The sequence below is a fragment of the Paramisgurnus dabryanus genome, chromosome 24 (genome assembly GCF_030506205.2).
Source record: "Paramisgurnus dabryanus chromosome 24, PD_genome_1.1, whole genome shotgun sequence".
NCBI classification, from domain to species: Eukaryota; Metazoa; Chordata; class Actinopteri; order Cypriniformes; family Cobitidae; genus Paramisgurnus; species Paramisgurnus dabryanus.
Genome location: NC_133360.1, coordinates 22,496,360 through 22,568,448, shown reverse-complemented (window position 1 = coordinate 22,568,448; position 72,089 = coordinate 22,496,360). Strand labels below are relative to the sequence as shown.

General features: G+C 37.3%; 1 protein-coding gene across 2 annotated transcripts; it reads left to right on the top strand.

The window, feature by feature from the left end:
* Positions 1-31,034: 31,034 nt before the first annotated feature.
* kcnh1b (potassium voltage-gated channel, subfamily H (eag-related), member 1b) lies at positions 31,035-71,317 on the top strand. 2 transcript variants are annotated; one of them, XM_065259487.2, is made up of 12 exons: positions 31,035-31,536; positions 32,301-32,327; positions 36,186-36,309; positions 36,904-37,010; positions 37,094-37,222; positions 38,108-38,226; positions 38,653-39,045; positions 43,625-44,054; positions 53,686-53,885; positions 54,054-54,306; positions 58,125-58,321; positions 70,442-71,317. In XM_065259487.2, exons 1-12 carry the CDS (start codon positions 31,464-31,466, stop codon positions 71,264-71,266), a joined length of 2,877 nt encoding a protein of 958 aa, XP_065115559.1. In that variant the 5' UTR covers positions 31,035-31,463; the 3' UTR covers positions 71,267-71,317. The 2 variants fall into 2 exon arrangements, with proteins under 2 accessions (XP_065115559.1, XP_065115560.1); XM_065259488.2 differs by lacking the exon at positions 32,301-32,327.
* Positions 71,318-72,089: the final 772 nt, after the last annotated feature.

Here is a 72,089-nt window from a genome sequence, read left to right as displayed (position 1 = left end):
ATGTCTACATAGGCTAATGCTTGGAATGTCTTTAAAATGATGTAAGTGAAGTCGTACATTGCTAATACTACATGATTTCACCGCATATGCTGGAAGTGTGGTAATTTAATGTGAAATGAATAAAGTCTAAGATTGCCAATTCTTTTTAAAACAAAACCCAGCACCATGTTTTCATTCTTGACGTGATCTTTATAGGCTACTGTATGATTGTTAATTCGACTGGATTGCCACATTGAACTTGAAAGCGCGATGCGCATATCCGATAGTGCGTAGTGCGCGTGCATAGCCAGAGCTTAAACGACTTCATTTTCGAGTCTTTTTGGCTTAAACAGACAAATGCTCATATGTCAAAATAGCGGTCGGTGATTTTCATACTAAACATTTGGTTACTGTACGTCTTAAACGAATAAACATTTTATTGCATTCGGTCTTATAGCGTAACCTGTCATTAAAGTTAATTAAATATCAAAAGAAAAAAGAAAACTTTTGCATCTTCTGTATCTTCGTAAATAAAGATTAATCCAAATATCCTTTGTGTTGAGCTCTGCTATTTGAAGTAAGTTTAAAGTTTATCATGGAGATTAGATTTCCTGATCTTTTGCAGTCATCATTTTTACATCCTTATGTTGTTCTTAACCTGTACGAATTTCTACACAAAAGAAGATATTTTGATAAATGATGCTATGCACACAGCTGTTAACCATTGACTTCCATAGTAGGAATAAAAACAACATGATGGAATTCAATGGATATACCATTAAATGTGTGCTTACCATCATTTATCAAAATATCTTCTTTTGTGTGTATTAAAATAAAATACAGGTTTAGAACAACATAAGGGTGAGTAAATGATGACAGAATTTTCATTTTTGGGTGAATCCCTTTAACAGACAGTAAATCAGAAGTAAGAAATACAGTAGAAAGATTTAAAATCCCCCCTCATTATGTTTACATCTAATGCGATCAAAAGATTCATTTATGCTTTCTTGATACATGGTTACACGTCATTTTCTTTTATGGACTATGGACCCCCTAAAGTAGCTTTGGCCACCCCATTAAAAAAATTCTAGTTCCGCCACTGGTTACGCAGCAAGCTTTGCAAAACACCTGGATTTGTTTGTCAGACCTGAGGCTGTAACTGCTGCTTCAACTAACTACTGAGTAAAGGGTCTGAATTCTTAGATGATAGACTATTTTTTCAACCTCCCAAAATGACACGCTCAACAAAGAAAACTGACTGGTGCGTGTTGGTCAAACAGCCTCTTGTGCAGTTAATTACCAATGAAAGCTAAGATTGACTTCAGACCTTTTAGACCATCTGTGAGAGACTTCAACTCGCCCAGACTGGCAAGGCATCACGTTGGCAGACATCCCGACCTGATCAAAGAATTTAGTGTGAAATGTGATTGAATATCATTTGCTCTGTGACTTATTTTGTGACACACAAACATTTTGGGGGGCACTTACATTACTATATGCTTAACTGGGCCGAAGCGTAGTGCAGTCGTCCCCACTCCCTTGCTGGTCTGCACTCACACTACACTACATGTACAAGATGTGATTGTTTTGAAGAAAACGTGAAGATATGCGTGATGGATTTAATCGTAATTATAAATTTATGACTTACTAGCTGTTGTTGAAATCATGCGCTCTACGCGCCTCTTCCGAATCAAAATGGACCGTGGATTAAACATACGGTCAAAGGAGACAAATTGAGGTGTTGTGTGAGGAGAACAGGACAGATGTCTTGGTTATTCATCTTCTGAAGTTTCTGAAGTAACAAATGACAAAATCAGACAGAAGGATTAATACACAGAATGATGCCCATTATAAAGTGACAATGAAGTCCAGTTAAGATCCTCCATTGGTGCAAGCTTGGAAGATTCACAGACAGTCTTAAAAATTAAAAGAGCAGTCTCAAAGTTAAGACTGTAATAAAAATTAAGTTCCTTATAAGCAAATATATTGTTTTACCTACAAAATGTAAGAAAATTTAAGTCATGCCTAACGTTTCACAAATCCACACAGTTACTAAGTTTTGAGTTTGTTGTTAAAATGTAGTTTAAAAAAAAATTCAGCATCAGTTAAAAGACAAAAAAGACAGAGCAAAATTTAACCACACATTTTACCAATTCCTAAACGTTTTCTATGTTTATAAAAAACATACCAACCAAAATTACCTTTTCCCTCTCAGAGTCCGGCAGCTTCCAGTTCCTCCCTTTCAAACTTTGTTGGTGTAACCCTCTGTGTCAGGCTACTTAAGCAGCAGAGCACTCTTGTGAAGCTCCAGCGAGGTCTTGCAGAACGATTACGACGACTTAAACGTCTCCTGCTGGCTTCTACTCCATAGCTTGCAAACAGTCTGTTTACTTCAACTGTAAATTTAAAAACAATGTAAATATAAACTTATCCCATAAAACATTTAATCAATATTTTGGCCACCTGCAGCCACGGAAGTTCTGCCACTTGGCCTCTCCTGAAGTCTTGCAAGTTCGCTCCAAGTTTGTTTCATTGAATGGCATAACTCCAGTGACCATGACAAACAAAATCACTCCCAGGCTCCATGTTAATGTGCAGCGTCATACCTTCACAAAAGGCACTAAATCACATTCCCGCTCATTTTCCTTCACTACTCCCTGCTGGTGAAATTTTCTTCCTAAAGGAGTCCGGGTCAACCGCATCTCTTGCAGCATTAAAAAAAACTCATCTAGTCCAAAAATACTTGACAAATTGATACTGACTGCAGACACACCTCTACTATCTTAAATAAAAAATATATAAAGAATATAAATGACTAACTCTCTCTCTCTTAAAGTTTTTATGTAGCCGCCTTTTTGTGTTCCGCTAATAATTTAAAGTAATGGCACAAAATAAGTATTTTTGATCTATAAAGGCTTACATTTTTGGCTTTTCACCCCTTTGGAATCAAAACCAAGCATCGTTATGAATCAGATAAGCGGAATCGAATTGGGAATCAGAATCAATAAATTTGAAATGATGCCAACCCTACTTATGGGCCACTTCGAACAATTCATGCCAATGAATGATGTGCTAATTTGCATGTCAATAAAAAGAAAAGTACTGTGTGACTGTGGCATGTCTTACATGACTGTAATTCACATTTTTTGGGGGGTAGAGTTGTTAAAAAATTAAAAAAAATTACAAATATATTTTAATACCATTTGTGTGTGGATTACTTGCTGTGCATTTGTGGATCGCTGCGCTCATTTGTAGAGTTATGAAACACTTGTAACGTAAAGACATGCTCACATATCCAGAAATAAGTGAACTCCACCTACGGTCTACTACAATGCTTCCGCATTGCATTGACCAATGAGACACGTTCTAGCATCAACCAATCACATTTTGCTTTACACTTACATTTAGAGCGAGGACCTAACAGAACATTGTAAAATGCTTAGCGTACTAAAACAACGAGGATTGACTCCCACTTAGTAGTAATAACTAAGTTATAGTGTATAGATATACTAATTTGATAATAATAAACAGCGGTATCATAATGGGTGTTACACAATGAAAGTGGGTGTTACATAGAATTTGTCCATACACATTACAGTACTGTGAGCTGCATTACTTACTTTTTTTTTTAAAGAATATTTTCATTTGTAAATCAACTTTAATTTATTTGTGAATTCTACCGATTGTCATCAAACTAACAACTAAACTTACAAAACACTTTTTTTAATAAAACCTGCACTAATCAGCCAATAAACTACCAACAGTCCAATGCATAAAAACATGCAGATAGGACAAATTTGTATACTACTTCTTTACTACTTCCTCACTTTATCTTTTGGTTTATACAACGACTCTGTGCTTTGACAATGAATAAATTTATTTAATAATTCTGTTGTATTTTTTCTCTGTGCTTTATTTTCCTTTGACTTCTACACTTTGATGAATGACTTCTGTCTCTGTTCTCAATCGCTGGAGTCAATATCTGGATCTACTAAATCAAGAAATGTAAAGAAATTTGTATTTAGCATTTTAGTTTAGTTTTCTTTCCTTTGAAAAGGTCTGTCTTTGATGACCTAATGTATAAAATTTCTGAAAAATATGATCTGCTCCTGACCTTTATTCCTCATTGAACCATTTATGTTGTAAGAGTTCTTGCAATGTTGGCCTATTTTCTTCATGGGAGTCCAGGCACCGATCCATCAAGTCTTGACACTCTGTATTCGCAAGTGTACGCAAGAGCATTGATTAGACATTTAGGTTTTGGCAAATATATATACAATCTTATATAAGCTTCTGAATTATTTACTATACAGAAACATTAATCAATGTTGACATTTTGAAGTTTAAGTAGCAATTTCTTCGAATTAAAACTTGTGCAGAAGCTTTGCTTGCGTTTAACAATTAATTGTTTTGTTAGTGTCATTCTCTTACCTTTGGATATCACAGCAGTGCTGACAGTGGTTCTGCATGTATACACATGTCCATGCAACATGTTGAACAATAACATAGCCAAAGCATGCACAGTCTGTCCAACAGCAAAACATAGCCCTGTAACATAAACAAAAGGTTAGAAAATATTTCATTTTTCAAAAGTAAATGTAATTGTAAATTTCAGTAGTGTGCTTCCAAGAAAACAATACAGAAAGTCAACTCACCACTGTATGGTGCGCCTTGTCTCCCACAATCTTTCACAAGTTTGCTGAGGCCAAAGTCTATCAGTTTCAGCTCCATCGTGTCTGTGTTGACCAGGATGTTGTTGAGCTTTAAATCTCCGTGATAGACACCACTGTCAATGCAGTATATGGCCGCGAGCACTGCTTTGCGCATTAATGGACGTGCCTGGACTTCTGACAGACGACCTCCATTCCTCTGGACAAACTCAAGAAGATTCATGCAGGGATGAGGAAACTCCAAAACGATGATGTATTGATGTTCCTCTTCAAACCAGTCCAACATTTCCACAATGTAGGTGCTTTTCTTTGGTTGAAGCATCAGATTGATTGCCACTTCTGAATAAAGAGGCTTGGCATGTCCAGGCTAGTACAAAAGCATTAAAAGAGGTTAGCTGAAAATAGCGGAGATATATAATTTTCATGCACTTTTATTAAGATACAGTGGGGTCTTTATTTATGCATTTATTACAGCGGCATTCTGTAACTTGCCTCACTATCGCCATCTCTGTTTAAACTATAAAACTGCAGTTATTTGCAGAGTAATTTTCTGTATGTGCGTTCTGCTTCGAATCTGATGTCTGTGATTACCACATCAGAGCGGATCAGTCATTATACATCAACATGACAAAGAGAAAAACATCCTAAAACTATTGAAAGCCCTGCTGATATTCACGTCACGTTCCCCTGTGTAGCTGAATGCTCTTTACAGTTTTCAGTGTTTTAACAACAGATGATTCCTAAGATGTTATGTTGCTTAAAACTATTTATACTTTTAACAAATAATAAATCATTTTTTATAGGCTTATCATTGTGAATTGGATTTAGGTAAGCAGACAACGAACACTTATTATTTATGTATTTACTCAACAACTGATTTTTGTTTGTGTTATTTGGTTTGTCCCCCTCGAGGTGATATGGACAAAACCTGATGTTTCATGTTATCTGAAATATGTCCTAAAGAGCATCTTATGTGCTTCAACAGAGCCAAAGACATCTCAATTTGAAATTTTACATGTATTAAAAATCTTGCTAACTTACCATTTTAATGTAATTGTTAGTTGAGTAGCACGACTTCTCAATCAATTTGATGGCGACCTATAAGGGATAGTAACCATTTGTAAGTCACATCAAACTATAACTGATATAAACATATTTAGATCAAAACACTCAACATGGATTTATATGTTAGGTCACATTGGGCTCTTTGATGAAGAGCAGTTTTACCTTTCTGCCATCGGATTTTCGATTTCCCTCATAAACATCACCAAAGGCACCTTTTCCTATATGTTTTTCTATTGTATAAAGCAATTTAAATTTCCCTGAAAAACAATCAATACAAAATGAACATAAGGCATTTTTTGTCTCCAATGGCAGTGCTGCTTATAATAAAACAGACAGAATAAATATTCATGTAATGCGAGTTGTTCCGTACATCCAATGCTAATCAGCTACTAGCATCATAAACAAGATGAATGTTTGGGATCAAGTACGAGTGAAACAGCAGGACAACCATTAAAAAAAAACTAAATATTTCTTTACACCGGAAATCAGGACAAGATAAAGGGAAAAGCTCAAGAGTCATTGTGCCGAATCAAGAGTCCTTCAGAACACCACATTATATATTGAATACAAGGCGAAGGTATTACATAAACATATGGTGTATAAATACACTTATTAGAGTCACTGGGCACAGTTTTGAAACAATTAGGAGAAGAGCATTTGACGAGAGAAAAATAAAACTGACAATAAAAAACAGAACATAACAAAAGTAAACTCACTAGCAGGTTGGGAATCTGCAGGGCCACTTGACTGCAGGCCAGATGGACCTGGCTGAGAGTCGGCTGGATCTTGATCTTTTGGCTTCAATTTAGATGAACCAGGTGGGCAACAGCCTGGTTTATGACAGCCCGCTGGCTCGAGTCCAATGGGACTATTCTGCGCATGGGCACTTTGCAGACCGGAAGGGCCTGGCTTACAAAAGGTCTGATCTGTTTGAGCCTGCAGCTCCGGGTCGAATGGACCGTGTTCAAGATCAGTCTCTTCTTGGATTTCTGTTGTCTCCAAGGTAAATGAACCAGCCTGGCAATAGACTGGTTCTTCATGGCTCGCTTGCTCAAGTCCGAAGGGACTGTTTTGCTTACGGGCTCCGTGCAGGCCGAAAGGGCCTGACTTACAAAAAGTCTGATCAGGTTGAGCACGCAGCTCCGCCGGGTCGAATTGACCTTGGTTAGGATCAGTCTCTTCTTGAAGTTTGGTTTTCTTCAAGGTATATGAACCAGACAGGCAATAGTCTGGTTCTTCATGGCTCGCTTGCTCAAGTCCGAAGGGACTGTTTTGCTTACGGGCTCCATGCAGGCCGAAAGGACCTGACTTACAAAAAGTCTGATCAGGTTGAGCACGAAGCTCCGCCGGGTCGAATGGACCTTGGTTAGGATCAGTCTCTTCTTGGATTTCTGTTTTCTCCAAGGTATTTGAACCAGCCAGGCAATAGGCTGGTTCTTGAAAACCCGTATGCTTGAGTCCAGATGGACCTTTCTGCAGATCAGTTGAATCTGCACGGGTACTAGACAGCAGGTCAGATGGACCTGGCTGAGGATTATCTGGATCAGATGACTCCAGGTCATCCTCATTTTGGCAGATACAGCAAGCATGCTGTATAGCCTCGACTGTTCTACGGAAAAAAGCACGGATGCTCTTTCCCTTTCGCTGTTTTGGTTTTTTATCTAAAAGACAGAAAAGACAAATAATAATGTTAGCAACAGATACCAGTAATATATTTCTTAACTCTTTCCCTGCGTAGCTACATACTCTATACTCTCATTATGGTGTAATAATCAAGGACTTTGCTGCTGTAACATGGCTGCAGGAGGCGCAATGATATTACACTGTGCCAGAAAATAGTCCCCTTGGTAACTTTCAATAGCAGGGGACTATTTTTGGCCGCTGCGTAATATCATTGCGCCTCCTGCAGCCATGGTACGGAAGCAAAGTCCTTGATTATTACGCCAGAATGAGAGTATAGTTCCTAGCCATATTGGCCTAGTAAATCGCAACTTTTAATTTTCTGTCAGTCTTGGTACACAATGTAACTACAGAAGAGTCACGTTTTAAATAGGAAAGATATCAAAACTCTTTGATTATTTTTAGCGCAATTCTAATGGTCTAATCAGATTCAATGGAATGTGCTAAGCTATGCTAAAAGTGGTACCGCCAGACCCGGAGACCGGCTGAATGGATTTCAAAACGGTAAAAATCAAATATTTAACTCTTGGAATATTTAAAAAAAAAAAGTGTAGTGTCCCTTTAAGGTGTCATAATAATGTTGTGACTGACCTGCTTTTTTCTTTCTCCTCTCCTCCTTTTCTGCAGCCCTTGGAGGGGTGCTCTCTTGACTAGCTGCAGATGTAGAGATGTTTGACCTCTGCCGAACATCTCGTGCACCGCTGCGCGTCATGAGCCCACAAGCTGACGTAGACAGAATGGTATTCTGTCTAACGGCTGAACAGACCAGAAAAGAACATCACATTATAAACCGTAAAATCTAACTCATTTTACTGTATATTGAGGTATTTTGACAAACATTATGAAACATTAAACAAAAATTGTATATACTGTATGCTACGGTTACTTTATATTATTCCACACCTCTTTAGAGAAACTTATTACATATCTATATATTTGAGGTGTCATTATAATGGTGTGACTGACCTGCTCGGCTGCAATCCTCATCATCTACACCAAACTTTACGTGACCAGCTGCAGTTGTAGACTTCCATCGACCATCACATACACCGCTGCTGGTCACGAAACCACGAGCTGACGAAGACATGATGTTATTCTGTCTAACATCTGGACAAATCAGACATAAAGAACACATTATAAGCTTCTCTAATGATTAACTTTATACTTTATTGTTACTGTGGTATTTTGACAAATATTGTAGTAATAAAATTTAATTAAATTAAAATAACTTTATTACTTTATGTATATAAAATTAAATATTATTTTATGAACTCTACACGATTTACTATCTACAGCAGTGTTTCCGAATCCTGGTCCCTGAGGACCCCTCCCAGAATGTTTTAGATGTTTCCTTATTCAACACATCAGCTTGTTAGGGAGGCATGTTTATAATTTTGGAAGGAGGCTGATAAGTTGAATCAGGTGTTTTAAATAAGGAGACATATAACTTTCTGGAAGGGGGGTCCTCAAGGACCAGGATTGGGAAGCACTGGTCTACCGTGTGTGTGTGTGTGTGTGTGTATATATATATATATATATATATATATATATATATATATATATATATAGTAAAATGTTTATTTTTGTTTCATTATATCTGAGGCGTCATTATAATGACTGACTGACCTGCTCCTCTACACTCGTCCTCCTCTACGTGACCGGCTGCAGGTGTAGAGACGTTCAACCTCCGTTGAGCATCACCTACACTGCTGCCGGTCACAAGCCCACAAGCTGATCCAGACAGGATGGTTTTCTGTCTAACAACTGGACAGACAGGAAATCAAGAACACTTTATAAACCTCTATAAAATCTAACATATTTTACTGTATAGTAATTGTGGTATTTTGACAAACATTATATATACAGTATGCTACTGTTACATTGTGTTTTTCAATTCCAAATGTTTATTGAGTTTACTCTTAATGTGAAAAAATATATATAATGTGCTTTTCAAAACATAAAATATATTATTACATATGTATATTTTTGAGGTGTCATCAAAAGTGTGACTGACCTGTCGGGCTACACTCCTCATCATCATCCACAGCTCCTGGAAGAGTGAACCTCATATGACCAGCTGCAGGTCTAGAGATGTTCAACCGCCGTTGAGCACCACCTAGACCGCTACTGGTCACGAGCCCACGAGCTGAGGCAGACAGAATTGTATGCTGTCTAACAGCTGGACAGACAAAAAAAGCACACTTTTTAAACTTCTCTAAAATCATATTTTACTATATAGTGTAACCCTTCAATGTGGCCCGCTCGTCAAAACAGAGCATTTCTCGAGCAAGCCTCAAAATCAGGGTACAAACTAGCCTATTACTTATTGAATGTAAAAACCACACAAATGTCATATGTAGACCTCAGACAACAGTATAAAACAATAAAAACAGCCGATTCATAGCACCTTTAAAGTTGTTGAGGCGGCGTTAAACATGTTAAAGGTGCAGTGTGCAAATTTTAGTGGCATCTAGTGGTGAAGTGCTGGTGAACAGCAACCAATGGCTCAGTCCACTGCTTACCCCTCATTTTTTTAATCACACAGAGAAGCTACAGTAGCTGCCACCGGACAAACATGTCATCGGAGACAACTTTGTAAAAAAGTTTGTCCATTAATGGCTTCTGTAGAAATATGGCACCACAAAATGGCGACTTTCATGTAAGGGGACCCTTGGTATATGTAGATAAAACATCTCATTTTAAGATAATAAACACAAAACTCTCTTTAAAGGTTTAAAGGTCTTTAAACACCACTGACAATATGGTTTTGCATATTATTTTGCATTTCTGTCAAGAGATCCTTCTAAAAAATACACACTGCACCTTTAACAAGGCACCTGACCATACTAATCTTCCCATATTAGTGAATTTTATTTTTAAAAAACATTGTTCATAGAACTGCATAAAAATACTACCTACACATATTGGTGTGACACATAAATATTGTATTTCAATTAATTAATTAAGAAAAATCAAAGTTCTTTGCCTCTAACTCAATGTAATTCAATGTAACTCTCTCAATGTAAAAGGCTCTGAGGAAAAATATCGCACGCCTCTCAGCCAATCAATTTCAAGAAACAAAAATAACTTTTATAATATAATATAAACTGTTATAAATATAAATATCTAACACTATACATAATATACAATTATACATCAGTAAAACCAAGCTGGTATGGGGTTCGTACTCTGTGCTAATAATCATTTAACGGACCAAAAATGAGGCGCTGTCACTTTAAATCCGATGCTATTGATTTATATGTTCTCATTAGCAGCGGAAACTTTCATCATAGTACTAATGTGCCTAGTTTGGTTGTCTAGTGTAATAATATTATTGAGTTTATAAAAACGTTTGAGCAAATAAATTTGTGAGTGACATCCGCCTAGCAGCGTATCTCTCTGACGAACGCTTGTGTTGTCTCCGCTTGTTTTCGGACGCTGTCCGAGTCACAGATAACTTAAGTTATATGTCAAAGGCTCAAATGGTTAATGAGTTCAATATCAAATGTTGTGATTAACTGACCTGGTGGCATCCACTCATCTTCCATTACGGCTCCCGGAAGGGAAAATCCGCTCTTGAGCTGATCATTTGATTTAGGCATTTTTACCTCAGTCTAATATTTCACGACAGTCTGTAACAGTGTTATTGACTTGTCGCGTTTAAACGTTTGGTATGCAAGTTTTGAAAGTCTGTAATAGCTGTCAAGGATTAGCTGTGCTTTCGCTCAGAGAATCAATGATCTAAAGACAATTTTTCCAGAACGCCTCAATTTATATGTTTTGTTTATGAAGTCAAACATTCTATTTGCGTTGCTATGGTAACGCGTAATTTACCTCCTGCACGTGCGACCAGGCAGGCCACGTGATGTTTCAGTTCACGTGGATTAAATCCTTCCGGTTTTAGGCCTTCAAGTGTTAAACCCGCAATTCATATATTTGTTGATCAGTATATTTCTTTTAATTGTGTTATTGCCCCGTCATTCGGCTTACTTTTAACCAATCGTGTTTCTCTACTGTGTCTTACTTTTGACCAATCACGTTTCTCTCCCGTTGCTTACTTTTGACTAAACGTTGTTAAAATTACAATCGATGTCTTTTAAATGATATTTCATATAGTAGTATGCAAATTAGGCTATGGCCGTTTCTCAATCCGAAGGCTGCAGCCTGGGGAGGTCACATATGCAGGCTGCATACGTCACCAGGCCTGGTTTATTTAAGTTAACTGAGCATTACATTCGCAAGTCATAATCATTTACCAAAACTTTACACTTGACTAAAAATAACTGTCAACTTTATAATTAGTAATATTCTGAAATAAGACACTCTTGATGACGTATGCAGCCTAGAAATGCGACCTCTGGAGCATGCAGCCTTCTATTATACTTGAAGAATGATTTTTTTTTCTTTATTTATTTTCCTTCTTTCCTTCTCATTGTATGTCAATGCAGTGCCATTTTGTATTTGTATTTATTTTGTCTTGTAATAAAAAATAAAAAAATAAGATCTACCAAATCGAATCTCATTCTCAGATTTTTTTTAAAATTAGCTTCACGTGACGTACTAGCTTAGCGTACAGCTAGCGAGTAAGATATTTTAAAATAAACACCAGTTGAAAAAAAAGTTGCACTCACTGTACAATAACATTACATCAAATAAAAAGAAGTCCTCAGTCGTATATCTAAGTAAATAATAACAGTGTCCAATTACAGTTGTTATCTTTCTAATAGTAATTAACGTTAGTTGTTGAACTGGTAATCAATAACATAAAAATTGAAATGTGGCTTTTGTTGTTTATTTGATATGGCAAAGAATTGAGTTTTTTTTTATGATTGTTTGTGTCATTTTATTATTAAGATATTATATACTGTACCCTTTCCACTTTTGTATTGTGTAAATTTAATAAATTACTTCAATCTGAAGTTACAACAATCCTAATCTTCAATATTGTTTAGTCTTCATAGGATAGAATAGTTTATTTAGTGTTACTATTACATTACATTACAATTATAAAGTTTAATAAGAGGTCAATAATGTTTCAAGCATATTGTTTATACACAATGTAATCATGCAACACACTTACACAGTATGTAATTAGTTAATCGTTACATACAGTAATATTGCTTACTTTTACAGAGCATATAAAGTAACATCATGACTAACATTACATTCTTTACACAAATTCTAAAGCTTCATGAACACTTTCATTGTATGACATTTGAGTGTTTTACAGAAAAACCAGTGTACGTCTGTATATGTCTCTAATGTTTCACATAATCAAGCTAGCCACATGCAACTGTGACAAGTGAAGACAAAAACTTTGAAATATAGATTTTGGAATAAAAAACCATTGGAGAAACCAGAAAACACTGTAAATACACTGTTTCCTCTGGATAAACAATCTATAACATAATGGCAGTTAAATGTATTGCTATTTTTTCAGCTGTAATTTTTTTAAAACGTATTGGGGCGGTTTTCTGGAAAGGGATCAGAGTAGTCCTAAACTAAAATAAATGTAAGATTTGTCCAAACTGAAAACAACTTACACTGACATATCTTTAAATACATTGGTGCCCTTTGTTTTGCCTCAAAATGTACACAAGAAATGCTTTTAGTGAGGCATGTTCCTTAAAAACTAGTTATATTTACTAATTAAACTGAGGCCTAGTCCTGGCTTAAACTAAACCCTGTCCAGGAAACCACCCAATTGTGCTTAAAACTTTCTATTGACCAGATGATGCATAAATGAAGGCAGTGGTCAGTGAAGAGTTGTGAAGATGCAGCCATCCCTAAAAATCCCTTTCTGGTGTTGATTTCTCACGGGTAGCTTCCTGGGCATTGGTGGTGAGAGAGTGGTTACAAAGCAGTTTCTGTGGTAAAGAAAAATATATTTAGCAATTGTAATAATGTATCATCTTTACATTTCCCATTTGTACCTTGGTTCTGAAGTGGGTCAGTAGATATCATCACGTCAGTCATTATTTCAACTGATATCCCAGGTGCTCGACAGTCATTCCTCAAAGCCAAAGTAAAGACAAAAGATTGAATTAGTACATATTGGCCTGTTTTCAGACAAAACCTTTCTAAAGCAAGGACTAGGCCTTTATTTAAGACATTTATGCATCCTTTACAAACATGTCTTAGAAAAGACTCTTGCTTAATCTTCTCTAACTGTGCTTTCACACCACCACCGGCAACAGCGTCAAAGTGGCCGGAAGTCATTCATTTTCAATGAAAGCCAGCGGCGAACTCCGGCGAGCAGCGACGTGGCGCACCATGTATGGCGAGGAGAGTTGAAATCAGGGCTGCGTTCAGCCGCGACAAAACGTTGCACAACGTTTATTAAACAGAAACAGTGATGCGTTGAACACCCTGTTGTGATGACGCAAGAGTTGCAACTACGGTAGCCGATAGGCCATTCTTTGTGTTCTTTTATAAATGTTTCTGAAGCCTGATCAAATCGTTATAAATGTGTGTTTAATACTGTAAAATTCGCTCGATGTTACGGTTACTGACCTTGCCGTCCAGAATGAAAAACAACATTCCAACTTGAATTCATTGAGAGAGCTGTCTCTTTACTACCGCGTGGTTTTATACATCTTGTCGCTGATTGAGCCGACATTTCTGACACACCCACCAAACAAGAGAAAACGCATCTAAAACCTGTTGCACACCGTTTCCAGGAAACATGTTGTTCAACTTGGAAACCGTAGCAAAACGTTGCGCACCTGGTGTGAGCTTGAACATGCCCCAGGTGTTTTTACTAAATTCATAGCAAACTACTGTCCAACATCAGGGACAATCTTGAAGACTGTGAAGACCGCAACACGTAAGAAGAGTTGTTTGATAGGTTCTTTTATTATAACCCCAAAAAGTTTCCTCACTTGTTGTTTCAAGGATGGAAGTGCTACAATAAACACACACATAGACGGCAATCCCGTGAGTGCTCCAGGGCTCGGCTTGAGCACCCACCAAAATGGCGAAGCACATATGCTCATTTAGTTCACATTTACTTCACATGTCGTGTCTAAAACCATGCGGAAAACGTGACCGCACCGCCCTCCTCCTCTTTAAGGCACATGGGCGCTCCAGAGCGTCTGTCTTTGCTTAGTGACTTAAGCTTGACGTTGCGATGAATACCCATAAACGGAAAAAGAAATTGGCACCTTTGAACATGCATGTTTGTTAAGAAACGTATATCTGATCCTCGCTTAAATTTTTATATTTCAAAATATATTTATGCATTATATTTAAGACACATATGCAATAATGTGCTCATGCACATAAAAAATGAATTTAAATCTATTCAATATCGAATAAGATGTAAGTAATAAAACCTGAGCACAGCAATCAGCTGGACGTTGTTGCAACAGTGACCAAACTTCTGTGTCCTTTTAACATTATTGTTTAATTGGACCAATTGATCTTGGAGGACCTGTAAAACGTCAAATATAGACCTGATGGTCTTGATGCTTTTTAAAACTACTGTTGAAAAGAGAACAACAAATAATACAATTTTGGTTACACTTTAAAATAAGGGTCCATGAATCATAATGAACTAAGAAATAAATGTATTTTTACTTAAACATGAGCTTGTGCCGAGTTAAAGCATGTACTATTAATAAACTAATGAAGTCACCATTAACTTTAGTAATCATAATGATTCATGGACCCTTATTATAAAGGGTAACCCACATTTCTATAAATTCATACACTACTTTAAAGGAATATTACATTTTCTTAAAAGAAAAATCCAGATAATTTACTCACCACCATGTCATCCAAAATGTTGATGTCTTTCTTTGTTCAGTCGAGAAGAAATTAAGTTTTTTGAGGAAAACATTCCAGGATTTTTCTCATTTTAATGGACTTTAATAGAGCCCAACATTTAATACTTAACAGTTTTTTTCAACGGAGTTTCAAAGGTCTATAAATGATCCCAAACGAGGCATAACGGTCTTATCTAGCAATACGATTGTCATTTTTGACAAGAAAAATAAAAAATATGTACTTTTAAACCACATCAATATCCAATATGTTTTTTTCATCAGCAGAACAATAAAGAAGATATTTTGCAGAAACTCCACTGCTCCGTCATGCAAGTCAACCGATCCGCACACTTTAAGAGCTAAAGCATATATATCCAATACAACAGTAATCCCCCATAACTCCGTGTGACATATTGAAGTCTTGTGAAGCAAATCAATCAGTTTTTGCAAGAAACCGAACGTTATTTACAACACTATAAGCATGAATGCCAAAGCAGGAAGCGCGCTCTCCGTTCGAGGCGATCTCTTCCACTGGTGGCGTTTGGTGGCTGTTGGCTATGGATGTTGGTCTCTCTGCGCCACCTATCGTGCGGGGGCGTGAAGCGCACTTCCTGCTTGGCAAAAGCTCTGCATTAACGCTGTAAAATATTTATATATATATATATATTCGAATCTCAAAACTGAAAATCGAATGTCAACCCACGTAACGAATATTTGAATATTCTGGTCCAGCCCTACAAATATGGGAAAAATTTCTTCTGAGAGAAACCGAGCGAAAAAACTACAACCACATATAAACAGACCCTTTTCTGTTTCCCGGCGGCGGAGTGATATATCAGCGAGCAATGAGTCTTCCAAGAAAAGTCAATGGAATTTTACAAAATGCCAAATAAAACACGACAGAAACTGTATTTCGCTACACAACTTGTTTTTAATCATCAACAAACACCACGCACCACTCGGTGAGTAGCACAGTTTTGAAAATGAACGTTAAATGTTGTTTTAATGACATGTTTGTGCATGGTCATTGACTTCCATTATGAAGCAGTCAAGAGACGCTTCTAAATGAGTCAAAAACTCAAGACACGACCCATTTTCAAAATTTCCGTGTCCATCACTGTAGTTCATCCAAAACAAACCAGAAATGAGACTCAAAGTGTTAAATACCGGAATTATCCTTTAATAAAAATCTTGCTATCATTTTGTAAAAAAAGTTTAAAATGTGTGGACAGATCTGCTTTTACACTGTTTTGACCAGCAGGGGTCGCCAGCGTGTGTGGGTTTCGAACTGCTTCGAAAAACTGAATCAATTTTCGAAGCAATTGGTTCAATTGATTCGAAGCTTCGAAAAGCTTCGTTTCTCCCATCACTAAGTTGACATACAACAACGTAGGAACGGTCCTCTTTCAAGACGCTTGTAAACACTGGGGCGGAGTTTCGCGTTCGTCCTCTGTGACCTCTTGACGTCATTACGTATTGCGTGGGGTCAGCTGGGCATCACGACCGGATCTACATGACGAGAAGTTGTGGTTTAAAAGTGTATATTTGTTATTTTTATTGTCAAAAATGACAATCGTTTTGCTAGATAAGACCCTTATGCCTCGTTTGGGATTGTTTATAGTCCTTTGAAACTCCGTTAAAAAAAACGTTAAGTGTTGAGTTAAGTATTAAATGTTGGGCTCTATTAAAGTCCATTAAAATGAGAAAAATCCTGCAATGTTTTCCTCAAAAAACATAATTTCTTCTCGACTGAACAAAGAAAGACATCAACATTTTGGATGACATGGTGGTGAGTAAATTATCTGGATTTTTCTTTTAAGAAAATGGACTTATCCTTTAAGGTTTCAATATGATGAATGAACTGTAAACATTCAATGAATTGTGTATTTAAATAATAATAAATCCCCAAATTTCTTTAAAATCTAGTAAAATACAAAAAGAAAAACTCTGTAAATTACACCATGAGTCTGCTGAACAGCCAATGTCTATTGTTGTTTGTTATACGTCGGAGGTCCCATGACAGCCCTCTTCTCATGATCTGAAAATTCAGCATCTCCTATAAACTGTAGGAAACAATTTAATTTAGAAATTTCTAACAAAAATTTCAGCTATACAGGTGACAGATTAGTGGTTTAGTACCACACATTTACATACCAACTCTGTAGTTGCATGTTGATCTGGGCAGTCTTGTAGCTGAACAGTGGCAGTTTCAGCAGATTTCCCTTTTAAAACATGTATCACTCCCAGACAAACAAGGACCACCATGATGAAGGAATGCCCAACAGTCCTCCTAGCCATCAGAAACAGGGGCTAGTGGCACCAGCTGGGTGTACACCCGGTTGTAAGACTAGTCTGGACTCTGGAGGTAAAATGCACTTTACATCATATGTAGAATTTACACATGTAGCACCATCTAGGCATAGCATAAGTCCGAGACTAAGGCTGCGTTCTAGAGCCCATCCAAACCAGTCGGACTTGGGACTTATCCTTCCTGAAGTGTACTAGCTCCTACTTCAAAGCGTTCCAGGCAATTGAAGAAGAACGCTAAGCTTCATGCTAGCAGATAATAACGACAATTTCACTCCATAACATAAAAAACAAGTTGTGTTAAAATTACAGTGTCTAAAACAACCCAACAAGTAGAGAAGTACAGTTTATAGCCTATTCATTGACGCTTTACCTCTCACGACACGAGACTCAAAGGGCACTGCCATTATCCTCTGACTTAATTTTGTGAAGTCGGGGTAGGTCTAACTCCCCCAAGTTTGCCAGTAGGAGGTTCCACTTCGACAGGCTTTCCAGTGCACTTTTCCTAGTTGGAGGTAGGATAAGTCCCACGTCCCACTGGTTTGTATGGGCTCTGAAACGCAGAATAAACATTACGTCTAGTCAAAGGTAGGTGTAAATATAAAGTCTTGACTTGTTTCTATAGCAAAATTGAAATAATTAAACTGACAAGACACTTGCACGTCTAATGCATACGCGAGCAGCACTAGACTTTCATGCATTACAGCGTATAAAACTTATTAAAAGCTTTGTTTATTTTAGTTTTAATTTAGAATTGCTAGAATGTATCGCCAAATGATTTTCTTTTGTGCAAATGGGAAAGGCTTTCGTTTAGTTAATGTACAGTTTTGATAGGTCTGCATGTGACGCACGCATTTTAAGGGACAGCGCACCTGTACACGACACGTGAGAGAGAAGGAAAAGCTCTCATTTGTCATCTACCAGCTGGCAGCAGTAAATGCGAGTTTGTAACCATTGCGACACGAATGGCATCTCAATTATCAATGTGGTTAACCGCATACACAGGGACGGCTATGCCGAGCACACCTGCACCTGGTCGTAGTATTTTTTTTCTACAGCAAAACATTCATATTGATTTTCTATCTATTTGTGGGCCAGTTAACATACAAAGTCATTCAAATCAAGTATTCAACACATCTTACCACCAAAGATTATGCTGAAGCCATTTCTCAGTTTAAAGCAACACTATGTAGTTTTTGTACCTTTAAATAATGTCTCTAAAATTATTTCAGTGATAGAACAACTTTTAACTGGACAAATTGTACTGTTGCTGCAACCTGAGCAGCCTCCTAGCTGCTACAAGCACACTCTGAAAGTGGCGGTGGAGGGTAGAGCACACAGCCCCGCCCCTCCCCCTGCCTGCAGAAGAGTGTCTGATACCAGGCACTGTTGCGCTTTTCAACCACATGGGGGAGCTGTAAGTCATTTTTACATGGAAACTACATAGTGTTGCTTTAAGGATTGCAGTACTAAGAATGTGACGGCTCATCCCTTCATCTGTGGCAGCATCACCTGTTAAACATGACAGTAAAGGGTTAGTTCACCCAAACATTATTGATTGGACAGAATCAAATACATCAGAGGCTAAAGTGCAGAATGATTAAAATTTATTAACAGAAAAAGAGAGTTTTTAATGAGAATTTTATCATTATTTTGAAGCACACAAGCTTATACATTTAAAACCTTAACTGTGCATTCACACCGCTGCCTGCGAGAGCATCAAAATGGTCGGAAGTCTTTCATTTTCAATGATAGCCGGTGGCAACCAACCAGAAGACGGAAACCTCAGCTTGAGAGGATTTCAGAAAACGCATTCGAGCATCAGAGCGTCCTCTACACTTTGTCTTTATCGTTGTTGACAGGGCAGCCGGAGTGATTTTTACGCTCTCGCCAGCGGTGGTGTGAACATACAGTAAGAGATGATTACAGGGATTAAATATGTCAAATAACACTATGCATTTTTTTATTTAATGTATGTTATCAGTATACTATAATGACCACAACTACTGTAAAAATATTAGGCCCTACCTCTGAGAATACAGAAAAATGGCCGAGACCAAGAGACAATTGATCGCTTGGAGTAAGATGATATCTCTTTATCTGCACCTCCAGTTTCTCCCTGAGATCCAAGATAAAACGCAAGGGTTGTTCCTGCACTTCAACCCTTAGTAACTGTTTTCTGAACACATCTGCAGCCACTTTTGGATCAGCAATCTTCAATCAATCTAAGGCAGGGTATCTGCAGGTTAACAGGAGTTAGATTTAAGACTTTTTAAGACCTTTTTAATACCATGCAGAATTAAATTTAAGACCAGCATCGTAGTCACAAAATGGACACACAAACAACACACAATACCACCAAATACCATCCTTAACGTGAAGTTTATTGGCACATAGAACGAGTTATACAAAGAAAAGCAAAACAGTCTTTGCGCTGACTAAGCATTAGGCAGAACATTGAAAGCCTTCAAATATTTTAAACACTACACAGCAGTAACATGAGGCATGTACACTGAACGTTTAAAGGGATAGTTCACCCAAAAATGAAAATTCTGTCATCATTTACTCTCATGTTGTTACAAACCTGTATACATGTCTTTGTTCTGATCAACACAAAGGAAGGTATTTTGAGGAATGTTTGTAACAAAACCAATCATGAGCCCCATTCACTTCCATGGTATTCTTTTTCCTACTATGAAAGTGAATGGGGCTCATGATTGGTTTGGTTACAAACATTCCTCAAAATACCTTCCTTCGTGTTGATCAGAACAAAGACATGTATACAGGTTTGTAACAACATGAGAGTAAATGATGACAGAATTTTCATTTTTGGGTGAACTATCCCTTTAACCTTTACATTTATTAACATGAACTTAAACATTTAATTTTTACTGCATTGATCTCAGTTCTTTGCTCTTTGTCTCCAAATCTGTCTCAATTTGCTGTAATTCATTTGTTTTTTCTTTGTATCTCTTTCTCAGTGTGTTAGATTTTGTAATGAGTTGTGCCATCAAGGTGCCAGCTTTTCCTTCGGCTTCTTCTGCAAGCTGATCAGCATCCCGCTGCAGGCTCATAGATACCTGGACCAGAACTCTCTTTTTCTTTTTCAGTTCCTCAATGTTTTCTTCTAAAGCTTTCCGTTTTTGTGTCTGGACATCTGTGATTTTCCTGGCTTTCTGCTGATCAAGGTGGATTCTGTATCTAGACCTAGCAGATGCAGCAGAGGCCAGTAACTCCTTAGAGATAGGGACACTGAGGACGCCCCCACAGATGTTGACATAATCACATATCAGTCGATGGGTGACCATTGTCTCTTCCTGCATATTGCAGGTCTCCACTTCTTTATTTACAGAGAATCCCCTCTCGACTGTAGCCTGCCCATGGGACAAGAGAAGCAGTTTCCTGCAAAAGCCCCATAACTCAGTATAGCGTTGGGCAAGAACACCATGCAGGAATGTGTCAAGTCTGGTATCTGTGGGTTGGTATGAGATCAAGGTCTCATTTTCAACAGATAGGAAGTCACTAAACTGCTGGATTATCACATCACCTACAGAAAAAAAAACAGTTTGAAAAAATTATATTAACTTAATTATTAGTATTTAATAAATTAAATTATTCAAACAAGCCATTATTCACATTTAGAAGCATAATTCATAACTTAATGCACTTTGAATTGAACTATTCTTTCCTACCAGCCGAGACACCTCCTGACAACTGCTGGGCTTGCAAAAACATCTGCACCAGTTTTGTCATACTGCTTATGCACCAGTCAGGGTCAGAAAACATCATGCTGGGGTTCAAACAGGCCACCTGCCTCACTACAGGATACTTCAATGGGCTTTTGTCCTGTACTTTCTGGATGATAGTAGACATCACTTTCACACAGTCTCTCTTAAATTCCAGGACTGTTAGTTCCCCTATCTTTTTCTTTTTCAGTAGTTCCTGATGGATGTAAACAACCTATTATAACCTATTATAAAATCAAGCATTCAGCTGAATCCATGACAATTTAAATGTTATAGGTGAAAGAATACCTTAAGGAGTGATTCTGCACCCAAGCCTATGTTTACTTCCTTAGGGTTGACCCAGCTCTGCTTGTCAGTGACATCCAGTCTAACCAGCTGCAGTGGACTGATGTCCTTGAGTACCTCTTTCTTGACAAAACGCCTCAGCATACTCTGCAAAAGACAAATAATGTTACCCAAATATTGCTTTACTTGAAGGAAAACACCACCGTTTTTCAATATTTTACTATGTTCTTACCTCAATTTAGACGAATTAATACATACCTATCTTTTTTCAATGTGTGCACTTAATCTTTGTACAGTGCATTGTCAATGTGTTAGCATTTAGCCTAGCCCCATTCATTCCTTAGGATCCAAACAGGGATGAATTTAGAAGCCACCAAACTTTTAAGTGTATGCATTGAAAAAAGAGAGGTATGTATTAATTTGTCTAAGTTGAGGGAAGAACATAGTAAAATATTGAAAAAACAGTGGTGTTTTCCTTTAACTACAATTTGATTTATTGACATTAAACAGAAAAATACTATTGTAGTATAATTTTGTTATAAGCATTGCTCTTTGTGTTTGCTTTATCCCCTTGCCCCATAGGCTATAATAGTTAATAGTAAGACATCTATAAGATTTAAAATTAAATGATAAGCATTAACAGAGTGCTGTACTAGTATAACAATACCTTCAACAGCTCAGCCAAGTCTTTGGCAAGGAACGGAATCACTGGTACATCTGTTTGATAGAAGGTAAGAAAAGGACTAAAGGTCCTTGTGATGGCCATGTAGAAATGTAGTTTTGCCAGAAAAAGAGGGTCTTTTTCAGCAACTTCAAGGGTGTCATAAGAGGCTGTTCCTGGATTTGGTAGCTTCTTTTTCCTAACTGCATCTATGTACATGGTCACTGACGGCCAGATTTCCAAAGCTCGCTCCACGACTGGTAGATTTTCGAGCCATCTATGTCCACAGAACGTTTTTGGAAATTTTGTGCATTTGGTGAGTGTGGTAAAATCCTCTCTCCTAGCTGGCGTATTGTGGAAGAGTATGTGCAAGGCCCTTAGAACCTTCTCCAGCTGCCACACGAGGAAGCCATGTTTGCAGGCGTTATGTAGGGTGTGGAGGCCACAGCTCCCTACCACAATTAGCTGTGTGCCACCAAACTGTTCACGTTGCTCTTGTTGCAGCAGTTCTAAAAACCTCCAATTGACATTCGGTCCATCCATAGAAACAGATAGAAGCTTTTGCATGTCCAGCTGCTGTGCACATTCCTGAAAATTACAAAGATTTGTTAAATTTGTATTACTGTAGTGCTAAGTGGCACAGCTAAAAAATAGATCAAGGTTTGGTATATTGGTACACAGCAAAACCTTCAGTGGTAATAATCCACAACCAGAGTATTAAAAATGAACACTAAATCAGTGAAGTTTTTGTATTCTTTTACAGAAACCATCACAACACTGTTGTATTATGGGGTTAAGTGTTCAAAACACACCTATTATCAGTAAAATGATTACATGATATTACTTATAGTACTAATATCAGCATCAACAACAAACAATATAATTTTGTCTTCTTTGGCTGTTATAAAAACAATAAATTAAAGGCCAAATGTCCAGCTTAACAAAAAGTCACATTAACAGTGATTAGTTTTACCTTATTAATCTTTTCCTCAGTGATTGTGTTTGTTAACAGCATGTGTTCATCATTAATGTCCATTCATCATCACTTCATTATTTCATTCACTTCCAACACAGAGTCAGTTTTACTTTATTAACACTATCTTTAAACCACACTATCTGGGTGGATTACGTTTTAATGTATTGGTATCAATGTATTGTATTGAAATATTGTATTATCACTGGCTAGAATACATAAAATACATAAAACTGATTATGGGTACTTACTTTGAAATGGTGTAGCAAATCCTGAGCGGTGCCGTGTCCCATGAATTGCGACCCGAGGTATCTTGACTGGACATGATCTTGTCCCCAGTATCTGACATGCAAGTCTAATTGCTTATTTTTGGACGTTTCATTGAGGCTCTCATCAAACATTAAAACAAACATATCCTTGTTAACATCCGCAACGAGGATCTTGGTTATGTAAGGAGCCAGTCCAAATCTTGCAATGTAGGCAGTTTTGTCTTTACCGCACGCAAATGTACGTGCGATTTCGGAGTCTGGGAAAATAGATCGGAAAATGTCACCAACAGCCTCGTTAGCGTTATAGGACTGGTGTTTTGTTACAGTATGCAGACACCACACTACCTCTGCTCTTAGTGTTGCAGTGGAGCCAAACGTGGTTCGGATGTCTGATGAAGTTGAAACCGCGGAGCTGGCTGCTGATGCGGATGTTTCGCATGCACTTGCGCGGTTTGGTAGGGCTACTGAGGTAACGTTAGGCACAACAACGGAACAGAACTGCGAGATGCCTGGTGTTTTTCGGCAGGTTTCTGCAGCGGATTTGTGTTTCTCACACTGCATGTGTGCCTCCAAAGCTTTGATCCCCATTGTTCCGAGCTTTAGAACTTTCTTACAAAACAAACAACGGACCTCATACACGTTGCCACTAACTGGTCTCAACCACCGTGCAAAATCAGGGTTAAGTAACCAGTTCTCGTTGAATTTACACTTTCCCATAGCTAACGTACACTTTCTCCATTTGTTAATAGCCGGTCCATGCACTTTAGCGAACTCCCTGCGAATTTGTGCTTTAATTGGTTCCGCCTATTTAGTTCTGCTTGACACACGACGAACATGTAAAACAGTTACAATCTTCTTGGCGGTCCCGGTTAGACAAAATCTTTAAGACCTTTGATACTCGAATTTAAGACATTTTAATGCTAATTAAGGCCTTATTTTCATAGTACAGAATTTAAGACGTTTTAAGACTTTTTAAGGATCCGCGGACACCCTGTAAGGTAAAGCAACAAAATATAATTAAAAGATACTGGTTTGAAGAAATGTCATAATCTGCTTAACCTTGTAATTGTCAAAGTTTTTCGTAAAGCTTTTTTACCAGCTTCTCTCCTGTTGGATGGTCCACCTACAGCATCTTCTCTTCACTCTGAAAACATCTCCATTTCTCCAGAACAACTTGAAAATAAACAAATAAAGTGTTTGTACAACTGCATATGTAAAGGAAAGTCAATCATGCATGTGTAAACTGATGTTAAACATACTTATTCACACAGATACAAGCATATGTCTTCAGGAAAACACCTTCCACAAACTGAACACAGTTCCTGTAATGAGCAAATTCAATAAACTGTGTATAATGAAAGCATTCTTGTTATTTTAACAAACCATGTTGGGTATGTTATTTTTTCCTCACTGACATTAATGATGTCTCCATCTTGACTTTCTTCCTGCTAAAGAAAAAACTAATTATAACAGGAAAATGTGCCAGGATACTGACAACCTGAATGAAAAATCAAGAGAAAGAATGAAGATTGTCAGGAAAAAGCTTAAACAGAACGGTAAAGAAAGTGCATAATATTGCACAGCTAGGTACCTCTTTGTGACCAGAATTTTCTGGCAATGATATCAGGTCCTGCCTGAAGCCATCCAAGCTCCACTGCCCCATTTGGAGGTCTGTCAGTTTGCTCTGGGAGCAGAAAGAATGGAGACCTTCTGTGTGAACAACATTTACCTTGTTTTAAAAAACAATCAAGGGAATGATCTGTCAAAAAATACATCAGCATATAAAATTTATAAAAAAATTGACACCTAAGGGACCAGGTGAGGTGGGGATGAACTACTTGAGGGGAACCTATGAAGGGTCTTCACCACAGGGTTTGGCCCCCGACGCCTATTGCACTTCGGATCTTCCCTGGGCTCCTCACTGGTCTTTGTGTCCTAGTCTTTCCCTGTCAACATGAGAGCTATCAACATCTTCGATTGTGAATAGAGGTGGGCGATATATCGTTTAGACGATAATATAATGATTGTTGGCAATACGCAACATTTGGATATCTAATATTTTATAATGTGTACAATCATACCACTCAAAAAATTAAAAGAGTTACATCTAGTTCAATAGGGGAGACATGCGGAGGGCAACAAAGCGCAGAGGGTAGACAGTCTGCACGTGCCCAAAAATATTGCTGTTCGCTCTTTGCCATTCAGGCACCTATAAAAGCGGCAACCGCGCTGCAATTCCGCCGCTTGCCGGGTACTGTCTGTGAAATGCCCATGAATCAGTTTCTGCCTTAACAACGGTGACAAAACAATAGAAACCATAACAAAAATTCTAATCATTTCCAGTGAAATACCAATAGAAACCATTAGCTTTTACCATTTAAACCACTACAAAATTCCTTTTTGTAGTGTGGCAGTCACTTGTGAAATGTTTAGAGTAGACGGCTATGTTCAAACTAATTTTTTGTGGGATTTCCAAATATATTAACATTAACCATTCATTGGTCTCGTCAAGTTTGTTTGACTTTGAAATGACTGTTTTCAAACGTATATGGTCACGTATTTCATAGTTATCATGAAAAAAGCTATGAAATTTCAGATTTTACAACATGGGGCCTTTAAACATGTTTTATTCATCGTTAAAGAGAGATGCAAAAACCAACCTGACTGCTGCTGCATGTGACTGAAGAGAGTTGACGCGGCCACTAAGTGACGTCACTCAAACTATGCTTATTTTTCATTGTCCCTGCCATTAAAAAAAAAATCAAGAATTAATATGATATGGAAGGATTATAAAATAACATGGAATTACAAAATAATTAATTTCTTTAAATATAATCTTTTTTTAAATTAAAGACCCTACATCTGCGCGATCGCATAACTGCGCCACCAGCTCAGTCAAGCTAACCCAGATTCTTGCAATAAATGGAGTTAACTTGCGTAATATTAACCAAAGAATTTAAAATACATTTAAGAACAAGCATAACACGTTTTTATATAGATGTAAAGACAAATAAAAGATCTCCACCAGGATACGTTAGCTCACAGCTGCGCCACGAGCTTAAGTTAATAAGTCAGCGGTCGAGCTAACGTCAACAAGTTTATCATCTTAGTTAGTCATATCAAAATATACTGACAACTGAATAAACATCACTGTGAAGTAATTTCAAAAAAGTAACCACGAATTTAATGAAACCTACCTTTAGGGCTGGGACAACGCGTCGACGTAATCGACGACGTCGACGCAAAAAATACGTCGACGCAAAATATGCGCGTCGATTCGTCAGACCCAAAAAGGCGGCGCAGTAGTAGCAACGCAATTGGCTTCAGTAATTGCTCACGACTGCTCGGGGGGACTGAATTGCTCATGACACCTGTTTCACACAGCAAGGGTGAGCAGTGCCTGCGGCCGCGCGGCGCGTGGTTTTTTCAGCGCCCATGTTAACAAGCATGCGCATGCACCCCGCCGCATGAGCAGCGCGAGCTCGCGGCTCGAAACGGATATAAACGGAGGTCGGAGCCAGCTGCAAATACTTGGGCGGCTCTGTAGCAACAGTGCTGCAATCGTTTCTGCGTGGTTCTGCTGCGCTGCTCACGCTCAATTAAAGTGAAAGTGCTTTGTTTATGGTTTAAATGCTCGTGGATTTACGCGAAAAAGTGTCATTTTACCATAAAATCATGAATGTGATGCCAAGTGTGTTTTAAACAGTCATTTGAGCAATTTAACAGAAAGCAATGAAATATGTCACTGTTGCCAGAAGACTGCGCTTTCATTCACTCTCTGTCCAGCAGTAAATGAGTCCTAATCTATCTTAACAAACTTAAGAGAAAGAGATTTAATAATATATATGTGCTTCTTAAGTCTATAATTGTGTTTATATCTGTCATTAAATGGACTAGCACGAGAACAGCACGAAAACAATGTGGATTAAACAAATCTAGTTATAAAAATTACACAGACCATCAAAAGGCACATTGAAGAGGTTTTGCTCATAAATGCATGTAAAATAAAGTAATTTGAACTTGAGATTTTTAAACGGTTACTTAACTGCACAGTATGTACAGTACAAATGCTTTATTGAATGCTACCTCTGTCTAAGAATGCATTATTTTGCACTTGTATAGTCTTTTTTTATTTTGAAATTTTAAGAGCAATAAAGATATATTGAAATGTTTACATTCAGATATGTAAATCAACATGTATAACTTGCTATTAGTTAATTAATGGGGAGATAATCGAGAATCGAATCGAAGTCGAATCGGACTGACAAAATGAATCGTTAGATTAATCGATGCATCGAAAAAATAATCGCTAGATTAATCGTTAAAAAAATAATCGTTTATCCCAGCCCTACCTACCTTAGAATCTACCACAGAAACGGAACACTCGTTTGATGACAATATCGGTTAAACCAGAACGCGCATCTCGCGACTTGAATAATCACGTGATCACATCAAAGCTCTCAAGAGGCGGACGCGCGCCTCTGACAATAATAACATTATAGAAGAAAATAAAGATACATTAAAAAAATTAAACTAAAGTGCTTCTTTCAGTGATGTGTCCGAGACCGATATTACCTGTGTAGAGCCCATTTAACATACAATATTTATTTAATTAAAACACACACACACACACACACACACACACACACACACACACACACACACACACACACACACACACACACACACACACACACACACACACACACAGAAATAGACTTTAATCAAGCACGGCTTTATCGTGCAGTGTACGTACTCAATATAACTTCTACGTAAACATTTATGCAAATTTTGCCCGGATTATTAAATAGACACACCCTTTTATGAACATTGATTAATTATGGCGGTACATGTACACCCTTTCGGTCCCATGACCTTCATCAGGTATACAATCAAATTCAAAAACAGGCTCATTTAAAATCTCATGCTCATTCCTCATACATAATTAGTATCGTCACAATAAAGGTATACCCTCAAATATTTCTATACATTTGTTAAACAATAGGGAGGAGATACAACATTAAAGAATCAGATATAAAATATTACATCATTCATCCCAATATGAATTAAATTTAGAAGAGCAAATAGTGTGCCTTACATTCGTCAAGGTTTGTCTCTGTACCACTTGATAATCTTATAGAACAAAAAACAATGTTTAAAGAAACCCATGAATAAATTATCATAGTTAGAGGCAAATATAGAACTTGTAAAACTTGTAAATTAAAATTAAAAGTAATTATATTTAAAACGTAAGAAGACAAAAAATAATTTACTTGAATACTTGAATATTGATCATTTATGGTTTCAATATTTTGTTGTTGCATTTATTCCAGCAAATTTAAAGGCTGACAACATGCACTTTTTTGATGCAACAAGAACAAGACTGTAATTTTGGTGGATGAAGGGCATTTGCTGTGCTGGAATTACTTACCAGTTAAAGGTAATTACTTGTTTTTTTTTTTTTACAATTTTTACATCAATACAAAAACACTATACAATAAATTAAATACCAAAACTAAATCAAATCATAAATCCTGACACCTGTGCACACACTGACAAACACCCAAACTACCTTAATTTATAGTAACAGGTGTTTTTACTAAGTCCATAGCGCCCTCTGGTGGTTCCATAAAAAACTACATTTTGGCTCCAACCTTTTTGTTTTTTTCAGGTTCTAAGTAGAAGTTTTAAAAGGATGACCTAATCTTATAAAAGTCTTTTAAGTCAGTTTTTCCAGTGGTATATTTTCTTGATCTGATTACATTCCACAACAAATAATACACATATTAATCTAAGTTCTTATACATTTTACGTTACTTTGTAAGATAATGTATAAAACAATTGTTCATCTGGTAAAAATATGTGTATTTAATCAAAACGTAGCGCTCGTTAAGTCAGTTTTCCAGCCGTCCAATCACAATGGAGGAGAGGCGGGACAAACACTACTTCGACCAACCAGAACATCCTTCTACTACTACTAAACAAAAACATAAAAATTAATATAGCATGTCGATTAATATATATAACACCATGTGCAACCACAATATGAATACGCTTTGATTTAACAAATTATCCGCAAAATCTGATACTTATAAGACAGAACTTGCGCGGAGGTTTGTATAATAGCAACCAAAGCGCTTAAGCGCCCTCAAGCGGCCATTTTAAGAACAACACCTGGCGTGTTAATTTTACCTCAAGAAATAAAGGATTTCATATTTTGTTAAAAGTAAAGAATGAGGACATTTTTTTTAAATAATATTAATACTTTAATCTGTGAAATTACTCATTTTTACCCATTGTGACAGTTTTTATTATAAACAGTGGTCAAATATGAAAACATTCTAAATTATGATGAATTACAGTTTGACAGTAAATATAAACAACAATTAAATTAAAATTAACAGGCTTAATACCTTTTCAACTGCAAGAAAAAAATCCCAGGGTTTGTTAATTTAAGGACATGTTCTTTACTTTTAAAACAACACGATTCAATGCCTATTTCAAAATACAAGTTATAACGAAACGAAAAATTCATATGCAGTGAACAGTACATTAAGTAATTAATTTATTTAATCTCTTGAGGTAAAATTAACTCCATCGAAGGCTAAACGCGCCAGGTGTTGTTCTTAAAATGACCGCTTGAGGGCGCTTAAGCGCTTTGGTTGCTATTATACAAACCTCGGTGGGAGTTCTGTCTTACTAGTATCGGATTTTGCAGATAATCTGTTTAATCAAAGCGTATTCATATTGTGGTAGCACATGATGTTATATATATTAATCGACACGCTATATTAAATTGTATGTTTTTGTTCAGTAGTAAAGGAAGGATGTTCCGGTTGGTCGATGTAGTGTTTGTCCCGCCTTTCCTTTATTGTGATTGGACAGCTGGAAAATTGATTTTACTGAGCGCCACCTTTTGATAAATACATATTATTAACAGATTAACACTTGTTTTACACATTATCTTACAAATTTACGGTCTAAAATGTTTAAGAACCTAATTGAATATGTATGTTTGTTGTGAAATATAATTTATTTTATAAAACGCCTTTTAGCCAATAGGGAGCCTGGCCCCCCCGCAAGCTCCGCCTATGCTGCTGCAGTGTCACAAGTTCAGGCCATTGGTTAAGGAAATGCTGTCATATAAGGCTTGTGTTAGGGAAATGTACTTATTACTAACTTGTCTTTGCATTTTAAGAGAAGTATTTACATAGAAAACACTTACAATAAACAGATAACAGGAAGCAGGTGTGGCAACAATCAGTGCAGTGCAAGGGATTATGGGCAATGGAGTCCTGAAGGTGATGTGTGGGTGAAGCCTCTGAAGGCCAGCAGAGGGAGTCACAGTGGTGTTCATGACAACAATGGATGCGTCCAAGGTACCCACACTTGCGGTCTTGGCCACTCGAGAGCGCGTGCATGTCTTCAAACTGGCCTTAACCCACACTTTCTCGAATACCACTCCGGAGCGGCATTTAAGGCTAAGCGTATCCGATCATGCATCATGTTCTGGATGTAAGTCGTGAGACTTTTGCTCAAACCTCGCGAGATGAAAAGCGTTGTAAATTAATAAATGGATATATTACATTGTAAAACGGAAAGTGTTGCACATTTCATTGGTGCAAGCATTGTTGTGTATTTTTTAAAACATCTGCAACTGCTTTTATCACATTAAAACAACATTAATGGTGTTGTTTATTCAGGGGACTACTGAATAAACAACAAACTTTAATAAAGCAAAAAATTCCGCTCGAGACCTTTAGATGTTCTTTCCATGGCCAACAGATGTCCTCGTTGTTCTCTGGATTTATGTCAGGCTCGCGTGTAATTTCCACACAGATGTCTTTCACACAGGACTCTTCATCGGCAGGAGAAGCACGACACACTGCGCTTATGTCCTGACTCCTCACACTGGACACAACCATGTAGATAACATTTGATCTCAAAGCGCGTGATTAACGCGACCCGGGCGAATCTTCACACGCGCGAGGAGCGCATCTTCACGCTGATCTCGGAGCTCGTGGGAAGCGCATCTTCACACAGTGATCTCGGAGGAGCAGGGATGGCCGGAGGACGCAGAGGTCTGGTGGCTCCTCAGAACACTTTTCTAGAAAATATAGTTCGCCGCTCCAACGGTGAGAAAGTTTATGACAGTTTATATCCTATTGGTGCAGTCATTTATTCTGCAACATTACCTTCGTCTCACACTCCAAGTGCTCTGTACTCGAGATATTTGGAGATATTCTAAACATTGCATTTTGTCCTTATAGTTTTCTTTGGGTTTTATCATCTTTTAACTGTATTTTTCAGTCAGAAATATGCCAACAAAATGCAGTTGACTGAGGCACATTGTTGCATATAATGATAATCCTGAAATAAATAATTACGACAGAATAAATGTGGATTTAAACGATGCATATTTCTGCTTTAACTTAAAGGGGACATATTATGAGATTTTTTTTAAGATGTAAACTAAGTCTAAAATAGGTCTGATCAAAAGTGTGCCGTTTTGGGTGTGTCATTTAAAATGCAAATGAGCGGATGAAGTGCAACCACTGATCACAATGATGGTGGTTTGTTGCAATTGAAACTCAATTGTGCTGTGAAATATTTTATCTCTCTCTTTCTCTCCATACTAAATGGTTGTGCTGTGGTTGGATAGTGCAGATAAAGGGGGCGGTATTACCTTATTCTGACATCACAATAAGGGCCAAATTACAATGACCTATTTTTCACATGCTTGCAGAAAATGGTTTACCAAAACTAAGTTATTGGGTTGATCTTTTTAATATTTTCTAGGTTGATAGAAGCACTGGGGACACAATTATAGCACTTAAACATGGAAAAAGTCAGATTTTCATAATATGTCCCCTTTAATGTTTCCTTTTTGATTTTTCAGTTTGGACATTTTCTCATAGACAGACAGGTGATTCAGTTTCATCTGTGTTTCTTATTGTCCTGTTTTGTCACCGTTTGCTTTGGCATTTGTAGTTTGTGGAGTTAGATCGGTAGAAGTGATGTCTTAATTCTACTCACATCATTGTGTTTTTGTGTTTAATGTTATTATTAAGATGTCATGCACCTTTATCAGAAAAAGTGTAACTTTTTGAAAATGTAATGCTGGTGAAATAACAATATTGGATAAATGGTTTTAAATTAAAGGGATAGTTCACCCGTAAAGGAAAATTATGGAATGATTTACTCACTTTCATGTTGTATAAACCTGTATAAATTTAGTTGTTTTGATTAACAGAAAGGAAGATATTTTGAGAAATGTTTATAACCAAATCGTTCATAGACCCCATTCACTTATATAGTATTATTTTTTCCTACTTTAGAAGTGAATGGGGTCCACGAACGGTTTTGGTTACAAACATTTCTCCAAATATCTTCCTTTCTGTTAATCAAAACAACGAAAAATATACAGGTTTGTAACAACACGAGGCTGAGTAAATAATGACAGAATTTTAATTTTGGGGGTGAACTATCCCTTTAATATATAGGCTTTTCACATTTGACATTAGAAACATTGGGGACAGGATTACTTAATCCTTAATTTACTCTATTCGTACTTTACCTTGAATTAATATTTAATTCTGGATAGATTTTACACTGCACATTTTGTAAACTCTTGGTCATTAGCAATTATTGGTGCAAATTTTTTTAAAGGCGGGGTGCATGATCTCTGAGAGCCGATGTTGACATTTGAAATCACTTACACAAACACTGCCCCCTTCTCAATAGAATCTGGACCTTCTTTTGATAGACCCGCCCCACACATAGCAACCCAGGCAATGATGTTGGTTAGTAGACACGCCCCTTACGGCTGATTGGCTACAAGTGTGTTTTGGTACTCGGCCTGATCTCTATTCCACAGAGTTTTTTTTTTTTTAAATCAGGCACCCCGCCTTTAATCATGGGTTGTTCACTAGAGGAAGAACACACAATTAATTCATTAACACAATTTAGTTTAGTTCATTCAAATTAACTTTACTTACTGATCTAACGTACTGACTACACACTCTAAGAAAAAAAGTACAAAAGTTGTCACTGGGATGTGTACCTACCTTTTAGGTATAAAAGTGTACTTTTTGAAAAAGTTCTGCCACAGCGACAACTACCTTCATGTATCTTTTTGTCTGGGAGTTTACTAAACTAAACTAATATCAATTTATTATAAATGACAAATTAGTTTCTTTAATTGATCCCACTTAATTTTTAAACAATGCTCAAAGTTGCAAATTGCTGGCTAAATATTGGACAGAACAAACTCTTGGGTTAAACATTTCTATTCTTGCACAAAATGCAATCACACTCTACATTACTCTGCCTTAAAGGGATACATCACTTTTTTGAAAAAAGGTTCATTTTTCAGCTCCCCTAGAGTTAAAGCTCCACTGTGTAGGATCTATTCCCATCTAGCGGTGAAATTCTATATGACAACCAACTGAATATTACTTTCTAGCCACCCCCCCATTCGGAACGCGTTTTAACTCGTATGGTGGCCCGGCCGTGTCATGCCAAGGTTAACATGGCTTCCAGTAGCTACAAAGCAAAAGCAATGAAAAATAATGAACAATTTGCAATGTCCTTTGCCTGTGATCCATCAAAGCACACAGATTTATGTTAAACATGGAAAAAGTCTGATTTTCATGATATGTCCGCTTAAAATCACATACAAAAAGCAACCATAAACGTAACTTAGACACTCCTTTTTCATCGACGCGAGGAAAAATATCCCAGGGGCTGTTACACTTGGTATTAAGATGTGTTTTCGTCGATCGGATCACAAGTGGACAAGAGAGACACATCACGTTTACACTTGGTGTTTAAATCTGTCTCTTTTTGTCCATTTTCAACCGCTTCTCTCCAAATTACTGAGGGGATGGTCTGTGGACGAGTCCCTCTCCTGTCATTTAATCATGAGCGGGAGTAATGACGTGTTTAAATGGACGCAAACTAATATTATGTCAGAGTCCAATGCTTATGTTTTAAGTAAACATGTTACATGTCCGTGTATATGTAAGAGCTTTCTCTGATATTGGTGAAATAAGATCGCTCAACTTTCACACGCTTGTAAAATGAAACGAAAGACGCGCAGATCAGCGGCGTTTTATCAATGAAAGGCTAAAAATAGCGCTGTCACCGTGTGTTTGTGCTAAAGGTCAGAAAAAATGAAAAACATTTATCTCAGTACCTCAGATTACATAAATGGGCGGAGAGACGCCGTGTGGCTGTTCGAACACATTAAACCACATGCGTGTTTACACTAACAAGTGTTATGCATAACCATGCTATAGTTAGCCAAGGAACTATAAAACTTCAAGTTTACAACATAGACTGTATAGATGTAAACGAATATGCTGAATTACCTGTGGAGAAGATAGAATGTATGCAACTTCGGTGTCCCTTGAGCCCCATCTTGGAAAACTAACTCCAATATTGACTTTGGTCTTGTTGTTTTTCCTGTCGCGTTGTCGTTTTAAATCCCCGTTTCGCTTCCTTGGCGACGTGTTTTAATGTCCTCGAAAATAGGTCTTCAACAGGCTTTCAAATCTGCCTCAAATCAAAGATCGCGGGATCATCACGGTGTGCAGCTGTTGTTGAATCCGAAGGATTCAGTCTACACAGGTCGCATATGCGGGCTGCATACGTCATCAAGCCTGGTTTATTTAAATTAACTGAACATTACATTCGCAAGTCATAAGCATATTACATCAATTTACAATTAACTAAGAATAATTGTCAGCTTTATAATTGTTAATATTCTGAAATAAGACTGTCTTGATGACGTATACCGCCTACACGTGCAACCTCGAGAGGCTTCAGCTAGCGGCAAGCGTGAGTGTAGTCTGACAGTGCGAAAGGCGGAGCTTGAATTTCAGGAATGTCCCTCGTCAGCGAATGTATTTCAAAGATGGAGGCACAACATGGATGTGCCAGTCGAGCGACTCGACCGTATGTATTTTAAATAGCAGATTCTACACTTACGAGAATACTTTGAATAGTGTGTGGAAGTAATTACACATGAATGAGCACATACTTTTTTGCTAAGAATTAACTCAAAAGAGTACACAGTGTAGCTTTAAACATTTGATTTTTACTGTTTTAGAATCCATTTAGTTGATCTCCGGATCTGGCGGTACCGCTTTTAGCATAGCTTAGCATAATCCATTGAATCTCATTAGACCATTAGCATCGCGCTCAAAAAATGACCAAAGAGTTTTGATATTTTTTCTATTTTAAACTTCACTCTTCTGTAGTTACACTGTGTACTAAGACCGTCAGAAAATTTAAAGTTGCGATTTTCTGTGCAGATATGGCTATAAACTATACTCTCATTCTGGTGTAATAATCAAGGACTTTGCGGCCGTAACATGTCTGCAGCAGGTGCAATGATGATACGCAGCGCCCGAAAATAGTTCCCTTGGTTACTTTTAATAGCAGGGGACTATTTTCGGGCACTGTGTAATATCATTGCGCCTTCTGCAGCCTATAAAGAGTCTCTGGTTCTCTGTGTTTGCGCATTAAGCAGAAAAGTACCACGGTTCATAATCACCGCCATTTCTCATACGCTGCATGTTGTTCCGGATGTCTGGATTTTAAATGATAAATACAATTTGTAGTGATGTATGTTTACTACATTTATAAAGCGTCATTAATGACAGACATTTTACTGGAGTTTCTAAATTTAAACATTGTTGTATTGAACGTTTTAAACCAATATACTATTTGATAACAATAAGAAAACTTCTCTAACTGATTTTTCATTGCTTCCTGGCAGACACCAATTTTGTTTTGGGAAATGCCCAAATTGTGGATTGGCCTATTGTCTACAGCAATGATGGATTCTGCAAGCTGTCTGGTTACCATCGTGCTGAAGTCATGCAGAAGAGCAGCACTTGCAGGTTTGTCTGCTCATGAATGAACTGTATTGATGCAGTTATTTAATATTAGAATGAGGAAATGTAAAAAACAGTGGCGGCCGGTGACTTCTTTTATTGAGGATGCTCGATGCGAAGTTCGGCGCAACATGTATGTAGTCTGTCATGTGTGTGGTTCGTAATTTCAAAATATGTGTTCTGCGCGTCAAGTGAACCTTTGCGCATCAAGTGTCTTGTCAAAATAAGTGCCTGCTGCAGACGCGTCTAAAAGGTTTATGATAAAAAAAGATGCTCGTGTTTGCCAGATACTCGCATAATCTCATGCGTAATCAGAGTTTACTGTTAAGTGAGTGTCTTGCGTGTATTTTGTGAACGTGAGCGTTCTTTTATCATAAACGGGTCTGACACGTGTGCAGCAGGCACTTATTATGCACAAAATCACTTAAATTTGATATTTTTGGTCTAAAAACTAGACTTATTTTCTTGGGTTGGTTTGCTCATCAAGAAAAAGCATCTTGATTTAAGAATTTTTAGTTATTTTACTGAAAAGAAGACAAAAATACTAAGAATTAGTTTTTCTTGAAAATCATTTTGGAATCTCTTTTTGTCGTCTTCTAGCTTCATGTACGGAGAACTTACTGACAAAGAAACCTGTGAGAAAGTCCGCCAGACCTTTGAGAACTACGAGATGAACTCCTTTGAAATACTCATGTACAAAAAGAACCGTGAGTTTGACATTAAAATAATTTGACAATAGACTATGTTTAAGGAAGTTATTTAAAAAATATATGTTGTTGTTTTTTTGCAGGGATGCCCGTGTGGTTCTTTGTCAAAATTGCACCTATTCGAAATGAACAGGACAAAGTTGTGCTGTTCCTCTGCACCTTTAATGATATCACAGCATTCAAGCAGCCTATTGAAGATGACTCATCTAAAGGTCTGATATGATACATCATAGACATCAACCTTGAGCTTTCATTTTGTTATATCAGAAAATACAGTACAGATGAGTTTAAACTATTCTGCAGTTATTTTTGTAAGGGGACACTTAAATAACCCATGAAATCTAAATAAGTGTTCAAGCTTTTCATTCATGTCTAACTATAGTGTCCTCTTAAAGGGGACATAGCATTTAAATCTGACATTTTCCATGTTTAAGTGCTATAATTGGGTTCCCAGTTCTTTTATCAACCTAGAAAATGTGAGAAAGATCAACCCAGTAACTTAGTTTTGGTAAACCATTCTCAGCAAATATGTGAAAAAATAGGTCATTGAAATTTGGCTCCCCCTGTGATGTCAAAAGGGATAATACCGCCCCTTCATCTGCGCTATTCAACCACAGCACTGCCATTTAGTGCAGAGGTCAGCTCATTTGCATTTTAAAGGACACACCTCAAAACGGCACATTTTTGCTCACAGCTACAAAGTGGCAATGTTAACATGCTATAATAAATTATTGATATGGTGTTTTTAGCTAAAACTTCACATACGTACTCTGGGGACACCAAAGATTTATTTGACATTTTAAAAAAGTCTTGTGAAATGTTTCTTTTAACAGTTTTACATACGCAACTTTTGGCGCAGACACAAAATGCATCTAACATTTAAAAACCAAAACAAACCATAACTTTTGATGACTCAAACGTGTTTGAATAAGTAACGTTATCCTAAAAAACATTCAGGAGACGTATTCATAACTCCTCGATAATAAGAAAACTGCACTAGTAACTAAATGAATTAATAAGCAAATATTTCATAACTTACCGTAGTATTTTTTTTTTTAAAGCTTATGTTTCCGTTTTCCATTGTTATATTCCTAAAGGTTGGGGCAAGTTTGCTCGCCTGACAAGAGCACTGACAAGCAGCCGTGGGGTTTTACAGCAGCTTGCTCCAGCTGTCCAAAAGGGCGAGAACGTCCACAAGCATTCCCGTCTGGCTGAGGTAAAATATACGTGTTGTGAGTTTGTGCTTGTGTCAACGTGTGTGTGTGTGTGTGTTTGTTAGCACATTCATCAAAGGAAAATGCATCAATTTATCCCTGAGCCATTCTGGCCAAGATTGTGTGCTGCAGTTCCAGAAACCTCTCTGTCGTCTTGAGGTAAATTACCGACACGTGCGGCTGCTGTGCGTCTGAATGTCACTTGAGGCTTATGAAACTAAAAGCTCGGTTAAATCCTAGACAGCTCTAAAAACTCTAATCACAAACACAGTCAATCACATTATCATTACTTAACGAGAAGTAATTGCTTTGGCTGTATGAATGCAAGTAAATGTAAATGTAATCTAAATGTCATGTCGAAGCAACCTAGAAAAACCTCTCTTTAGACATTAAGCAGATGTTCTTTTCCCGTTATCTTGTGATTTCAGGTATTGCAGTTGGGCTCTGACATCCTCCCCCAGTATAAACAAGAGGCTCCCAAAACTCCTCCTCACATCATCCTTCATTACTGCACCTTCAAAACCACCTGGGACTGGGTGATCCTCATCCTCACCTTCTACACGGCCATCATGGTGCCCTACAACGTGTCCTTCAAGACCAAGCAAAACAACGTCACCTGGCTGGTCGTGGATAGCATTGTGGATGTGATCTTTCTGGTGGACATTGTGCTCAACTTCCACACCACCTTTGTGGGACCGGCCGGGGAAGTCATATCAGATCCGAAACTCATCCGGATGAACTATGTGAAAACCTGGTTCGTCATAGACCTCCTCTCGTGTCTTCCTTATGATGTCATCAATGCTTTTGAGAATGTTGATGAGGTGGGATTTTTTTCCCCTGAAATCTCAAGCCGATGAACGCATTGTTAACAGGCATGTGCAAAATTGCAATATTTACTAGTGTTTGTAAACAATAGGACAGAATGTAGGGATGCAACAACTAATTGCATAGCCTATTCAGTAATAATCAATAATAATCCGTAATGAAAATAGTGTTCAACGAATGTCTTAATTGATTTGTTTCGTTTTTGGACAAATGTACCTGACTTTAGAATTGCACATATCACGCTGTTACAGTTCCTTACGAATATTAACAATGGTTTTACTACAGTTAAAACCAAAAATCGTCTCCCAAAAAACAAAAAAAACAAGAAGGGAACGAGACACTGCGCCACCATAGAGACGCAGTGTCTCGTTCCCTTCTCGTTTTTTGTTTTTTCCTTGAAAAGGAACATCTTGGGTTACAGATTAACCCTTGTTCCCTGAGAAGGGAATGAGACGCTGCATCTCTATGGTGAAGCAGCGCGAGTTCCCTATAAAGGGAACCATCTGCTGTGTCTGAAACTGTCTACTTCTATACTATATATTAGGCGAAAACCGGTAATAACAACAACAACAAAAAACGGTTACTGTAGTAAACCATGGTTACCACAAAATAACCATGGGTTTTCAAAAACCATAGTTTAACCATTGTTTTTGTATTAAAACCATGGTTTTGCTAATAGTAATCAATACACCAAAAAAACATGGTAACTACTCTTTTATCACAAAAACATGGTTAATTTTCGAAAAGGGGTGGGGAGGTGGGCAAGTGACTTCACAGATGAAACAAATGTGTGCTTACATTCATTGAACACTATTTTCATTATCGAGTATTATTGAATATTTGATTAGTTGTTGCAGCCTCATTAAGCAAGACCATAAAAAAAGGATTGAGAAAATTAATGTTTTGTATTATTTAATAGGATATATATATATATATATATATATATATATATATATATATATATATATATATATATATATATATATATATATATATATATATATATATACGGTATATATGTATAATTTTTAATAATGTAAAATATTAGGGGTGTAAATCGGACAGTTCATTCCGATTCGATGCAATATCGATTTTCTCCGCCAGCGATGCGGTTCTTAACCTGATGACAGAATTTTAAAGTGAACTATTCCTTTAAAGGAACACGGCCACATTTTGGGAATTTAGCTTATCTAACTCTGGGGGATGCGGTGAATAAGTCCATACATACATTTCTCATCACTGTGCGTGCTGTAACTCTGTCTGATGCAGCCCCCGCTAGCTTAGCTTAGCACAAAGACTGGAAGTGAATGGCTCCAGCTAGCATACTGCTCCCAATAAGTGACAAAATAACGTGAACATTTTCCTATTTATGTGTTGTGATTTGTATAGTCACACTGTGTACAAATAACAAGGTCATATGAGAGACAACTTCTTTTCAGCGGCAACAACATAAACAAACCACTTGTGTGGACTAAACCTTTTGTGGATTTTTCCCTGGCAGCCAAACCTCTCCACACAGTTATGATCATGCTCCTCATGTCCCCTCATCTTTTAGCAAACCGAAACTTTTTTCAGCAAGGTATTTGTTTCAGAGATCAGTTTAGTCACCAGCCAGATCTATAAATAAAAACAAACCAGAAGTTCACTTCGGTTTAGGTGCACAATCGCGACAACTTGCTTGCGTCCAATGAAACCGTCTATATAACACACTGTAAAAAAATAGTGCTAAATAGCACTAAAAGCTTGTTATCAGGGGAACCATTTTTAGTGCTACAGTATATAGAACCTATGAAGAACCATACGGGGGTGATATGGCACCACTATAGCACCAGATATGGTTCTATATAGCACAATCTGGTGCTACACATAAATGGTTCCTCTATGATTAAGAGCCAGTGAACTACTTTTAAGTGCTATTTTGCACCGTTTGCAGTGTGCAGCACAAAGTAAAATGAGACGTTTCTCCAGGACCATACAGACACTGAGCTACATAAAACAACACAGAGCTAAAGACTAAAAAAAGTCAGTCTAGCCACATAAATTGCCCAGTGCCAAAGTTCTGCAAACCAGTGTGAAAACCTGCAGAAAGGTTGATGTGATGCCTGGAAGCATGCGCTGGTGTCAGTCTCAATCTTTCTGCTGAAATTGCATTATTGCCTCACAGTCACAGGCTTTGCGGTACTGAACATTGATTTTAACCTAACATGTCAGATGTTTCCCTCAGACCGTGCTGAGTTATATTTGCTGTGTCATGCAGACGTTTTACAGATCTTTTGAATTGCTGCAGAAATAAAACACAGCACACTGGCTTTGGTCATGGTTTATAATTCTATGTAAATTCATGACCTTCAGATATCATTGTGGCTGATGGATAATACACTACAGAAGTTATTGTGTTTCAAACTCGTTCAAGCATTCATCTTTTTTTCAGATTATGGTGCACCGCAGCATAAAGGTGCACCGTTCTATATACTATATACTGTATTTCTGTACAATGAAGTCTTTTTGGTATTGATTAGTGTAGCAAACATGAATTTTTGTGATTAAGAAGCTTTTGTTCATGAGATTTGTGTGTACCTAGGAGTTAATAGATAGATATGTAATGTGTCTTACTGTATGTAATTCTGTTTAATGTTAAACATCGAATCTGTCAGCAGGAAGTCAAGAGTAATTTCATGTAAAGGTATTCCTCGTTATAGTCCAGCTTACAACATCTGAAAACTGCATAGGAGTGATAGGAGCGGTGTAGCTGAAAAACAAGTACTTGTATTAAATAACAATTAAAAGACAGTTTAAATTGTTTGTTTAAACACTGGGATAGGAATTAGAAATCTAAGGCTCCTTTTGACTGAAACATTCAGGACTGCTCAGGAGTAAAATAATTTCTTTCATACTCTCAACAACATCTACACTGCAAAAAATGATTTTCATGAAAAAAAATTCGTAGTATTTTTGTCATGTTGTCAGTAAAAATATCTAAAAATTCTTAAATTAAGATGCTTTTTCTAGATAAGCAAAACGACCCAAGAAAATAAGACTAGTTTTTAGACCAAAAATATCAAATTTAAGTGATTTTGTGGATAAAACAAGCAAAAAATCTGCCAATGGGGTAAAAATTTTCTAGAATTTTTCTTTAGCTTAGTATTTAAGAAAAATGTTCAAGATTTCTTTGCTTACCCCATTGGCAGATTTTTGCTTGTTTTATGCACAAAATCACTTAAATTTGATATTTTTGGTCTAAAAACTAGACTTATTTTGTTGGGTCGTTTTGCTCATCAAGAAAAAGCATCTTAATTTAACAATTTTTAGATATTTTTCTGAAAACAAGACAAAAATACTAAGAATTTTTTTCTTGAAAATCATTTTTTTTGCAGTGTATATTTGTTTAAGCCTCAACCATTTGGGACCCTACATTTTGAGGAGGACATGAAAGCTAAAGGTCAGAAAAAATGGCAGATGAGGAGATTGTTACAATTATTTTGTGATTCTTTATTGAAGTGAGTCTGGAGGAGAGGAGATTAAAGTTTTTGATTATTATGAGGGCACATTAATAAAAAAAAAGAAGTTCACAGATAAGTCATTTATAAAAACACCAAAATATGCCATAAAAAAATTCAATTTCATGTTAAAAACTGTTCTTATTAGGCCTTCATGATGTAGTCATATGCCATCACAAGAAAAGAAAAAAAATCAAATAACTTGACTCTTTCCCTGTCGTTGACAAGTTATCTTGTCAATTAAGAGAAAAAATTTGCATAAAAAAAACGTGTTCCTGATGATTTTTTATGTTAATCTGCAATACCGCGATTATCCACTAAACTTACCCAATTTATGAAAAAACTGAAGCCAAAATGTTATTTACTAACTTTAAACTCTGTGTATGTTTTGAAATCGTTCTAAATCTGATCTCTAACAAAATTCCTTTACAAAAATACAATTATTACACCTTTTTGATAATTTTTTTTTATATATTTTTAAAGAAAAATACCCATATTTAAGAGTTTATAAGCAGAGAAAAAATCAACCTGATCTTGAGAATTTTCGTGGCATAGTTATGGATTTTTTTGCAAATTTTTCTGTGGCATTCTCACGGATCTCCGCATTTTTCCGTGGCCCTGCCACGAACTTTCTTTTCCATGGCATTCTCATGGATTGGTTACTCATCTGTTTTGTCCTATTTTCTTACCATTGTCGCTTCGGTTTAGGTTTAGATTTACAATTAAATGACATCCCTACCCAAACCCAACTCTAACCTCAACGCCAGGCGACAATTGTTAAAAGTTTAGAAAATATAAAAGAATAGATCAGAAAAATAGAGGTAGGATGAAACTTTTTTTCCCTGTTTGTTTGTTTGTTTGAAAGCAGAGGGTCTGTTGTTTCATTTGATATATTTGTATGTTTATATATTTTTAGAAAAAATAATTCCCGGAAGGCATTTTGTGAAACTTTTGTGAAATCACAAAAAATGCTGATGGACAATTTAAAAAAAATGTCTGGCGGAGAATGACTTAAAAGCACTGAATGATTATTTTCTTGAATTATTTACTAAACTATTCTCTTTTATATTTTTTGAAGGGCATTAGCAGCCTCTTCAGCTCTCTGAAGGTGGTCCGTTTGTTGCGATTAGGCCGTGTGGCGCGTAAACTGGACCACTACATTGAGTACGGGGCGGCTGTGCTGATCTTGCTGGTCTGCGTCTTTGGTTTGGCTGCCCACTGGCTGGCTTGTATTTGGTTCAGCATCGGTGACTACGAGGTCATAGATGAGGAAGCAAACATGGTCCGAAGAGATAGCTGGCTGTATCTCCTGGGAGAAGCCGTCGGGAGACCGTATCGCTTCAATGACAGTGGCACTGGAAAGTGGGAGGGTGGACCCAGTAAAGATTCGGTGTACATCACATCACTGTACTTCACCATGACCAGTCTGACCAGTATCGGCTTCGGGAACATCGCGCCCACCACTGATGGAGAAAAGATCTTCGCTGTTGCCATGATGATGATTGGCTGTGAGTAAAAGAAACTAATTTCAGCTTGCAGCGCTAAATAACAAAATTTCCTGCATTTTTTTTCTGTTTTACCCAAAATCTACAGTGCTACTTACAGTAATGCACATTACCTCAGGGTTCCCACGGGTCCTTGAAATCCTTGAAAGTTTGTGAATCTGGGGGAAAAAATTCAAGGCACTGGGAAGTTTTTGAAAATCTACATACATAGATACAGGTCATTGAAAGTGCTTGAATCTATTTTATGCAAGAAGTTTTCTGGAAAAAAAATCCATATTATTCTCTGTGTAGTGTAGGATAATATCATAAAAATTCTCGACTTTTTAAGCACACGTGCTAAACTGTTCACTTTAAATGCTTATATCTTCTGTATGTGAATGTTGATTCATACCAAAATGCTTTTTTGCATAATTGTGTTTGACACATGAAAACATCTCGGGTTACGTATGTTACTGTTGTTTCCTGAGAAGGGAACGAGACGCTGCGTCTCCCTTGCCATACTTCCTGCGTCCCTGTAAACATGAGATAGACTGCAGAATGTTTATACCAGTAATGATCTAGATTATGTCAGACCAGACACAGGTCTATAAAACATTTCATAGATTAGACAGATTTGTTTGTGAAAAGCAACACATTTCTGTGCTATGGAAAATCCTTGAGATGCACCCACAGTTAAACTACAAATTGTTAAAAAAACATCTTTTTCATTTAAATTAAACAAATTAAGAAGAGTTTGGTTCCAAAACGCGATAAACAGCATTTTTTTTTTTTAAATAGTTAAAGGGACAATAAGTAGGATTTACCCCCATCTAGTGGTGAAATTGTATTTTGCATTCAAACGAACAGTGCTCTCTAGCGCCTCGCCTTTCCAAATGCGTGTTGCAACTACGGTAGCCGTTATGTACTCACTGATCTCCTTGTTCGTGTCCGCTGGTTCACGTGTTGTAAATGAAAACGCGTTTTGGAAACGCGTTGGTAGGCTAGTGCTTTTTGTCCCTCTCTGCTATTATAGATTATCAATACGGCGAAATGACATGGAAGCCTCCTTGGACTTACCCGTTCAATGTAAGTAAAGAGAAGAAAATCTAAGCTTACAAAGAAAAGTCAGATCACTGGCAGAGGTCATTTGACACCAACGTGGACATATTTATGAATAAAGACATTGATTTTGATGAATAAAACACTTAAAATCCTACTTACTGTCCCTTTAACGCCAAAATTAGTTTTGTATCAGGTCAGTATTAAAAAGTCAATATCCGCCGATATCCGCCGTGTTATTCTGTCATCTTTTCTCCCTTTTTTCCAAACCGCGACAAACGGCAGTCTTCTCTGCAGAATGCAATAAATCCACTCAACCAATCAGAGCGCACCATTCCACGCAAACAACAATGGCGGTGCTTTGAATACACACAGAATCCTAGTTTTCCTCATCTACTTTGTACTTCGGATCAACAAACAAAAACAAAATAATACTTTTGATGGCATTGATAAACCTGTGGTGGTTTTCTGTGGCGGGGAAGAAACATAAGCCATCAAAATCGAATAATTTACGCGAGAGGCACTCGGGCGAAGGAAAAATGCCGGCTGTTGCTTGTTCTCACACGACAGCTTCTGTCATGTAAACACATTGACCCCAGGGGATCTTATAAAAAACGTACCATTACTCGAAGTCAATGAAAATGGAGCAGGACCAAACCATTTTACAGCTGATCGCTGTCCAAAAAGTTTAGCGATGACATCCCGAAGATGATAGCAGCCATGACAGTGTTCTTAATATGACAAAGTAAGTGTTTTGATTAATGCCATTAATGTTTATTTTTTAATCATTGTATACCACTAGTCAACTAAATGAAAACAACATGGCAAAGATGAATGCACATTTATATATTGATTCAATAGATTTATAGCATTTTGAAAAAAAAAACTTGGATTTATGGCATTTTGTTGAAAAAAAGTATTTAGTTTTTATAATAAATCTTTGAAAACCAAATTATGGATTTTAATTTTTAATGTTATTATAACGTAAAGATGCTATGTGAAAGTTGTAACAGAAAATAATGGTTTTCATCTTGTCAATTTCTTGGTATAGAAAACACATTTTTACCCAAATTAGTCAAAATGGATTTATTGCATTTTGGAACCAAACTCTTTATATATTTCTTAGATCCGGTATCCAGCACATTCATCTTCTTTTGCAATTTCATTTCTCATGCCGTCTTTAAAGCCTAAAAGGATAGTTCACCCAAAAATCTAAATTCTGTTATCACCCACCCTCCATGTTGTTCCAAACCTGTATGAGTTTCTTTATTCTGCTGAACACAAAAGAAGATATTTGTTAAATGATAAATGGTATAAGCACACAGCTGACGGTACCCACTGACTTCCATAGTATTTGTTTTTCCTACTATGTTACTGTGTAATTACCGTCATTTATCAAAATATCTTCTTTTGTGTTCGACAGAATAAAGAAACTCAAACAGGTTTACAACAATGTGGGTGAGTAAACAGAATGTATTTGTGTGTTTTATCTGCCAGTATGTGTTTGTTGTGAGGATATGGCTGTTGGAACAGGAGGTGATGGTGATGCTGATGTGGAGAGTCATGAGGTGGAACACAACAGGCACAGATGCAGACACACACAGAGAGAGAGAGAGAAAGAGAGAGCTTGCGTATGCCCTTCTTCTGTCTATAAATTAAGGCCAGTGTATTTCTTGTGACAATATTCATGAATAGAGGCCTGCAGAGACTACAAAAATCTTTATCCTAATTCTGTTGCACCCTGTGCTGGTTTTACAGGAGAGTTTAGGTTTAATTTGATACTATAGTGGAGTGCAATCGCCAGATTGATATTCTGTGAAATTTGCATACTGTTCAAAGTTTAGATAACACATGGGGCCCTATTTTAACGATCTGAAACGCAAGTGTGAAGCGCAAAACGCAAGTGACTTTGTGGGCGGATCTTGGGCGCTGTTGCTATTTTCCCGGCGGGAGAAATAACTCTTGCGCCAGGCGCAAATCAATAAGGGGTTGGTCTGCACTAGGTTCATTATTCATAGGTGTGGTCTGGGCGTAACGTCAAATAAACCAATCAGAACGCTATCCAACATTCCCTTTAAACGCAAGGGCGCAAGTTCCATGGCGGGTTGCTATTATTATGACGGATTTACCAGGCGCACGCCAGGAGCGGTTCACAGCCGAGGAGACCCACGTTCTTGTAAGAGCAGTCAAAGACAGAGAAGTTGTTTTGTATGGGGATGGGAGAAACCCGCCCAAATCAGCGTCGGTTAAACAGGCGTGAGAGGAAATAGCCACAATTGTCTCATCTGCTGGCATCCCCATCGTTGCGGCAAGCGCTACAATGATGTCAGCAGACGGGGGAATCCCAAGCTTGCCAGCATAAATCGGGCACGCCATGTAACGGGAGGTGGATCTGCCTCTACACAGATCTGCGTCCACCCTCACCGCTGAAAGTGTTTGGGGGCTTTGAAATCGGACCCAAGAAACGCAAGCCTGGTCCAGCCCTAAAGAACACTTACAAATCAAGTTCATATACATTAAGGTTTCTTATGAAAACATTTTAATTATTATTTACATAAAATAAACGTAATACAGCCACACAACAAACTTATGAAAATATTTTAATTTTTTAACGCAGCCACACAATAAATAAAAACTATCACCACGATGCTCAACACAATGATTTCCCTTATCTCATGTGTTAATATTTTTTATTGTAACAATTTATGATTTGCAAAAATAACTGTTGCGTCTGTGTAGATTAGATAAGCAAATTGTGTGCGCGTTGTGCACGCTTTACATTATGGTCAAGCATGCACCCCTAAAATAGCATAATGAACCACGCGCAACCCGCCACTGACTTTAGACTAGTTTTTTTTTTGGTCAGTGGCGCAATTGTTTTTTGAAACTGCAAAATAGCATCAGGGATGGTTTGCGCCGCAACACGCCTCCTATTTTGCGCTGAACCGTCCAGGGAGCGCAAGTTCATTCCCTAGTTTGCCGACGTGCGTCTGTGGAGGGAAAACCCCGCTGTGCGCCGGTGCAAAATACGAATGATACATGCGTCACTGACAAAGTCAATTGCGCTGGGTGCAAGATAGGGCCCTTGGAATTAATATATAAACTATGATATTACTTTATTTGTATTTATTTGTTGGTGTCTAGTTGATATTGGCTGTATCCATTCATTTTTATTGAATTGTTTATTGAAAAATCATAGCATCAGCATGTGGCTTTGATTATTTGTGTGTCCTAACAGTTTATCTCTTGTGAATCATTAAGGGTTGTGCTGATAGACGATAGGCAAGCAAATGGCTGGTAGCGGGCCTTCATGACGACAGTTGGCATATTTGCTCATTATAGTTTAAAATTATTATTATTATTATTATCATCATCGTTTCAAATTAGCATCAGCATTGCATGTTTTTCCTCGCATAAGAGGGTTTGTGGGCTTTACTTTGCTTGAGAGAGCTTCGTTCTCACACCTGAACTTGTAATACGCACGGCTCTGACATTTCTTTGGACTGGAGAGGTTGTTAGGTGCACAGGGATTTAACACCAGCTAGTGTGTTGTACGGGCACGCAGGAAATTTCAGAGCACCTGAGCTTTAATGACGCGCTCGGATTAATGGCATCAGTTTAAAGAAGGTTACGGTCCTTTTCCAGGCTTGGGACCCCTTAATGGATAGAGAGGAGGAGCAGGGACCCCCACTATATGTATCAAATTAGGACTGTATTTATTATTATTTATAATACATACATACATTGTTATTACACTTGCACATATATCTATAAATAGTTTCTTGTGTCCGTGGCATGCCTTTCTTTTTTGTTTTATTCTATGTATTGTAAAATGAAAACGATCCTCGTTTATACTGGCATTTTAAAAAGAATCTTCATCCACACTATACACGACCATAAACGCATGAAACCTGACAAATCACGTAACTGGGCATGCGCATAAAAGTGTAAATTAACTTATTACTCTAATAATAGCTTACCTTTGTGGATTTATGCAGCCTAGGAGTGTGCGATATTGACAAAAAGTCATACCTGGATCCTTTGCTGGCAACTACAACAGACACTATTTTTGAACCTATAAAAAGTGTTTGGAAAAGTCTTATATTGTCCTAGCTCCCCCCACAACATATTAATATGATTAATAGGTTAATGTTGATGTAATAAACCAAACAGAAAGGTCTTTATGATTTAAAAAGGAAGCGTTCAAGTGAACAGTACTAAACAGTAGCGAACTTGAAGCAAAAATACATTTCAGCAAATGCAAACTTCAATCAAACATAATAAGAGGTGCAAGTATAGCTTTAGCCTACAGAAATGCTTATTGTGTTAATTTTTTAAAGTGTGCGAAGTCCGTGCACGTCCTCCGCTAGCAACACAGAAATAGCAAAAAGCGAAAGCGGCTAAACTAACATTAAATATTTTATGACGTTAATTTTATTGTTTTTATTAATTTATATTCACAAAACTTATCAACAGAACATCGATTAAAATTAAGAGACAAATTATATGAAATGAAATTCATTTTAAAGTGACAAACAAAACTTAAATTAAACTCGAAAATAATGTCTGCCTCATTACAATTCTCTCTTCATATTGGCCTTTACAACGCCCTATATGGCGTTTAAAATTACAGTTTATCTTTTGTAATAAGCTAAATAAAAAAAAAAAAAAAACATAAACAACATTACAACAATATTCAAACCCAACAATACTCAAACATAAATATAAAACAGACATTATCTATAAGGATACATGTTAAAACAATCTGATAGCGTTTATAATAGCTGGTTGGTAGATGTTTACTATTTTTAGCAAAACCTCCGTTGCAAACCTCCATTTACCGGAATAAAAATAATTTTTACTTTGAAAATGATGCGCTGTCACCTTTACATCAGCTGTTCATTTACATAAGACTCCGTCTACGTTCATTTACACTGCAGCGCAACGTCTGAGTTCTCAAACTAAAACAGGGTTTGCAGCGTTTGCGAACGAATCCATTTATGAGGGTCGAAAACGGTGGCGTAGTGTAAATGAAAGGCTTAACATGGCAAAAGTAATGCGTTTTAAAAGGTAAACGCATTAATGTAAACATAGCCTTAGAATCACTTTCTTTTACATTTTACTTAACCCCAACTCCAGGTGAGAATAGTTTTAAAAGCGGAAGAAAAACATGTGGAAACCAATACATAAGTGACAATGATTTAAAAATGAGAAAACAGCACATGAAATGACACGAAAAGTCGTGCCATGGACACGAGAAACTATTTATAGAAATCCGTGGGAGTGTCACGATGGGAGTGTCACAAAAAAGACAGTCGTGCTCAAGGCACAGAAAAAAGCCGGACACAAATAAATAAGTTTTGCGTGACTAACAAGACTTTCCGGGAGATCATGTTGAAATTTTAACATAATAAATAAATTATCTATATGATATTTTAAGCCAAAACTTCACATTTACTCTGGGGAGATCAAAGATTTATTTTACATCTTAAAAAAGTCTTGTGACCTGGCACCTTTAATGCCTTTCTGTTTGCACATAATTAAATAATTGCTGATTAATTCTATTCTGAATTTAAAAACAATAAAATGAAAACTTTAAATAAGTTCTCTACTATTATCTATTTATGTGCCAATAGCTCGTGGATTTAATTATTTCTGTTTTTCTTATTTTGAAACAACTCAAGACTATTTACTTTAATTATATTTCTACATCTAGCTGGTGCAACATGTAAATTAATATTTTAAGATTTTGCTCTTTAAGTTATTTAACTCTTATTTCAGCCTTCAGCAGCCGTGGTTTTGTCTCATGACTGCTTTGTGACAAAAATAAAAACACGTGATGAAACAGCCAATGGGTGTTTTTATAGACATACTACACAGGAGGTCTTATTCTATCAGTCCTTATAAATGACACGCATTACTGCAGTAGTTAATACATCATAAGTTTAAAGGGACACTTTTTTTGAAAAATGCTCATTTTCCAGCTCCCCTAGAGTTAAACATTTGATTTTTACCGTTTTGGAATCCATTCAGCTGATCTATGTGTCTGGCGCTACCACTTTTAGCATAGCTTAGCATAATCCATTGAATCGGATTAGACCATTAGCATCATGCTAAAAAATAACCAAAGAGTTTCGATATTTTTCCTTGACCCTTCTGTAGTTACATCGTGTAGGAAAATATAGAAACTGTTTGGTTATTTTTTAGCGCGATGCTAATGGTCTAATCAGATTCAATGGATTGTGCTAAGCTATGCTAAAAGTGGTAACGCCAGAACCGGAGATCAGCTGAATGGATTCCAAAATGATAAAATTCAAATATAATGGAGTGTCCCTTTAATGTTAACATTGATTCACTGTTTCACTGACACAATACCTACAGTATAACATTGTGCACTGGAGCTAGGATTGTATCGTATCTTCTGTTGATGTTAATGGATTGGTTAAAATGTGCTGACTGGGAAAGCCTGAGGTGTAACTGGTCCACTTCAGCTTGGTTGTAATTCATGGAGAGCGAGAGAGAGAGAGAGAGAGAGAGAGAGAGCGAGAGAGAGAGAGAGCGAGAGAGAGAGAGAGCGAGAGAGAGAGAGAGAGAGAGCGAGAGCGAGCGAGAGAGAGAGAGAGAGAGAGAGAGAGAGAGAGAGAGAGAGAGAGAGAGAGAGAGAGAGAGAGAGAGAGAGAGCGAGAGAGAGAGAGAGCGAGAGAGAGAGAGAGAGAGAGAGAGAGAGAGAGAGAGAGAGAGAGAGAGAGAGAGAGAGAGAGAGAGAGAGAGAGAGAGAGAGAGAGAGAGAGAGAGAGAGAGAGAGAGAGAGAGAGAGCGGTGTCTCAGAAAATTGCTTTTGGCTGCAGTGATGCTGTGCAGAATTACTAATCTCACATCCATTAACATTGTAGAGGTGAAGCCCAGACAATAACATTACATTACATTTACTTACGAGCATTTATTGTGGCCAAATTATGTGCTGACAAAAAAGAATTAACGAAGAAGTATCTGATTTTATTACTGATTAGTTTACGGTAAGGTAATCTCAATTGAAATTAGTTTAAGTTTTTACTCTAGTGAGGGAATTTTACACGCACATGCAACTTTAACTGGCTGTGGTTGAGCATTTAAGCTTAAATACTTCAATCAATAAGAGTCTATTTGAGACACTAATGGACCCGCAGAAGACATCAGCAGCTTTAGTGGCCTGAGGTTTTGAGCTCATTGTTATAAGGTCAGATGTTCAGATGGCTGCAGAATAAATGCTGTGTGTCATTCAGACAGATAATACTATCTTTTGTCTATTTCAAACTTAAATTGATCATTTGAAACTCTCATAATACGCATCAGCTTCATTTAAGGGATAGTTCACCTAAAACTTAAGACTGGAATCTCTAATGAGACTGTGTTACTTTCAGATTGCATCATGTAGCTTATACACTCACCTAAAGGATTATTAGGAACGCCATACTAATACTGTGTTTGACCCTCTTTCGCCTTCAGAACTGACTTAATTCTACATGGCATTGATTCAACAAGGTGCTGAAAGCATTCTTTTGAAATGTTGGCCCATATTGATAGGATAGCATCTTGCAGTTGATGGAGATTTGTGGGATGCACATCCAGGGCACGAAGCTCCCATTCCACCTCATCCCAAAGATGCTCTATTGGGTTGAGATCTGGATGACTGTGGGGGCCATTTAAGTACAGTGAACTCATTGTCATGTTCAAGACACCAATTTGAAATGATTTGAGCTGTGTGACATGGTGCATTATCCTGCTGGAAGTAGCCATCAGAGGATGAGTACATGGTGGTCATAAAGGGATGGACATGGTCAGAAACAATGCTCAGGTAGACCGTGGAATTTAAATGCCAAGAAAACATCCCCCACACCATTACACCACCACCTTGCACAATGGTAACAAGGCATGATGGATCCATGTTCTCATTCTGTTTACGCCAAATTCTGACTCTACCATCTGAATGTCTCAACAGAAATTGAGACCAGGCAACATTTTTCCAGTATTCATTTGTCCAATTTTGGTGAGCACGTACAAATTGTAGCCTCTTTTTCCTACTTGTATTGAAGATGAGTGGTACCCGGTGAGGTCTTCTGCTGTTGTAGCCCATCCGCCTCAAGGTTGTGCGTGTTGTGGCTTCATAAATGCTTTGTTGCATACCTCGGTTGTAACGAGTGGTTATTTCAATCAAAGTTGCTCTTCTATCAGCTTGAATCAGTCGGCCCATTCTCCTCTGACCTCTAGCATCAACAAGGCATTTTCACCCACAGGACTGCCGCATACTGTATGTTTTTCCCTTTTCACACCATTCTTTGTAAACCCTAGAAATGGTTGTGTGTGAAAATCCCAGTAACTGAGCAGATTGTGAAATACCCAGACCGGCCCGTCTGGCACCAACAACCATGCCACGCTCAAATTGCTTAAATTACCTTTCTTTCCCATTCTGACATTCAGTTTGGAGTTCAGGAGATTGTCTTGACCAGGACCACACCCTTAAATGCATTGAAGCAACTGCCATGTGATTGGTGCACTTTCTGATTAATACAGCTTTTTTGCAGAGTTTGGGTAACACAGTGTCCCCTTTTATTTTTAGCTCTCCTTTACGCTACCATTTTTGGTAACGTAACCACCATCTTCCAGCAAATGTATGCCAACACCAACCGCTACCATGAGATGTTAAATAGTGTGAGAGATTTCCTGAAGCTCTACCAGGTTCCTAAGGGTCTCAGTGAGAGGGTGATGGACTACATCGTCTCCACGTGGTCCATGTCCAGGGGGATTGACACAGATAAGGTACCTGGCACAGATCAGTTTTTATTTTAATGGTGAATTGTTTTCTTTGCTATAACATTCTTAGCAATTGTGAATATAAAAATCTTAGCTTAGAAATCCTCCAGTTTTAGTTTGATTAATAAACGATAACTCATGAAAATCACAGTATTTTGTTGTTTTCTTCTGCAGGTGTTGCAAATTTGCCCAAAGGACATGCGAGCAGATATCTGTGTCCACCTCAACAGGAAGGTGTTCAAAGAGCATCCAGCTTTCCGATTGGCCAGCGATGGGTGTCTGCGAGCTCTTGCTATGGAGTTTCAGACCATTCACTGCGCTCCGGGTGACCTGATCTATCATGCTGGAGAAAGTGTGGACAGCCTTTGTTTTGTGGTTTCTGGATCTTTAGAGGTCATTCAAGATGATGAAGTTGTTGCTATTTTGGGTAATGCTACTTTTGTACACGTTAACACACTCAATTTGATAAATTCAAGTTCAGGTGTTGGTGGGCTTTTCATGTATAGCTTTGCGTTACATTTATAATTGATCAGAAGGAAATTGAGTCGCAATTGGTACATAATCCAGACAATCTGTCTGATGAAAGAGCGGTGAAGGGAAAGACACTGTGTATTAGAAACTTGATGTATGGACTGAAGAAAATACAGCTCTTTACTTTAGTATAACCACAGAGGTATGGGGTTTATGGAACATAGTGATATGTTTTAAAACAATGATAGTAAAAATGGCTGTCTAAAGGGTGTCAGGTTTACACTTCCATTAATGATTACTGATGGATTCAAAACACTTGGGTCCTATTTGAACGATCTAAGCGCATAGTCTAAAGTGCACGCCACAAGTGCACTTAGGGCCGAATCCACATTTGGGGGAAAATGGTCGACGCGCCCAGTGCATTGTCTTAAAGGGTTTTTTGTATTTTCTTAATGAGTAATAGGTGTGTTTTGGGCATAACCTGCAATAAACCAAAGAGAGTCTCATCTCCCATTCCCTTTAACTTCTTCCCCGCCATTGACGAGTTATATCCCTGCCAATGATGCTTCGCTGAGTTTTTACCGGGTGTGCCTCATAAGCCTTGAAAAGTGAAGCCTCTGACTCTTTGATCGCCCCCTGGTGGCTGGCTGCAGTCATAAACCCCGCCCTCTCCATTCAAACGAATGGGACTCTGCTCTAAATAAAAAAATTATTTACACTTCCAATAAAAGTTTCTGAAAGATGGTTTTGGTCCTTTCAAGTAGTTTTTATCACGCTGGTATATGTTCAAGTTTTCATTATTGTGGTAAGTTACATTTTAGCATGTAATTTGATGCAATAGAAACGGGACGTGACGTTATGATTGGCGTGGTTGAATTGGTCGCGCGGGTGTTTGGGCGGAAGTTTGATACCGCGGCTCCGCCTCTGGCTCCACGGACGATTCCTTCTGCGCATGCCTTGGCTCCAAACTGACGTTTTTACGTAACATGGCGGCGACCGTGGTCGGACATTTTTGGCTTCAATTCATTACAATGGTGGGAGGCGACGTCGCGTCGTCCATCTTTTTTTACAGTCTATGGTTTTTACGGTAATCTATAATTCCGCTACTATCCACTAGGTGGTGCTCTTACCCAATTTATAAAAACTGAAGCATCAACTTATTCAAAAACTCTGGGGATGTTTTGATCATCGTTCTGAATCTGATCTCGTAAACAAATGCAATTATTTCAGATTTTTGCTCAAAAATTTTTATTTTTGAAGAAACTTACCCATGTTTGAGAGGTCATAAAAGAGAACAATGAAGATTTGATTTCTTGTTATTTTTGTTTAGTTGTTTGTTTGTTTGAAAGCAGAGGGTCTGTTCTTTCATTTGATATATTTGTATGTTTATATATTTATAGAAAATAACTTTCTGGGAGGCATTTTGTGAAACTTTTGTGAAAATCACAAACGACATGGCAACTTTCTAAAAAACACGCTAGTGCCATGGCGGATTCCCTATTTACATGGCAGAGTTCTCTTTAACTCATTCCCCGCCAGCCTTTTTGAAAAGTTTCCCACTAGCATTTTTTGTGATTTTCACAAAAGTTTCATAAAATGCCTTTCAGGAAAAAATTATTTTAAAAATATATAAACAAACAAATAAATATCAAATGAAAGAACAGACTTTGGACTGTATATATTTTTTCCTCTGCTTTTAAATTCATAAATATACGAAACCCATAATGGAGCAAAAAATTAAATAAAGTTTAGTTTCGTGTGCGCACATGAAACTATCGCATGCGCACATGAAACTACCGCGTTTAGTTTCGCGTGCTCACGTGAAACTTTTGCGTGCGTGCACACTTTTGCTTTCAATGCACGTGCAATAGATTCACGTGCGCGCGCGAAACTAAACTTAAAAAAATAATTTCTGCACATGAAGGTTTCGCGTTAGCACATGAAACTAAACTTTAGATTTTTTACTCCAATGTCACCTTAGGGGCTTGGTATTAATATGGGTAATTATCATTTTTTGTAGCCGAAAGCTGAAATAATTGCATTTTTGTGAAATAATTTTGTTTGAGATAAGACTCAGAACGATTATCAAAACATTCACAGAGTTTAAAATTAGTAAACAATTTTTTTGCTTAGTTTTTTTATAAATTGGTTAAGTCCGCCATCTAGTGGATAGTTGCAGGTATTACAGATTAAAATTAAAACCTGATGACTGTAATCTCAATAAAGTATTTTTAGTATGTGCGTGTTGTCGTACCGTTTATAGTCCCGTTTTACTAACGCGTCAATAAATACCAACAAAATATAGCACCCTTGACTTTACACCAGGTTCAAGTTGGTTAACTCATTCCCCGCCAGCCTTTTATTTTTAAGTTGCCAGACAGCATTTATGTGATTTTCACAAAATGCGTTCCAGGAAAATGTTCTTCTAAAAAGATATAAACATACAAATATATCAAATGAAAGAACAGATCCTCTTTCAAACAAACAAAACAGGAAAAACCCATTTCCTATCTTTATTTTGTTCTCTGCTTATGAACTCTTAAATATGGGTATTTTTCTTCAAAAATACAAAATGTTGAGCTTTTTATGAAGAATTTTGTTCCAGATCAGATTCAGAATGATTATCAAAACATAAACGTAGTGTAAAATGAATAAATAATGTTTTTCTTCTGTTTTTTTATAAATTGGATAAGAGCACATCTAGTGGATAATTGCGGTATTGCAGATTAACATAAAAACTCAAACACTTTTTTTTCAGGGAATTGTTTTCTCTTAATTGACGAGATAGCATTTTACAGGACGTGAAACTAGCAAAAAAATTATACAGTATAAATAGTTTTAGGGTTTTACTCCATGGTTGCTAAAGTAAGGTGACGTTTTTGTTTGGGTACTTTAGGTTCTAGGTGGCTGTTAGGTGGTTGCTTTCTGGCCTTCTTTTCAAAAGTGCCAACCCACTGTGTCACATAATATTCTTGATATGGTTCAGGTCCCTCCTTCAATGTACTGTAAAGGTTCACTTTTTATGCAAGGGTCACTGGATTTTTGTAACCGTGCGTGCTTTGTATGCAAGCTTTGAATGAAGTATGAAGGCCAGGAGAGGTATTGCATGACCTGATTTATCATTTAACTGATGGTGAAAATTACAATAAAATACTGTTACAATAGTTTATTCATAAATCATTTATTTAAGACATTCTAGTGAATACAGTTACAGTATAACTTAACACAAACCGCCTCATCTATTCAGAACAGAGTCTGCGATCACATTTTACAAATAATAATAATTGCTTTGTTGTGCATCTAAATCTATTGAGATAAGAGCTAGTCCAATGTCACCTGACTTTTGACATTTTGTACTCGTGTACCTATTTTTCTTTTCCAATAATGAACTCTAGAGCTTATAGGTCATTGGTCAATTGTTAGTGAATAATCATTGGTGACATGAGACTGTACTGCTGCTAGAGAAGCGCATTCGACCTTAAGCTGACATTGCTTGATAGATTGTACCGCCGGTCACTAACACAGTGTTAATGGTTTATAGCTGTAGTTTGTACCTTGTGCCACATTACAGTAGTTTGTCGTATATAAATGCATGAGCTTATTTAATGTTGCTCTGAAATGACATTCTTAACTTGAACAGGTTTATCCTGAAGTGTATATCGATTCAATCTATGCATGAATAAGGGAATTTTCCACTGACGGTATCTGGAAAGCGGATGAAAATCATTTCCCTCCCTCTCTCTCTCTCTCTCTCTCTCTCTCTCTCTCTCGTAGGAAAGGGTGATGTATTTGGTGACGTGTTCTGGAAGGAAGTGAATTTAGCTCAGGCCTGTGCGAATGTTCGAGCACTTACTTACTGTGATCTTCACGTCATCAAACGCGATGCCTTGCAGAAGGTTCTGGAGTTCTACACCGGATTCGCCGGTCACTTCTCTCGAAACCTGGTGCTTAACTACAACCTGAGGAAAAGGGTGGGTACCTAATAAAACAAAAAAATTTTGAACTGAGAAAAGGAAAAGCAAATTACAACACACAAAAAAATCAAATTAACAAAAAGCTCACCTAATTCGAAAAGGAGGATGAATTATTTGAATTGTTTGATAGGATGCTTCAGACTTATCCCTTATTAAAACATAAACAAAAACATACAGTGAACTAGAGCATTTTTATTATCTGAAATATATTTGATAGGAAAATTATTTATTTTTTGTAAGTGAACATTAAATGCAGTCACTTTCTAACACACATCTGAAACAGGTATTTTAGTTTTAAAATATAACTGTATAAAAACCTATATTATAAATAAATGTAGGAATTATATTTATATTATATATAAGAAAATAATCTCTTTAAAACTTAAAAGTCCAGATTATATATATATATATATATATAAACAAAAAAGCACACAAAAGTGTCAGGAATTCGGAATGAACAGAACCCAGATGCAGACAGGAAGTAACTCAAATGGATTTATTTTATAAAACAGAAAACAAAAACCCACAAGGGGGCAAAACAACATAAACAGGATGGGTAAAGTGAACACTAAACTAGACAAGACTATACTACAACACTAGACAGGATGACACTAAACAATAAACTTGACTATACACTAAATACACAATGAACTAGACTTGACCTGACTCAACTAAACTTTGCAGAATACTCACAGGAACAAACACCATGTAAACAGACGATCGAGCACAGGACAGCAAACAAAAGGGTATTAAATAAGGGAGCAAATCAAAGGGGAACAGGTGACATGAATCAAACAATAATGGGATGATTAACGAGGAAACAAGGGGGCGGGGTCAGGAGACAAGACAGAAAGCACATGGCAAGCCAGTGCTTTCACACAAAACATGGGCATGTCATGATTCTGCCACAAGACTAGATTAAACAAGATAAGCTGGCAGAACCATGACATAACCCCCCCTTAAGGAGCGTATACCAGACGCTCCTTAGGGGAACACTAAACACGAGACATGACAGACTGACTGACTGACTGACACCACGAAAACATGACAAACAAAATCAAGGGCAGACAAGAATACAATATATAGGGGTTTGGATGACATAATAAAAATAACAAACAAGGGAGGGGGGGTGGGGGAACAAAAAAGTTCATATGAGGAGGTCTAGGCAGTGTGGAAGAGGGCGGGGGAACAAAAAAGTTTGTAGGAGGTGGTCCAGGGCAAGGTTTGGGGTGGGGAGTCCAGACAGGGGGCGCTGCACCCGGCAGCGGAGGCAAGACAGGGGTTGAAACAGAGGGCGCTGCAGCTGGCTGTGGCCGCGCAGACGGCAGGGGCTGCAGCGGCGGCTGGGCTGGCTGCGTTGAGGGCAGCGGCGGCTGGGCTGGCTGCGTTGAGGGCAGCGGCGGCTGGGCTGGCTGCGTTGAGGGCAGCGGCGGCTGGGCTGGCTGCGTTGAGGGCAGCGGCGGCTGGGACTGTGGTTGAGGGTGCGCAGGCTGAGGCTGGGATGCCACAACCCCTTTCCTCCTCTTCTTTTTGCGCGGGCATGGCGCGGTGAGCGAGCCAGGTGGGATGAGCGCTGTGGTGGGAGTGGCAAGCTCAGTAGAGGACCCCTCGGATGCCGACTCCCAGGATGTTCTCCGCTCGCGCTTCCCTCGGATGTTGGCAGACTGCGTGGGGCTCTCCGGCGCTGGAGTGGTGACCACCGGGTCCTCAAACATCAGAACCCCTACTGCAAGACCCTCCGGAATAGGAGGCAGGGGTGGAGGCGGTGCAGCCTTGGCCGAGACCCTGGACTTTGGCCGGTTTCCGACGAAGCGGATCATGTCCTCCAGTTCCAGGGGTTTCAGCATCCTCATCTCTCTCGGCTTAAGAGGCTCGTCGAGACATCGATTGAGGATGACCTTTAGCTCATCCTGGATGAAGAGTGTGTCTTTCGCTGCCCGCCTGAAATCCTCCGCAAAGCTCAAGACATCGGCCTCCCTCTGGCGGAGACCGAATAAACGGTGAGCCTGGCGGGCTCGCTCAGCTGGGTCCATACTGTCCGCTGGGTTCTTAGTGGCTCGATCGTTCTGTCAGGAATTCGGAATGAACAGAACCCAGATGCAGACAGGAAGTAACTCAAATGGATTTATTTTATAAAACAGAAAACAAAAACCCACAAGGGGGCAAAACAACATAAACAGGATGGGTAAAGTGAACACTAAACTAGACAAGACTATACTACAACACTAGACAGGATGACACTAAACAATAAACTTGACTATACACTAAATACACAATGAACTAGACTTGACCTGACTCAACTAAACTTTGCAGAATACTCACAGGAACAAACACCATGTAAACAGACGATCAAGCACAGGACAGCAAACAAAAGGGTATTAAATAAGGGAGCAAATCAAAGGGGAACAGGTGACATGAATCAAACAATAATGGGATGATTAACGAGGAAACAAGGGGGCGGGGTCAGGAGACAAGACAGAAAGCACATGGCAAGCCAGTGCTTTCACAAAAAACATGGGCATGTCATGATTCTGCCACAAGACTAGATTAAACAAGATAAGCTGGCAGAACCATGACAAAAAGGTAAAAAATAATTGTTAAACCAATTATTTTTTACCTTTTTTGTGCTTTTTTGTTAATATATATATATATATATATATATATATATATATATATATATATATATATATATATATAAATCTGGACTTTTAAGTTTTAAGTTGCCTTTTTAATATTTAACATTTATTTTAAAGAGCAATTACTGTCCGATTCACGATTTTACATTTTCTTTTGCAAAAAATTATTCTCGAGAAAAAAAAATCTTAGTAATTTTGTCTTGTTTTCAGTAAAAATAATCTAAAAATTCTTAAATTAAGATGCTTTTTCTTGATAAGCAAAACGACCCAAGAAAATAAGTCTAGTTTTTTAGACCAAAGTGATTTTGTGCATAAAATAAGCAAAAAAATCTGCCAATGGGGTAAGCAAATTTTTCTTGAATTTTTCTTGAATTAAGTGTTTAAGAAAAATGTTCAAGATTTTTTGCTTACCCCATTGGCAGATTTTTTTGCTTGTTTTATGCACAAAATCATTTCAATTTGATATTTTTGGTCTAAACTAGACTTATTTTCTTGGATCATTTTGCTCATCAAGAAAAAGCATCTTAATTTAAGAATTTTTAGATGTTTTTATTGAAAATAAGATAAAAATACTAAGATTTTTTTTCTTGAAAATAATTTTTTGCAGTGCATACCTGTAAACCGTGACGAACCCATTCCAAAGCTTAACATTACACTTAAAGGCGGGGTGCGTCATTTTTAAAAAACGCCTTGGAAAAAGTAAAAGTCGGGCCGACTACCAAAACATACTTGTAGCCAATCAGCAGTAAGGCGCGTGTCTACTAACCGACATCATTGCCTGGGTCGTGTATGTGTGGGGCGGGCCTATCAAAAGAAAGTCCAGATTCTAGGGTTGTGTTTGTTTAGGTGATTACAAATGTCATCATTGGCTTTCAGAGATCATGCACCCCGCCTTTAACTCAACGCTTAAAACCTGACTGGCTGTCAGGAGTGTTTACTGGAATAACAAGGATGTTAACCCAAACCATCAGGTTCACCTTCAGCTTCACGGTGTGTGAGGGAAGGAAGGACTGAAACCAGTTTCATTGAAATTCATGTCGTAGTGTAAGCACTTTTCACAGCAAAGCGATTATGAAACCAACTGAGCCGGAAGATCTATGTGTTCGACAAATCTCTTACTAGCACAGACACCAGAATGACTATCCATTACTCATAGAGAATATATCACTTTGAATGCTAAAGGCTTTGCTCCTCTGACTGTCATTTTTATTAAACATCTGTTCTTTCAGAAGCTGACTGCATGAGAACTAAAGTGTAATAGTAAATGAACGTGTGTGTGTGTTATTGAGGAATTAGTATTTGGGATCAGTATAGATTATATTATTCTACATCTATCTATTTGTCTCACCCTCTATACAAATACTGATCATAATGGATTAGATTATTGATGAAATGAAATCTTTAAAGGTGATACAGGATTCAATCTGTTACAGTCTGACGCTTTAGGTCTTGTACAGTGAATACAAATGTACTCCAAGCCTACAGTTTGTTGGTTTGAGGCTGAGAGCAATAATGGTCTGAAAGTGCTTGACTGATCGTATGGCTATCATCAGTGTAAAAGCCTGATTTGTTCAGATGAAGATTGACTGGATAAGCTGCTCTGTATTATCCAGGTACAATCTAACCAGATCCAGCTTATTGAACTAATACTGAAATCTTAAGTGTACCTCTATGTGAGTGGAAGACAGAGAGAAGGACAGAGACAAAGATAAGATCGCTCTGAAGTCATTTCATTTAGTAACGTCAGAAAATGCCCATGTAGAGTCAAGAGCTGAATTAATGAAACACGGTCACACTGACCTTGGAATGTACAGAATGAAAAGAGAATATTAGATCTCTCTCTCTCTCTCTCTCTCTCTCTCTCTCTCTCTCTCTCTCTCTCTCTCTCTCTCTCTCTCTCTCTCTCTCTCTCTCTCTCTCTCTCTCTCTCTCTATCTCTCTATCTCTCTGAGAGGGTTTTTTCTGCCTTTCGAATGGACAGCACTATTATTTTTCGGGTTTTGAATTATATTAAATAATGAAAATCGGACTTTTGCCATGTTTAACTCTTTTCCCGCCATTGACGAGTTATCTCGTCTTTTAAGAGAAAACATTTGCATAAAAAGTGAGTTTTTAAGTTACTCTGCAATATCGCAATTATCCACTAGATGGCGCTCTTACTCATTACGAGAATAGGAACAACCCTTTAAGACTGTGCGCTAGGCGCACAAACCATTTTTTCCGTCGTTAAATTAGTAAAAGTGGATTCGGACACACCCTTTTAGACTGTGCGGCGTGCACTTTTAAACCATGCGCTAGATCGTAAAAATAGGGCCCGTAGTGCCTTTTTTCGTAGACATGTTTACATGATTTTAAATAATGACAATGAGGAACTAAGTCATGAAATTCATGAAAGTCGACAAGTTTGATTATGTGATTTCGTGTCAGGGTTCCCACGGGTACTTGAAATCCTTGAAAGTTTGTGAATCTGGGGGGAAAAAATCAAGGCCCTGCACTGCAAAAAATGATTTTCAAGAAAAATAATTCTTAGTATTTTTGTCTTGCTTTCAGTAAAAATATCTAAAAATTCTTAAATTAAGATGCTTTTTCTTGATGAGCAAAACAACCCAAGAAAATAAGTCTAGTTTTTAGACCAAAAATATCAAATTTAAGTGATTTTGTGCATAAAACAGGCAAAAAAATCTGCCAATGGGGTAAGCCTATATATATATATCTCCCAAGGGATTTTCCCTCCTAGGACTTTTTTTACTTCCCCGCTAAAAGTCTGGGTTTTTTTCTCCTAGGGGGTTTTTCAACCCGGGGAGGCAGCCTTATTGGGCTTAACTTAGCACCCCCTTCTATATATTATACTAGTAATATGCTCGCTTATAATGTTGATTCATAGCCGCAGCAAATTTAGCTGCGGTGCTATTGTGTATTATGTTGTGCTATCTGTCGATTTTCTTTGCTTCTATTAATGTAAAGCTGCTTTGAAACAATTACCAATTGTGAAAAAAAGAGTTATATAAATTCAATATAAAATTGAATTGAATTGAATTGAATTAAGCAAAAAATCTTGAAATTTTTCTTAAACAGTAAATTCAAGAAAAATTCAAGAAAAATTTGCTTACCCCATTGGCAGATTGTTTTCTTGTTTTAGGCACAAAATCACTTAAATTTGATATTTTTGGTCTCAAAACTAGACTCATTTTCTTGGGTCATTTTGCTCATCAAGAAAAAACATCTTAATTTAAGAATTTTTTAGATATTTTTACTGAAAACAAGACAAAAATACTAAGAAATTTTTTACTTGAAAATCATTTTTTGCAGTGTGGAAAGTTTTTTAAAATATACATACATAGATACAGGTCATTGAAAGTGCTTGAATCTATTTTATGCAAGAAGTTGTCTGAAGAAAAAAAAATCCATATTATTCCCTGTGTAGTGTAGGATAATATCACAAAATTTCCAGACTTTTTAAGCACACGTTCTAAACTGTTCGCTTTAAATGTTTATATCTTCTGTGTGCGAATATTGATTCATACCAAAATGCTTTTTTGCATAGTTGTGAAACGTCTCGAGGCACCTATGTAACTGTTGTTCCCTGAGAAGGGAACGAGACGCTGCATCTCCCTTGCCATACTTTTTAAAACCGGAAGTATTGCCCTATGGCAAGCTGCTGCATGTCCGTGTCTGTTCTAAAGATCGCTCTGAATGGGATCTCTATGAAAAGTCCGTCATAAAAATGGAATTATCTCTGCTTTTTGCTCAAAATATGGTTTTTTGCAAAAACCTACCCATATTCAAAAGCTGATTGCAAAAGAACCACTAAAGGTAGGATGAAACGTTTTTTTTTTTTGTTTGAAAGCAGAGGGTCTGTTCTTTCATTTGGTATATTGTATGTTTATATATTTAAAGAAGAACATTTTCTGGAAGGCATTAAACTTTGGTGAAAATCATGAAAAACGCTGGCGCTGGCTGGCAACTTTTTTTTAAAAATGCTGGCGGTGAAAGAGTTAAAAGGTAACACAATGTAACTTTGCTCTCACTTCAAATGGGTCCCCACATTTAGTCCTTAAATTTAAGGGTATTGGACATGGAAAGTCCTTGAAAGGCACTTGAACTTCAAGTTAGCTAAGGTGTGGGAACCCTGTATGTGCAACTACGAGCATGATATAATATTTTGGGTGTGGGAAGCAGGGAGATATTATTAGAGCTTGCCCAGAAAAACCAAAGCAAATGGCAAATGTAGTAACGAATGCTGAGGATGATGAAGTGCCGGAACCTGAACTTGCTGCAGAGAGACACGACACAAATGGTGCGATAATAGATGTTAATGCTGTGTTAATGATGTTAATGAGAATGCAAATACCACTTTAAATATGCATTAAAATTTTGCTTTAAGCAATGAAAGAGAAAATGTTTCAGTGCAGAAAAATGATGTTGCTGTTGATGTAGCTGAATCAGGCAGAGATGATATAGATATGGCAGGTGCAAGCAAAAGAGGAACAAGGAAAAAAGTGAAGAAAGTAGCAGATGTTACTGTCTTTCTTTTGTTACTTTATTACCTGAATGTGCCGAGATCGCCACATCCCGCGCCATTCACAAGTAAAAGAGCTGAGACGATCCATATCCGTAGTTTATGCCCCACAGTCAAGAGACAGTCAATGCCTCATCCAGTTTCTGCATTTAGTGCAGATCCAGTTTTGAAAAGTCTTGTGAAAACATGTTTGGTATGGGTTTTGTGGACTTATATCAGTGACAAAAACCATGCATACACATTTTATGTACATACATGTTGCTCTCATATTATTGTAGCCCAGTTTGTGCTGAACACAATGTTATGAGATTTTCGCATTATTATGTTTTAAAGCAACTGAAAAACGCTGAGAGCTGTAATTACCTACTTCCTAAGAAAGATGATCTTGAGGATGCTGGCGTCCAGTTTCCTTACTAGGAACTGACTACAAGATTCTTTTTAAGACTCTAACCAACAGGATTAAATTTTACATTTCCTCAGTGATTTATACAAATCAGTCATATTGCATTTCAGAGTGGACTACTTTCGATAAACTTGACACTGGTTTTGTTTCTTTGGACAAGGAGAAAGCCTTTGATCAGGTTAATCATGTTTTCCTTTTAAAACACATGGAGGTTTTTGAAAACTGCTGTACACAGACATTTATAGGATGCTTAAAATGAATGGCGTCCTTACTTGACCATTTAAGGTAAGCCGAGGCATTCGAAAGGATGCCATGTGTTAGTGATTCTTTATGATACTGCCATTAAACCTCTTCTGGAAGAATTGAGAAGCAAACTTTGTGGTTTTTCAACAGTGTGTCAGTCCACTACAGACTTGGTAACTGTTAGGCTTACTGCTTATGCTGAGGATGTTACTGTCATTATTAGATCCGCAGATGATGTCAAGTACTTGAAAGATAGCTTCTTCCTCTCGGATTGACAATAATTACAATTCATAATTTTTTCCTGGGTGAATGGGAAGATGTTTCACTGATGTGGCCTCAATGTACTTGCTTCTATGATGTGGCATTGTTTAAATGTAAATTGCCCCATCAAAGATCTGTGGCAATGTCTGCAGAAGGTTTTTTTTTTTGGGGGGGGGGGCTATTCCTGGCTCCCTCCTGCAATTTGTCAGCTAATGAAGGGGTCAAGGTCTGAATGATCTGGCAGCAAAAGTTAAGGCCATGAGGTTAAAAACAGACCAAAACCTACTTTACCTTGGGTGTCATTTGTGTTGGCTTTGTTTAGAACCTTTGGTAGACTCTGTCTTGGTAGACAATAGTTTTTAATGTAATTTTATGAGTTTTTCATATGATGTAGGATTGTATGTTTCTATTTAAACTCTTGGACAGTTTTTAATCTATATACACCTGAAAATCATCATTATGCTTTTTTGGTAGAAATATTTATGCAAGTGTTACAAATGTAAGGATTAAGCAAGGTTTCACATTTTATTGACTTCCTCTAATATATGGAGGTCATGTATCATCAAAATTGGGTTCCAAAACATGTTTTCTTCTTCCGAGTCTGCACTGGAAAACTGAATGATGTCTTTTTCACAAACTGAATCAGCAAATTTTGATTACTTTATGCGTTTTATGAGACCTTAAGACCCTTATAAACTATTGTGAAGTGTAAACATAAGTGGATTCGATTTTCTGTCATTTCAGATGGATGATAGTGAGAGATGTGGAGGTGGCAGCATTGGAATAGAGGATGTGTAATTTAATTTTTCTGCTGTGTCAAACCTAAATATGATTAGTTTTGGGGGGTTAATAGGTTTGTAACATATTGCCTTGTGTAAAGCACAGACATTAGTCTCACAAAAATAAATAACTGTTTAAATCAACAGAGAAATGCTGCTTTCTAGATAGACCGCAGTGGAGATCTAAACAGGGTTTAAAATAGCATGTAAAACAGAGTAGACACATCAGTTCAGTCAAGTATCTAACTACATTAAGGACATTTTCTGGAAAAAAAAAACGCTTTAGATTATGGCCCGTAATGTACCGCATAATTAAACAGAATTTACAGCGTACCTATTTGTAACAACAGAGTACTTTTACAGTACATACTTGTAGGTATAAGGGAACAATATGTTTGGGGAATGAAGAGGTAAGAAACTCAATTTAAAGAAATTGTAAATAAAGTTTTTTATTATTACAGGTTACCAATTGTAAAATTAGGCTACATGGTATGTATGATTTACTGTACTAGGCATCAATCTATCCATTTACTACACAAAGCCGTAGTTCACTGACAATGAGGGCAATTTCACATTAACCTCCCGATGCGCAGTAGCTTGGGGGCGGAAACACTACAGTTTTTTTTACGCTGCTAACAATATCTATATAGTCTACAAACTTTAATAAAATTAACATTACTATACATCGTTTAAAATGTCTACGGGTTTAGCATCAGTATATGGTCTCTGTTTTGAGATACAGATGCTCTAGCATCATAAATGTAGTATTTTGTTACAGAAGTCCAGATGACAACATGCAAAATATAAACGGGACTTCTTTGTGTTGATATAACGATCGCGAATCGAATCCAGTCTGTTTCAGATGTGTGAATAACCCATAAAAACTCTCCAATAAAATACATCCAATTACCATTTTTGTCCACAAATGCGTATAATCCGTGAAATATAGATATATTGTCCATTGTTTACATTAGATTTCACATGAACGTCTTGTAATAGATTATAATATACAATCTGAGGACTATTTACATCGTTACACTTGTATATAAGATTACACTCGCGTTCAAACCAGCGGTCAAACTTTGTTTCTAAAAGTAGGTGGGAGTATAATACATAATATCCAAACAGCGCTGCCAAATATCGTGATGTCATCTGACTCGCTCGTTTCTCCAATGACTTCATGGAAAATATTGATAGACAGAACGTGTAGCCAATTAGATAACGAATCCAACAATCTTTGTTGTGTGACGTTTTATTTCCTGGTGTGGAAACGGCATTTTATATGCTTACATAAGGATAAATAATAAGAACAAACGTGTATGCATGTAAACAAAAGACTTTTATTTTGGGGCTGAGTGGCACTTAGAAAAGGCACTAGTCTTACAAAAACTCTTGCAAGAACCAAATTTTTGGACCTATTGACCTCAAATGTGAAACATTATTTCTTTAGACTTGTGGCTTTGGCATCATTGCATTTCTTGGTTTCACACACATATTTATCATTAAGATTTTTTGTATTAAAAAATATGTTATGCAAAAAAAAGTTGTATTACAATGTACTTCAGCCTCTCTAACTTTTTAACATTTTTTCTTAAAATAATTTTGATATATATATATATATATATATATATATATATATATATATATATATATATATATATATATATATATAAACATACAAATATTTAAATTGAAAGAAAAGACCCTGTGCTTTCAAAAAAACAAACAAAATGGAGAGAAAAAAAAACGTTTCATCCTATCTTTATGTTTTCTATTCTTATAAACTCTTAAATATGGGTGTTTTTCTTTAAAAATAAGATTTTGTAGCATAAAGCTGAAATAATTGTGTTTTTGTGAATGAATTTTGTTAGAGATCAGATACAGAATGATTATCAAAACATACATAGAGTTTAAAATTAGTAAATAATGTTTACTAATTAACTCATTCTCCACCAGCATTTTTTGTGATTTTTACAAAAGTTTCGCAAATGCCTTCCAGGAATAATAATATATATATATATATGTATGTAATGAATTTTGTCAGAGATCAGATACAGAATGATTATCAAAACGTACACAGTTTAAAATTAGTAAATAAAATTTTTGCTTCAGTTTTTTCATAAATTGGGGAAAGTGCGATGTCTGGTGGATTATCGCAGATTAACATAAAAAATAATCAGGGACACGTTTTTATGCAAATGTTTTCTCTTAATTGATGAGAAAACTTGTCAATGGCAGGGGAAGAGTTAAAGATGAGGTGTTGAATTATCACACTTGCAAACTGGTAGCTCCTGTGAAAAAGATCATTTTATGTTTCTGGCAGCTTTTAATTCATTTTCCCATTACGAAATCCATATTTAGCTGGCCATTTTTCCAAAAGATGGCAACATTTTGGGAGCTTATGGTCCTAAATTTGATCAGACCCCCTTTGTGAGCCTTTATACCAAATTTCATGCTTTTATCGCCAAGTGATCGATTCTGATGAAAATCTGCGCACTATATAGACCGTTTCATCGGACGCACGTGATACACGTCTGGATCCGAACCTTACTTCCGGTTTCGTTTTTTTAATGGTCTGACTAGTTGCTATACTGATCTCTTGAACAAATGCCTCGTCGAAAATAACAAATGTTTTGGTTTCCTAGGTAATCTATGTGTTGTTTTTTTGCTTGTTATATAAATAAACTACGTTTAAAGTACTTTGTTGTTATTTATTCTTCGCGGAGTTTACCGGAAGTTACGTGCGGACCGCGACAGCCGCTTGTTTATGTTTTTACTGCTGAAACCATCTATAGCATAGATATTTACCACCCAAAAAAAATTTTTTTGTTTTGATTTATTTTTGATTTATTTTAAAGTCACAGTATTGACTTGATTATGTTCCATATCTGTAGAAATTAATATTACTGCTTTATGTGTAACTCTCTGAAGTGAATGAGCGAATTACTCTCCAAAGTCCTGACCAGGGGTGCGTTTCCCGAAAGCATCATTAGGTGTTACAATTGAATGAGATGTGCAAATCTAAACATGAATTCCGTTATCCGCCACACTCGTATGTTTTTGTACGATTTGCTTTGGCTCCTGTGAAGTTGGGGTTAGGGGTGAGGTTTCATTCTTGATTTTTCTACATACATTTTTGTACAATTCACTTTGTACGAATTCATACAAATTGGCCAACTCGTAAAATACATACGAAATCTTGTGAGATCAGGCTGAATATACAATACCTTGAAATTACTCTATATTTAAATGTTCTGTTCTTTTTGAATCATACAGATTGTGTTTCGCAAAATAAGCGATGTTAAACGCGAGGAAGAGGAAATGCTGCGGAGAAAGGACGAAGCTCCTCTGAACCTTCCTCCAGATCATCCAGTGAGGCGTCTCTTCCAGAGATTCCGGCAGCAGAAAGAAGCTCGGCTGGCCGCAGAACGAGCCAACCAGGGAGAACAGGACATCGAGAGAGGTCCGATCCATATAGAGCAGACCCAGGTGCACGACATCACTGATGTCATCACAGGTACTGAAAAAGCAGCTACATCTATTGCCTCCTCATCATCCAGAACATCATGTCGAACCAAACTTCACACTCCTACGGCTCCTAATGGAAACTGTATCGGAAGTAAGTCAGCTGAAGCCCCCAAAAGTAAAGGCTGGGGTCGGTTTAAAGATGCCACAGCCAAGTCAGATCTCTCTTGGTGTCCTGTGCCTAAAGCAGAATCCATGGAGATGCTTCCAGATAGAACTAAGTCACAAGATGAACTGTCCCTCAAGAAGATTGACTCATGCGACAGTGGCATTACAAAGAGCGACCTGCGACTCGATAGTATGTTTGACGGTTACACCCAAACCCCTCAGGATCGGAGTCCCGTGCAACCCGACGGACGGCGGATCTTCTATCCCATTCCAGAGCACAGTCTTCAGGCCTGCTTCACAGAACTAAAGCAGGAGCTGCGAGGAGACATCCACTCTCTCAGTAGCCGAATGTCGGCACTTGAAAGCCAACTCGCAGACATGCTCAGACTTCTTAAAGCAAGAAATAGCTCTGACAAATCAAGACCTGAGTCGCCAGACTTAGTAAAAGATGATGATACATTATCCTAATGCTGTTTGTTAACCCATAACACTGTGTTATCCCACATTAACTCACAAGAAATAAATGACTGTATGAACTGATTCGTGATGAACTGCAGGAATGTGGAAATGAAATGAATCTCTATAATGAAATTAACTGCGACACTTGAACATATATTTGTTTCTGTGAAATGTAAAATTGTTACCAGTCTTTTCCTGGTTTTTCAATATCACACTATTTTAATGTTAGCAATTTTGTCATTTCAAGGTTTACCATACCAGCAAAAAAAAACTAAATTGAGAAACTGGAGTTATACACTGCAAAAAATGATTTTCAAGAAAAAAAAAATCTTAGTATTTTTGTCTTGTTTTCAGTAAAAAAAATCTAAAATTTCTTAAATGAAGATGCTTTTTCTTGATGAGCAAAACGACCCGAGAAAATAAGTCTAGTTTTTAGACCAAAAATATCAAATTGAAGTGATTTTGTGCATAAAACAAGCAAAAAAAAATCTGCCAATGGGGTAAGCAAATGTTTCTTGAATTTATTGTTTCAGAAAACTGTTCGAGATTTTTTTTCTTACCCCATTGGCAGATTTTTTTGCTTGTTTTATGCACAAAATCACTTCAATTTTATATTTTTGGTCTAAAAACTAGACTTATTTTCTTGGGTCGTTTTGCTCATCAAGAAAAAGCATCTTAATCCAAATTTTTTGATATTTCTACTGAAAACAAGAAAAAAAAGTCTTAGTATTTTTGTCTTGTTTTCAGTAAAAATATCAAAAAAATTCTTAAATGAAGATGCTTTTTCTTGATGAGCAAAACGACCCAAGAAAATAAGTCTAGTTTATTGACC

Bases quoted from the DNA above. Each gene is read 5' to 3' on its own strand.
- kcnh1b (XM_065259487.2), top strand. From the start codon at position 31,464: ATGGCCGGAGGACGCAGAGGTCTGGTGGCTCCTCAGAACACTTTTCTA. The intron at 37,223-38,107 runs GTCTGATATGAT...ATATTCCTAAAG, and splicing joins TGAAGATGACTCATCTAAAG to GTTGGGGCAAGTTTGCTCGC. The intron at 39,046-43,624 runs GTGGGATTTTTT...TATTTTTTGAAG, and splicing joins CTTTTGAGAATGTTGATGAG to GGCATTAGCAGCCTCTTCAG.